This window comes from Molossus molossus, unplaced genomic scaffold, assembly GCF_014108415.1.
Source record: "Molossus molossus isolate mMolMol1 unplaced genomic scaffold, mMolMol1.p scaffold_m16_p_15, whole genome shotgun sequence".
Lineage (NCBI taxonomy): Eukaryota > Metazoa > Chordata > Mammalia > Chiroptera > Molossidae > Molossus > Molossus molossus.
Genome location: NW_023425350.1, coordinates 7178026 through 7250114, shown reverse-complemented (window position 1 = coordinate 7250114; position 72089 = coordinate 7178026). Strand labels below are relative to the sequence as shown.

At 45.0% G+C, this 72089-nt stretch overlaps 1 protein-coding gene across 2 annotated transcripts; it reads right to left on the bottom strand.

Moving 5' to 3' along the window:
- Positions 1-49500: 49500 nt before the first annotated feature.
- LRATD1 (LRAT domain containing 1) lies at positions 49501-54321 on the bottom strand. Of its 2 annotated transcripts, none has more exons than XM_036263559.1 (2): positions 54102-54321; positions 49501-53134 (listed from the first exon to the last, which is right to left on the bottom strand). In XM_036263559.1, the coding sequence occupies exon 2, from the start codon at positions 53097-53099 to the stop codon at positions 52221-52223; it is 879 nt and encodes a 292-aa protein (XP_036119452.1). In that variant the 5' UTR covers positions 53100-53134; positions 54102-54321; the 3' UTR covers positions 49501-52220. The 2 variants fall into 2 exon arrangements, with proteins under 2 accessions (XP_036119452.1, XP_036119454.1); XM_036263561.1 differs by lacking the exon at positions 54102-54321 and adding an exon at positions 54038-54089.
- Positions 54322-72089: the final 17768 nt, after the last annotated feature.

Below are 72089 nucleotides of genomic sequence, written 5' to 3'. Positions count from 1 at the left end.
TCTGTCTATTCTGTGGGAATGATGTCTCCTGACTCATAAAGGCAGAGGTTTACATGTATAACAGGAAAAGAAAGAAGATTGGAGCAAAGGTGTCTTCCAGGACAGCTCCCTGGATATTTTTCACATTACTTCAGAAGTGGCATCAGTTGTGGCTTCTCGCACCAGGTGTCCTGGGGGTGCATCTGTGCCCCATCCCTTCTATCTGGGTGACCCTGGCCAATCTCTTTAGCTTCTCTGTGTCTCAGATGCTCCAGAAAGTCGTTCTGAGGACTAAGTGAGCTAACATCTGTGAAGAATTGAGGATAATGTCTCGTACATAATAAGACACATTGAACACATGTCTCCTATTGATGTTCTTTTAGCTGTGCTTATTGGGCTGCGATTGGGTGTGATGGGCAAAGTAATGGCACCTTGAAGATATTTACATCCTGATCCCTAGACCCTGTGAATGTTCCCTCCCATAGACTTGGCAGCTGGGATTGGAAATGGGGAGGTTCTCCTAGATTATCTGGGTCGGCCCAATATAATCATCACGAAAGCGAAAGAGAGAGGTGGCAGTTCGGAGGAGGTGTGAGGAAGGAAGGGGAGGTCAGAGGGCTGACTTTGAAGATGGGAGAAAACACGGGCCAAGGAGAGCAGGCCTCCTGGGGACGCTGGACGGAGCCTGGACGCTGGACAGAGCCCGGACGCTGGACAGAGCCCGGACGCTGGACAGAGCCCGGACGCTGCTTCTCCTCCGGGCCCCCCAGAAGGGGCTGGCCTCCAGCACACAGACTCAGGAGACTGCGGACCTCGGAACGGTAGGATGATGATGGTCAAGTTGTCTTGTTGCAGCCACTAACTCCGCGGTAGTTTGTTCCAGAAGCTGCAGGAACTCATCCGTTGGGCTGTTCCCAATCACGTTCCTCAGAGCCTCCAACGCGAGAGCCAAGCCTCAGCCCACAGTTCAGTTTCCTCCCAGTGGGACTTCCGGGCCATGTTCCCGCGGTTCCCACACATGAGCTCTGTTCTCCAGCAACACAGTCATTGCCTTGTTCTAACTTGCTGCCTGTCCTACCATCTTTTTGGCACCAAAGATACATGTTGGTTTTGCCTGGGAAGTTCTGTTTCCTTCTCTTCCTGTGTGAAAATTATTTCCCCATCTTCAAGGTCAAGACCAAATGCCCCCACGGCCTTTCTAATCCCCGTTGGTCCTTCATCCTGTTGGCCCTTCATCCTGGCTCACAGATCTGTCCTCGGGACCTAGCACTGCGCAGATCAAGCTGACTGGTAGAATATATTCAAACAGCCAAAGCACGAGTTGATTCAAGACCTACCCTCTGCCACTGTCAGCCTGTGTAGACACAGGGGAACACATCGCTGACCTCAGGCTCCGTCCGGGGCATCCTCTGTTCTCAGAGACCAGGGGCTGAGTATGGGACTTTGAGCCTATGGCGTTAGGGGCCCCAGGCTTAGCCATGAGCTTGGCATCCTGGTCCCCATGACGACAGACAGGCCTTTGCTGGTTTCCTGCATCAGATTCACAAGCTGGTGGCCGGGCGGGGATCCACCTCGTTCTCCTCCCACTCACAGTCCCCTCCACTTACAAGCTCCACACTCTCACCCCCTTTCAAGGCCAGATTTAGTCACTGAAACATGGCAGCCCACCGTGATCAGACCTCTCCTTCCTTCCCGGCTGCTTTACCCTCCTGTCCAACCTCGCACCCTACGCACTAGGATCTCTCTGCGAGCTCTCTTCACTGGAAAAGAAACAAAACCATCGTGGTGTGTTTTTAACATGAGAATTCCTTCTTCATTCATATATATATATAGATATATATATATATATATAAATATATATATATTTCTTGGAACATTTTATTGTGAACACTTCTCCAATGTACAGCAAAGTTAAAAGAATTTTACAGTGAATATCCATATATGATCACTTAAATGCTACCATTAACATGTTGTTGTAAATGCGTGATTATATTTAAAAAACAAATAATCTTGACGAGTTTGTTATAGAATCTGAGGTGTGCATATAGATGGTTTCCTGGTTTTCTTTTTCATTGTGTGGGTTTTCTGTTTCTTTTTATGTCAAGACTACACTAAATTCAAGCCAGGACTGAGAACCGATGACCTAGGAATCAGTCTAGCTGTGATGTCAGTAGGTGTTTCAAAATAATCAATTCAACTCAGGGAGCAAAACAGAAACTGAAGAGAGAGGAAAAAATTCTCCCAAGCTTACACAACGACGTGAATGGATTCCTGACTTGGCCTTGGTTATTACCCAGCTTTTAGTATAAAAAAAAATGACTAACTCTTGTTTTGTTCACTTCTGTTTGATTTTACCAGCTCATTTCTAGGTGTAGCCAGGAAATGTCCAGCAGCACTAGACCCCAAATTCTAGGTCCTGACCTTGGAAATGATAAAGAAGTTCCATATTTTGAACAGAATCCGATTCCTGTTCAAAATGATAAACTATGTTAATTAAAAAAAAAAAAAGACCTTCAGAAAGTATATAGAAAATGCTTTCACGTTGCTGTCACAGGTAGGTGACCGGACAGTCTTGTGGACTGTTTCTAAGCGTGCCCATGGTGGGTGCAAGCCCGAGCACACACATGTTCTGATCAGTGCGACACGCCCATCACCTCTGTAGATGTGAACGCTACGCTTGTGAGGGGGTCACTCTTTGGGGGAAAAATTACCTATAGCAACACGCTCCAGAGGAGAGACTGCCTTAGCCCGCTGAGACCTGAGCGTCAATGGAGAGCCACCATGGATGTGGTCCTCCAAGTCATAACCCTCGGCAACTGTCTCCTCCCCATCTTTCTGGGAGTCCAAATGGATGGCAGAAAGGGAAATACACCTTTCAGATTATAAATTCTTTTTTAAAAAAAGTATGGATAATGACCTAAGATGGTGGAAAGTTATCAATTTATGAGACAATAGATGATTTCTAGTAACGTATCTTCAGAAAAGTGGTTAAATTGATGCTAATATAAGAAGTCCTATGTTCAGAATCCTCGCCTTTCTCAATGATTGATGCCTGTGGGAGTTTCGCAACCACGCAGATACCTACTCATAAATCACCCCCCTGTCGATCCAGTGGAAGTCATCATAAGGGTAAACAGAGATGACATAGGGGTTCAACTTAGGAAGTATTCACTGGACACCTGCCAGGAGCCTGGGACTTTTGGAAGTTTTGAAGAGACAGAGATGAATAAAACGTAGTGTCTGTTTTCAGGGAGTCCACGGTGCAAGCCCGGAGCTGCAAGTGTTTAAGAAACATTCACAGCCCTGGCCGGTTTGGCTCAGCGGTTGGAACATCGGCCTGCAGACCAGAGAGTCCTGGGTTCGGTTCCCACTAGGGGCACGTACCAAGAAAGAAGAAGAAATGTTTACAGAATGAACGAAGAAGATTTAATTGAGGAGCAAGACATGCAGACAGTTGTAAAGCTGTGTGAGGAGACCCCTGACTGAGGACACCAGAGAGCCAATGGAACCCCGAAGGCAGAGGAGCAGAGCTGGCGGGGGGGGGGCTGGGATGTGGACCCGGTCCACTGGGGAGACTGCACAGGAAGTTCGTCCTGAGTAATGTTGTCGCAGAAGAACACAGGTTTCTCTTACGGAAAAGGGGGAGGTGGAGCCCGGAAAACCTTGACCTTCACATATCATGGACCTCACTTAGCACTACCTGTGCTGCTTAGAAAGCTGGGCCTGCCCACTGCCCTCAGTGGGGCTGTTCTGCCCCATCGTGCTTCCAGGATGAACCCTCTGCCCCCTTCCTCTGGCCACAGGGAGCAGAAATGCGCCTGCTCGTCAGTGGGATCGGAAGGCCCGGATCTCATAAGCTGCCACTTCCTTGCACAGTTTCAATGTTGCCTTTTACCAATTTAGTTTTTACACTCCCTTTACTGGCTGAAGGGCATTGAGGTTTTGTTTGTTTGTTTGTTTTTGTTTTCCTTTCTTACTTCTGTACAGCCCAGCGTAAGGAATATACTTCTAGAAGTTTCTAGTCAGTTTTACATCATAAGAAACCTACTGGAGATACTGAAACTCGAGATATCACTTTCTCAAGAATCTCTCTTCAGTTTCTGCTCAAACTGGCAGTAAACAGACAAAGCAATAATGTAAGAGTAGTAATGATAATGGTAGTAATACTAAAGATCAAAGATGGCCCTGGCCAGTTTGGCTCAGCAGTTAGAGCATCGTCCTGCGGTCCAGAGAGACCCGGGTTCAGTTCCCGCTAAGGGCACGTACCTCGGTTGCAGTTTGTCCCCGGCCCTGGTTGGGTCATGCACGTGGCAGCCACTCGATGTGTCCCTTTCATGTCGATGTTCCTCTCTCTCTCTCTCTCTTTCTCTCTCTCCCTCCCACTCTATCTGAACAAAAAAAAGAAAAGAAAAAAGATGAAGTAGGAACTTTCTTGAAAAAAAAATTGTTTATTCTTAGTAAAAATCCTTTGGGCATCTTTCTTATCAAAACAAACTCAGAACTAAGCCAGTTTTATTTCCTTTGAAAATATTTCTAACCTTGGTGGTTGGGACTGTGGTGTCTGGATATTATTAATGGAGAATTTGGAACTGGAGTCCAAATCCCCAGGTGTCTAGTGGGTGATCAACCGACTGCGTCGATCGTAGTGAGAGTTCTTCTGGGCCACGTCTTTCCTGAAAGTGGATTCACCTTCAGTAGGTATCCTCACGTGGGCTTATCTCTTTTTCTTAATAGCTAACATTTCTTCCTGAAAGTGAAAGCCGATAGAAATATTTGTTCTTCTTGGTGTTCTCTTGAGGGTCTTATTTGGTTCCTGCCTTTTCGGAGTCTTCATTTATCAACACCTTCTGTCCCTCTTCGGTCTGGTCTGTCATCTCAAAAGACGAGATCCGAGCAAAGCTGAGCATGTTTACCTTTATTTTTCTAATGAAATGGAACTGCTACGTGCCAAAGTTCATTAAGTTATTTTAGTTCCTTTTCTAAACTGATGTGTTAGCTATTGTTCAGTGATTTTCTACATTTTAATCTCATAAAACTATTGTTCACAGTCATTAAGTGCTTTAAGTTGACTACCTAAGGCATGAACTTTCTTCATCTTCCAGACTTATTTATTTATTTTTTACTTTTATTTGGTTCCACCTACTGTTATTCTAGTTGGAGCCAGGAAATGTCCAGCAACATTAGACCCAAATTCCAGATCCTGATCTCACGCAGAATTTGGTTTAGAAATTTGTGTATGGGGGTGGGGGATGGGTGGAAAAGGTGAGAATCTAAGAAGTACCGCTTGGCAGTTACAAATAGCCATGGGATGTACAGCCCAGCGTAAGGAAGGTAGTCAGGAATATTTACCAACTATACAGTGTGCCAGGTGGGTCCTGGAAATACCCAGGGGACCACTCTGCAAAGTATGTGACTGTCTAACCACTACGCTGTACACCTGACACTAATACAAAATCACATGGAATGTAAACTGTAACTGAAAAACATTTTGTAAAATTTTGTTATGTAACTCGTTACAGGAAGAACTGGACAAATTCACATTTTGTATTTTGTTCATTATTCAGTATTTCACTTTTCATATTGTTTATTGCTGTAAGATTCCTAGATATTTTAGGCAAAAGACAAGGCACCTGGGACAGGTTGTGGAAAAGCATAATTCTTAGAACTGAGATGCAGAAGCTCCAAAAATCTGAAGAGCTCAGGGAAGTGAGTCCTTCTCCTGGGTGAACAGAAGTGAAGAGTTTTGTTTTTGTTTTTTTGTTTTTAATGTAAATGATTTTATCTTTTTAATGAGGAATTGAAATGTACAAGGCATGTTTTAAAATCTTACACTGCACAAGCTGAATGCTCTAGAATCTACTTCCGTGTTTGTCCTGTAAGTTCTGCGACTGGGCTTAACCCCTGATTCTGGAGCATCAACACTCGAAGGAAACTGCCTCTGGGCCAGACCAAGGGCTGGGGCGAGAAGAGGTGGGTGATGGAGAGGCAGCTGCTCAGCAGTCTGTTGGGGAGAGCCCTGTGCTTCCACAAGAAAGACTCTGCGTCTCCGTTTGGGATTTTCAGTTGGAATCTCTTCTTTCATTCGCAAATAGTTTTTCATTTGATGCTTGGGTTTCCTAAGTACTTTGACTGTTGAATTTCAAAGTCCCTACTGTTTCACAAGGGAAATATTAATTTGGACTGTTTTTCAGCTGGTTTCTTCAATTTTAGGGTCTTGTTCCTCTGGCTGAATTTTTCAAAATTGGGTTTGTGAGCGATGGGATGCTTGGGACAATGAGCAGAAGCAGTTCTGAATTTTGGTCTTCTTTTCGGGAGAAAACACCTTGATGTACTATAAATGGATCTAGGAAGCGGCCGCGGCATGGTTTAATTTTTCCCCTGTGCTGTTGTATTTGCCATAGACCTGAACTATAGGCTATGTTTCCTAAAGGTGGATTTAGTTCATCTTTCACTTAATTTGAAAACACAGTGTTAGAAATAACAAAGATATGAGATGAAACAATCTCATCTCTGCCAAAATAGGACTCTCCTCCGAGTATTAAATTATAATGTGTATCTCTGTGTTTCCTAGACTTAACTGTCTGATCTTCAGTCTTGGACATTTTTGATGAGTTAAGGAGAGCTATCTACCCTCTCTCTCTTGAAAAACTGACACTTGCATTCACACACACAATTGTCAGGGCTCCATGGGCCTTGTGGGCCCTATTCTGGATCAGTGGGAGTTTCTGTAGGTCACAAGCGAGGGGTGTCCCGCGTACTCTGATCCATCTCAGTGGTCATCCTGCCCACGCCCATTCTTTCTCCAGGGAGAAGGAGCCTAAGGCGGATTGTCTGTGTCTGCCCACCTTCTAGAATGCTCTTCCTTTTGGGTTGAAATGTACCTCTCTTCAGTTCTACCCAAAGTCCTTCTTTTGCTTCTTGTATTCCTACAGGAAAACTGATTTCTCTTCCCCACATGAGACAACAGAATTGAGAGTCAACCCTGGGTCTTGCTTTAACATTACTCTGCATTTGTCCAGTCCTCATTTTACCTGGTGTTCAACATTTCTCTCACCCCTCGCCACTGTGCCCGAGAAAGGATTTGCAAACCCCGGAGATGAGTTTGACTAATGGGTGGAGGCAGGTTATAGGGTTCATTGCTTTTAGGCAAAGAAAATGGTTAACAGAGGTCTTGAAATTTAAGGTAAATAGTGATCTGATTGTTACTGAACATGTGTCAAGTTTCCTCGCTAGGGAAGCTAATAAGAACGTGGGTTGGGCCCTGGCCAGTTTGGCTCAGCTGTTAGAGCGTTGGCCTGCGGACCAGAGAGACCCGGGTTCGGTTCCCGCTAAGGGCACGTACCTCGGTTGCAGTTTGTCCCCGGCCCTGGTTGGGTTGTGCGGGAGGCAGCCAATTGATGTGTCCCTTTCACGTGGATGTTTCTCTCTCTCTCTCTCATTCCCACTCTATTTGAACAAAAAATAAAAAAATCTTTGAGTGAGGATTAAAAAAAAATGTGGTGTCACCACTGTAATTTGTAAACTGGTATTTCTGGGGAAAAGAAGAAATTCTGACAGCAGACATGTTAGAGGTGAGGCGCCGGATGCACTACAAGGTACTTGCAAGGAGTCTCACAGGTGCACAGTGCTCCTTAAGTGGCGGGCCCGCTGGTCCGTTCGTCACAGACTGAGGAAGAGATCGTTGAAGGCCAGGAAGGGAGGAATTAGACAGCTAAGAAGGATGCGTTTTAAAACCAGAGCATGGCACAGGCTCAGACTGCAGCGCGTCTGTTTAGTCAGGGAGAGCAGATTGCTTCAGCTTTCACATCCTCAACTGCTACCTCAAGAAAGCAGCCTGGCCAGTGTGCTCAGTGGTTAGAGCATCAGCCTGTGGACCCAAGGGTAGCAGGTTCGATTCTGGTCAAGGGCACATGGGTTGCAGGTTCAATCCCCGATTCCTGGTCGGGTCGTTCAGGGGTGACCAGTCGACGTGTCTCTCTGACAAGGATGTTTCTCTATTTCTCTCTCCCTCCTTTTCTCCCTTCCACTCTCTTAAGAAAACATCAGCCCTGGCCAGTTTTGATCAATGGTTAGAGCATCAGCCTGCAGACCAAAGAGTCCCAAGTTCGATTCCAGCCACAGTCAAGTACCTCAGTTGCAGTTAGTCCCCGGCCCTGGTTGGGGTCATGCGGGTGGCAACCAGTTGATGTGTCTCTTTCACATCGATGTTTCTCTCTCTCTCCCTCTCCCTTCCTCCCACTCTGTCTGAAGATAAATGTAAAAATATCCTCAGGTGAAGATTAAAAAAAAAAAAATCAATGGAAAATTATCCTCAGGTGAGGATTAACAACAATAAAAGAATAACAAAACAAAAGGGGGGTAATAGTACACATTCCTAGAGAGGTAGGCATATGGTCTACAATAATGAATGGATGTTAATCACGTACAGTTACAGATATTTGGTGGGGGGCATAGAGGTTGTTGGTTACATTCTCTCCCGACTTTCCCCAATTTAAAGCATTGTCTTTTTCAAAGTACTATGTTCCTTTTCATTTGAACTATGCTTACTTCCTAGTTATTATTACCCACATTTTCTTATGGAGAATCTGAGCAGTAATGTGCCTACGATCATAAAACAAATATATAGTAAAAAGCCAATTTGATTCCACGTCCACGAGGTGAATAAATGTGATTTTTCCATACCACTAAGTTCAGAGCTTTTCTAAGAGGAGAGTAAAATTATAATGTCCCTAGAGGGAGCAAGTTAAAATCACATACAGAATGTCAAAGCTAAATCACCATGTGCAGAGTGGACAGATGGAACAGTTGAGAACTGGTCTGAAACTCCTGGGCTCATCAGTTCAACGAGACCCGCGAAGTCAGACTGACTCCCACTCCTGCCCTGGACGGACTGTACCTGGGAGCTGCTCCCCCTCTGCAAACAAGGAGAAAATCAGCCAGAGCGTCCGCAACAACTGCTTGAAGACATGGCACGGTGGGCTGTGCTAGACTTTGTGATCAGTGAGAGAAAGAAAACAAGTCAAGTTTTCCGCCTGGAGGCAGTTTCCAGATTGTAGCCGAACCAGGGCCCTGCGTTTCATTGAATCGCGAAGAAAGAGACGGAAAGTCTAGGCAGCTGGAATCTAGGAGGCCAAGTACCAGAAAGAATGGAGCTGAAAAGATATATAGAGACATCCTCTCAAATCTCTGCCTGAATATTGAAATATTCATGGATGGGCTAAAAATTCATGAGGCTGAACAATCCCCAGAGCTCACAGAGGGCTGGAAATAATTGGCATTCCCACTGGCTGAAGGGAAGAGACCTCCTGAGAACCTGCTGGCCAGGTGAGCGATGGAGTATGGGGGGCGAGGCTAGAAGTGGAGACCAGTTAGGCATCTAGGCGGGAGTCCAGGTGAGAGGTGACCGTGCCTAGACTAGGAGCACAGTGACGGACAGCTGTGGGGGAGCCAGGTGGTAGACTGGGCTGTGGACTAAAGGTGACGCCCGTGGATTTGTTGGTGGCTTAGATTGGACAGTGAGCGAAAGAAGAGTCTGGCTGAGCAGTGGGTGAAGGGAGACGCCCTTTATCTTCCCTGGGGAATATTGGGGGAGCAGCTGGTTTGGAGGGAAAATTGAATGATTCTGTTTTTTTTGGTAACAAAATGGTTTTAGGATGACAATTATATAAGTAAATGGAGAAGGCAGTCTTACATGTAAGTCTTGAGCGGAGAAGAAATCTGGTTAAAGGCACACAGTTGGGAGTTGCCAGCATAAGGAAGGTGGTTTTTAAAGCCAGGATTCCGGATGAGATCACCTAAGGAGCATGAGTCGATTCAAAGTGGAAGAGCGAGGTGGATGAGCCTGGAGCACCTCACCATTTAGAGAGTGTGATCATCAGGACGGTTCATCAGCGGTGGAGCCACCAGCTAGAAATAGACCAGGAGACATTTTGTCCAGAAAGTCAATGGAGAAATGTTGCCAAAGGAGGAAGGGATCAATTGTGTGGTCTGCTGCTAAGACTTCGTGTGAGATGAAGACTGAGAATTGACCCGAAGTTTAGCAATAAAGAGATATTGACAAAGCTGTCTCGGTGGAGTGATGGACGGGAAGCCTGCTAGGCATGACTGCAAGGGAGAATGCAGAAAAAACCCCGAAGACAGTTATGATAGACCATTGCTGCAGAGGGGAGCAGAGAGAGTAGGGGGGAGATGAATTAAATGTTTTTTTTTTGGTAGGAGATCTTGTAAGGTGCTTTATCTACATGAGGCTATGCCAACCATGATGGAAAAAATAAGACGATGTAGAAGAAAACTTGAGTTTTAGAAGTAACATCCTTGGGTTGATAGGGAGGATTGGGGTCAAAGGCCTAAAAGAAGAGTTGGCCCAAGGCAAGTGTCCAGAGGACATGATCACTCCCACAGGTGTGAAGGGCGTGCCCTTGACTATAGGTTGGGCTGAGAGTTCTGTGTCTGCCACTGTCGTGATGGTTCAGGTTGTTTATTTTTTATTTTTATTTATTTATTTATCCTTACCCGAGGACATTTTTTGCATTTATCTTTAGACAGAGTGGGAGGGAGAGAGGGGGGAAGAGAGAGAGAGAAACATCAATGTGAGAGAGACACATCGAGTGGCTGCTACCCATACGACTCCAACCAGGGCCGGGGACAAACTACAGCCAAGGTACGTGCCCTTAGCAGAGACCGAACTTGGGACTATCTGGTCTGCAGGCCGGCACTCTAACCGCTGAGCCAAACCTGCCAGGGCTATTTTTTATTTTTTATAAATCCTCACCCTAGGATGTTTTTTCATTTATCTTTACATGGGGGTGGGCGGGGAGAGAGAAACATCGATGTGAGAGGGACACATCGACTGGTTGGTTCCTGCATGACCCCAACCAAGACCAGCAGCAGAACTGCAATCAAGGTACGTGCTCTTGACTGGAATCGAACCCACAACTCTTTGGTCCACTGGCCAACGCTCTAACCGCTGAGCCAAACCGGCCAGAGCGTGGTTCAGATTGCCTAAAGCTGCCTTCTGTTCACATGGAGCGACACACACGCTGTACCATTGTTTGAATTCTGCAAAACCGTAGTAAGGTGCAGATATCAGGTAGGTTTATAGATTTGGTGGGACAGACTAGACCGACTCTTCTTGTGGCGGTTCTAGTGTGTTAGCGAAATAAGGAACAAATGCCAGCAACTAAAGGAAGGATGAATAAAGTGTTTTGAGGTTTAAGGAGGGGTGAGGTGTGAAATAGCTGCGTGGGAGAATAAGAGCACCGTGGGCATGTGCGTGCGTTTGGGGGCAGCACTGACGACCCCCCTGAAGTTTGTGGTCACCCATTTAAATAACGATTCGTCAGCATGAATGTGGATTGTTTTTTCCCCACCTGCCTGGTTCTGTTTAGCTGTTTGAATGTGAGTATAAAGCAGACTTGGCGCTGGGTGTAACCACGGCTGTCGTGTCTCCAGCTTAGAGAGAGGGGGACAGAGACCTGCGGGTTTCTGTAAGGGAACTAGAGTGACAGATCATAAGTCTAAACCAGAGGCGAGGACAGGCAGGCTCGAGGATAGAAAGAAACTAACAAGGCGGCAGGGTCAGTCGCTAGGGTCGTGGGACTTTCGGAGTCTGGCTACCAACAGAAGCAGTGGGTATGTGTGTGGGGAGAAGATATGAGAACAAAGCAGGGAATGTAAAGTGGAATTTCCGAAGTGTGTTATCAAACGCGACCAGGTCTAGGGGTGTAACAATGGCAGCGAGTGATAAATGAAGTAGAAGTGGAATTTTGGAGGCAAGAACGTGAGAAATCAGGCGTTGATTTGCTTACCCTAGGTTTTGAAATCGCCGTGAATGAGATGGGACTGGAGGAGAGAGCAGCCTGCAAGTCCTCCGCGGATAAAGGGAGTGAGGGGGAGTCCACGGGGACCTCACAGGGAAGTATGACAGGTGCGATAATTTCCATCAAAGGGGCTGAGAGGTTCTGAGCACAATGCAGGAACCCAATCAGAAAACGTTACTGGGGAGCCCGGGGAACACAGTCGTAGCTGCAAACCTGGAATCAGTAGCGTGTGCGAGAGAAACAGTGCCTGGAGCTAGTTGGGTCTGGGAGCCTGGAATTCCTCACCCACGTGTCCAGCGCACTGCCAAGTGTGCGCAAGAAAACTGGAGTCATGATAACCAGGTTCAACTTCCCCCTCTCAAGTCACCAGCCCTGGACCAGCTCCTTAGTAATCACTCTGACTACCCATCTGTGGCCTCCAAAATGGATGGGATTAAATAGAAAGGGTGTGGGAAGCTACCCTCCAAACTGTGCAACCCTTTCTAAGAGGGAGAGAGTCTTCAAAAGCTGACTTCTCCCCCTCCCTGCCTGTCAAGCACCGCTCTGGCCCCTCCTACCACTGAAATACACATTATGTGTGCATTTGATCATTTGTTCAAAATAATTTCTGGGCCTATTTTATGCTGAGTCTTGTGGAGATGAATGAAGTCCATGGCTTCCAAGCCCTCCCCGTTGAGGACACGGCTTTGCCAAGATTGTAACTCCTGATATGTGCACAGAGATTTATAAAGCATTTCACATTTGATACTTCATTTAATCTCTACAGCACAGCTTTGGAAAGAGACTTCAGGGTCTGACTTGCCCAAGATGGCAAGTGACACTCCAGGGTTCAGTCACCTGCCTGGACTTCCCAGCGACCGCCCTTCCCACCGCATTGTTTCTCCTGTGCATGTGATTGGCTTGCTGTCTACATTTCACAAAAATAGACATCTATCTGCCTATGGCCCGCCTCCTCCCTCCACTTCCTCACGGCGAAGGGCCATCGGTCCCAGAAACAAGCTCGGCCGATCTTTGGTGAGAAGTAGAAGAAAATAACGCTGCCCAGTCAGATGGATTTGGGGAGAGAAGGTGTGAAAAAATTCTGTGAACTGATCTGCAGATAACAATGATCACTCAGGATAACATACACACACACACGCACACGCACATGCACACACACACACACCAAACAACAACATGCTCCAGAGTCATGGCTTGATAGAATTCAGGACATGATTCAAATGATAGGCCTGTGACATAGGGCACTGTTCAAATATGTGCTGTGTTTCATTACAAAGGAGTTTTCTTTTCTTTTCTTTTTCACCCTCACTGGAGGATATGCTCATACTGATTTAAGAGACAGAGGAAGGGAAAGAAATATTGACCGGGTGCCCCCTACACACACCCCATCTGGGGATCAAACTTGCAACTTGGGTGTGTGCCCTGACCAGGAATGGAACCCACAACCCTTTGGTGCCCAGGGTGATGCCACCTGGCCAGAGTAGGGGTTATATTTTCTTTTGTAAATAACTTAAATACTTTTGATTCATTTCTAGGGCATGCTTCACCTCTGAGAGTCGGTGGCACGGATGTAGTTTTTTCCTCCCTTCATGACTAAGCACAGACCACACAGACATTGAGTCAGGACCCTGGAAAGCAGCTTTTGTCTTTTCTTCTTCTTTTTTCCTACATTTCCTCACTTGGGGGATAAATTAACCTTTCCTTCCCAATGCTGTGCTGCACACTGTTGATCTTGGCATTTTTGCGGAAAACCATGAGTCATTTTTCATTTACAGGGATTGTCAAAAGTGTCTGACTCACATTATAACAACAAATACGGAGAAATCCCCAAACTGAATAGGCTCAAAATGTTCAGATGTTCCACACAGACGGGGGGTGGGGAATCACTGTCTTTGAAGAAGCCAGTTGACTTTCCAGGTTGTTTCACGTTTAAAATTAGGAAGATAAGAGGAGTCTGCTAGTTGTGCAGCCAACTTCTCAAAAGCCATCTCCTGGTTATTGGACAATATTATTTGCAGGTGTAGCATTATTCTTCTACTGTTTCTGAAGTTTTTTAGATGTGTAATAGGCTATTAGTACAGTCTATTTTATTTTAATGGTTATTGTAAATTATTGTACTTCAAAAATAATTTTTTTTTTTTTTTTTTTAGAAAAGAACTTCATCTACCCAGTGTTATAATTGGGATGTTTTCATATGGGTAGAATAACATTGAAAAGTACAGACAATTTAGGAAAGCAGACAGAATAAACCTAGCGCAGGCTGTTAGGTGATTATGCTTCTCCTGGGAAAGTGTTATTTTGGGGCAGGGAGAAACTGAGTTTATAGATGGGGCTTTCCAGCTATAGAACACATCAATGTGAGCATCATAGGATAATTACTTAGAACAAATGGAAACAATTATGTACCACGTGACATATAAGCTCACACTGCTCTTTATCTGTGCAAAAATAGATAACCTAGGAAATGTGTTTTGCCAACTGAATATAGTTCTACATAGATCACAAAGAGAACTCCACTGATCAGAATTCAACAGGCCCAACAGAGGTTTCGCACCAAACAAGGAGAATGCGGTGACCAACTGTTAGTGTGTTTTAAATCCAACAGGCTCTGGTTGGGGCAGACTTACCTATGGGAAGTAACTGAATATAAAGTATAATTACATCATTACAGCAGGGTTATATGGCAGAAACCATGAGTTGCTTATTCACTTTCTATTGTTTCTTCTGTCTTAGCAACTAAAACGTCTCTCATTGGAGTCTAACCTCTTTAAAGTGTTCTGTAGAAGCCTCTCTCTTATGTTACCACTCACATAAAGAGTATGTTTCCTTAGCTACCAAACCCCCCCCCCCCCAAAATACAGTCGTTTTAGCCAGATATTATGATCTATAAGAGGACGTAGAGCCCTGGCCAGTTTGGCTCAGCGGTTGGAGCATCGGCCTGTGGTCCCTAGAGACCCGGGTTCATTCCCGCTAAGGGTGTGTACCTCGGTTGCAGTTTGTCCCCGGCCCTGATTGGTTGTGCAGGTGGCAACAACTCCATGTGTCCCTTTTACGTCGATGTTTCTCTCTCTCTCGCTCTCCTTCCCACTCTATCTGAACAGAAAGTAGAAAAATGTCCTCGGGTGAGGATAAAAAAAAAAAAAGAGGACATAGAGATCACACAACCTAATTTATTTTATTTTTCTCTTTTTATTGAATATATTGGGTGACATTGGTTAACAAAATTCTACATGTTTCAGGTGCATAATTCTACAGCATATAATCTGTTCAGAGTATTGTGTGTTCACCACCCCAAGACAAGTCTCTGTCCATCACCCTCTATCCATTTTAGAAGTTGAGAAACTGAGACCCATAAAAAAAAGGGGGGTGTTTCATTTCCTGGCTCTCTTTGTAGCTAGAGAAAGATGATGTTATGTACCTGGTGATGAGGGGATGAGGCTTCTGGCCCTGCCCTTTTTTTATTCTTCCTGCATGAAATCTAGATGTGATAGCTGGAGGCCCAGCAGCCACCTTCTCACCACGAAATCCTTGAGGATGGAAAGCCATGTGCCGAAGAGGGCAGCCTAGAACGACAGAAGGGTCCAGTGCTTCTGCAAATGTCGGGCAGCCTCGCCAGTCGTGGTCTGCCTCCGTCTCAACTTATTTTATAGATTTCCATCCTGTTTAATGTTTTAGAAGGCTTTCTTGTTAAATGCAGCTGAACCAATCTGAATGATGCATAACTATCCGTACAAAAAGTGAGAGGAAATATATATATTATTCAAATAAACTTGCTACCTACTCCCCAAATAAAAGATATGTAGGAGATCTCAAAATAACACTGTGCTCCACTTCTTAGAGGAAAAATAAAGAAAAAGTGATATTCTTTGAGCAAGACTATGGGAGCTCTCCGTGGTCCTGCTTTGGGAATTTGGGAAGTGGGAACCTCAAAGTAATAGTATTTATTTGGCATTTACTCTTTCAGTGTGTACTTTTTACTGGGAATGTCTTGGATGGAAGAGTAGTGGACATCGGAATGAGAGAGTGCATGTTCTCACCTAGCACCATCTTGAAAACCTGCCTGTAATTGTAGCCGCATTCCTGGGTACATGCACATCGTGTAGTAACAACATACAATGGATGATCTTGCAGAGCGAGAACTCTGATGTATAATCTTCATTTCAAAGAGAGGGAGAGTCCCAGAAACTTAAAGTGCAGGACTCCTGGTCATAATGGTACTAAGTGCAGACCTCGAGTTCAAACCCAGCGGTGACGCCTGGATCTGAGCACTCGTTACGGTGTGTCATTGAAAAACAAACCAACAAACCTCCCCTTATCCCATGAGCACTGTCGGCCCCACACTGCATCAGGTCCTTTACAATGATTTTTTCCCCAATCCTTAGAACAATGTTGTGGATAGTAAAACTGAGGCCCATAGCACTGAGAGATAAGTAATGTGATTAGAGCGGAATGGCCATTACGGGGGAGAGCTGGCGAGGGGAGCCCACAGGCTAGCTCCAAAGGGGTAATATTTCCACTGCAAAGCAAGGGTCCCCTCACAAGAACCTAGGCGACATGCTCCCCTTGAACGTTAGGGACTGGGGGGTGGGCATCGAGGCAGACCCCCAGGTGTGCTAACTGGCACGGCACTCGGGCCAGGGCAGGACACACCGCGCAGGCATCCAGCCCAGGGAGCACACTGGGGTCATCCGCGGTAGCTGGTAAAACTGTGCGGCAAACGTGGGAGTGATTCCAGTTGAGGAGATGGGAGGAAGGGCTTGGCTTCTCTGTGACCAAGGACACTGTGGAGGTGGCCTCCTGGGTTTGCAAATTCTAGAGAAGAGAGACCCTGGGGCCCAGAGGCAGCCTGCACTCCCTGGTGGCAGCAACCAGTTTTTAGAGAAAGGACCTTCTGGGAGCCTCTCTCCTGCTCTGTGGCGTATTTTCCAGGCTTCTGAAAGAGTTCAGACTGAACTTGAAAGCCTGCTTGAGCAATGGCAATGAACAGACACCCAGGGATAGATGAAATTCTGCCTTACGCCGCAGAAAACACGCAGCCTGGGTCAGGAGGCTCCGTCTGCTCCCCGTGTACCATCGGCTTCCACGACCTTAGACAACTCGTTCCTCCAGGTCTCAGTTTCGCTCTTTGTAAAACGACACATTCTTAGGTGGTGTGACCAGTTCCTCTTGGTTTTCTCAGGACTGTCACAGTTTTGAGACTGAATGTTCCATTTCCTGGGAGCCCCCTCTGTCCGGGGTGAACAGAATGTCTGGTGTCTCTAACATTGGGACTTGTGATAACCGTGCCCCTGTCCACTCCACACCCCAGACTAGGTGCTTCCCTCTGCAATTGAGTGTTCCATCTGTAAAATCATATAGTTGGATTCACTGGGGAACTGAGCTCTGGTCACTAAACATTCCAATTTCCAGCCATAACACTGAAATTCCCATGTCCTGAGCAAACTAGGCAGCTGGTCCCCCCGTGGGGAAGGCCCCTAGCAGCTCCGACCTCCTAGAGCTGTGTGCTATGGTGCTGCAACAGGCTGACCTAATCTAAGCTGCCTGGTTAACCCCCATCTCAAAACATTGTGAATAGGAGGGGCTGAGCTGGCTGGGTTTGAGGCTCCTGGTACAATCTTCAAAGGGTTGCCCTCCCAGGCAAATCCCTGCAGAAATATTTAATAAGACAGCAATCAAACCAATGCCCTGATTCCACACGTGAATTTGCACAGGAAATATGCTCATGTGGTTTTCTAATGTGGGGCTTTAAGCCAACTCAAAAGGAAGGAAATTAGAGTTGGACGATGGTGTGAGTTGAATTACTTCATTTATTCTGGGGAGTTAATTCTATGATCCTTAACCAAGTTGTGGCTGATGTTATGAAGAGAACAAGCACTAGAGCTTCCAAAATAGAGGTCAACGCAGGCCACCTGGCTTGGTTATGCTTAGAGTCCCTCGGGGTGAATTAAAACCAGCCTAGGATTTGGGGCAGAAAACCCCCACATGGCTCCACCATTACTGGGCCTGAGCCACTCCGTGGCTGCTTTTGAGTCTCAGTTCGAGGAGCCTCACTCTCCATCCACTCATAAAGCTGTGGTAGGTCGTGTTATTGTTCAAAACGTGCCCTGCCCCTCCCTGGGGTGCCTCCCTCTCCAAGGACAATCCTTGCATGAGAATTATCCTTCCACTCACAGACACCAGATTAGCTGTGTGATGTCCTCTGACCAACGGGACGTGAGCAGGAGCTTTGGGAGGTGGCGTGTGCTTTGCCATTATCTCTTTTCTTTCCAGGACATGCCTAGTGTATTCTTTTGCTGGGCTGCATTCATGACGTGCCATCAATGGCATGGCTTACACAGCAGAAATTCATTTGTCGCCCAGTTCTGGAGGCTGGAGCCCAAGGTTTCAGTAGGTTGGTTTCTTCTTAGATTGTGAAGGGGAATCTGTTCCATGACTCTCCTCTTGCCTTTGGCAGTTTTCTGCTCATCTCTGGCATTTCTTGGCTTGTAGAAGCATCACCCCAAATTCTACCTTCATCACATGGGTTCTCCCTGTGTGTGTGTCTATCCAAATTTCCCCCTTTATAAGAACACCAGTCATATTGGATTAGGACTCATCCTAATGACCTCATCTGAACTTGATCGGCTACAAAGACTACTTCCAAATAAGGTCACAGTCACAAGTATTGAGGGGTTAAGACTTTAACGTTTGGGGGGGGGGCATATTTCAATTCCTGACAGTCAGCAATGGCCCAGATGAGAGTTGCTCTGTTAGCTTGACTCCTGCAGTGAAAATATTGCAGAGCGCGGTCACTACCACGTACTGGATCTGTACGTGAGCAAGAGACAGGTCTTCGTGGTCACAAGCCACTCAGATTTAGGCATTATTTATTGCCCTAGCAAAACAGAAAACAACTTCATGGTTGTGTTCATCAAATTAACGAGGTACATGAAAGAGCTTTGAACCGTGTGTCTCCCTGCGTGAGACCGAGGGGTAGTGCTGGTAGTTTTCATAGTTCCCAGCGCACATCACAGTGAAATGTCACCTTGTGATGTTGAAATTGCTGTGATCCAACTGGATGAAAACACAAACTTCTGAGTCAGAAAGTCTTTCTGACCCTGGCTTCATCACTGCCTGGCTTTGAGCTGTTTCTTCTTGACTCTGGGGCTCAGTTTCACCCTGGGTAAGATGAGGGAGTTGTGTGCTTTTCATGGTTTCCGCGGTTGCTTCTAACTCTGACGCCGTGTGTTTGGCTCGCTCCCGCCACCGTTTTCTGGGTTAGACTCTCAGCTGCCAAGTGTGTGGTTTTTGGAGGCACGTTGCTTTTCTGAAGGGCAGCTGTGGCTGAAGAGCTAATGGATTTAATCAAAAAAGCAGAAGACTGCCTCATACAGATATGACTGTGTCAAAGCAGAGTTATTTCAGCAAGCTCCGCTCCAGGAAATGAATGGGACTGTCCGTCCGAGTCCGAGTGGTGTAGAACGCCTGCCCTGTGATGGGGTTTCTTTGAGGAGCGCTGGCTTCTGGGAGAAGTGGCCATGGGTGGTCTGCCTCAGAGAAAATGAGCAGCCTTGGAGTGCTCACCCCGCACAGGAGAAACGCCAACCAGCTTTATGACCTTGGGCAACGGGGTGTCTGGGAGCCACGGTTTGCTCATCTGAAAAGTGGGACGAAAAACAGATGCTCATGGAAGTCACAGAAACAGGTTAATGGAATGGTTTTAAGAAACTGACAGATTTTGCAAATGCTATTTTTAAAGGAGGGCGTGTAACATGAAGAGGAAGCTTTGGAGTAAGCTGTGGGTTCCATCCCACCTCTCCCAATTACCGTGGGCAAATTACTTAACCCCTCTGAGCTCATTTACTTGTCTGTAAAATAGAATATTATCCCTACCCAATGAGGCTGTTGGGAGGGTTCAATGAGATTCTATAAATTTCCTAACACATACATATAAAATGTGAGCAATTTTTGTTTTATTCACTTTGATAAACTTGGAAGTAATGTATACACATTAAAATTAGGAAGAGATTATTGACATCGTCTAGTTCATCATTTTGCAGAGGAGATAACCGGAGTACAAAGGGAAATCAAAAGTCTTGCCCAATGTCACATGTCTACTGAGTTACATAAGTGGGGCCCGAACCCACATTTCCTGACACCACCTTTGGTGTTCTTTCTACTTCACTATATTTCCAGGAAATAATTTCATTTTAAACATATAGGGTCAGAGGGAAAGCTTGCCCCTGGTGTGGGAATCCCTTGATCCCCTAGAAACTGTATGTGACTGAGCAGTAAATTCAGTGGCAGAGGGAACAGACTATGAATCATATTTTGGTTTTGCTCCAAACCACCTCCATCTTTATTGGTCAAATTTTACCTGAAATCAAGGTGATATTTTGGCCCCGACTCCTGTGTATGTTTCTCAGTAGGTACTAAAGCGCAGTTGGATTTTTCACTCATTTGGCCAACAAATATTTCACTGTCCACTGTCTCCCAAGCCTTGGGGATAGAGAAAAATTAAGACCTGATCCCTACCCTTGAGAAAGATCATTCGGATATAAGGTCATACAGGAGCATAGAAGCTACAGGAGCTTAGATAACAGGGTGCCCAGAGCAATCTGAACGCTGGGGGACGCCTCCTGGAGGAGGCTGTGCGGCCTGATTACTGAAGTAAAAGTAGGAAGTAATTATAGCAAAGCATGGGGATGGTCGGGGAAGAGAGAGCGCACACACGAAGGCGCAGTGTGAGAGCATCGGGACCCGGCAGAGACTGTGAGGATAGAATGTCCTCACTGGGTTCAAGGGTCCGTTTGCATGCTTGTTGTTTACACAAAAAGTGATGGCTTATTCTCTCCTCCTCCCCAGGCACCTCTCTGCAAACTTCCCCTTTGCTTCATCTCATTATACTTAATTCGATCACTTTACAGGGTGAATGAGGCAGCTTTTGGAAAGCATCTAAGGGTGGGGGCTGGTTGCCAGTGGAACCAACCAAGTGATTCGATGGTTGGAATGTTGATTCCTCCCTCTCCCCTCTGACCTCCAGGATGGGGAAAAGGGCTACAGGTGAGATCAATCACTATGGGCAGTGATTTAACCAATCATGCCTGTGTTAGGAACCCTCCACCAAAACCCAGAGGACAAGGTTCAGAGAGCTTCCAGGTTGGGAAACGTGTGAAGATTTGGGGAGAGTGACTCACCTAGAAAGGCCATGGAAGCTTTGTGCCCCTTCCTGTATACCTTGCTCCATGCATCTCTTCCATCTGGCTGTTTCTGAGTTACATCCTCCTACAAGTAACCAGTGCTCTTATCTGTGAGCCACCTAGTAAATGAATTGCATCCAAAGGGGGTCGTGGGAACCTCTGATGCATAGCCAGCCAGTCAAAAGTCCAGGTGACATTGGAACAATCAGTCTTTGGCTCATCAGTTGAAAACACAGGTTACCTAAGCTCGAGTCTGGAATCTGAATTGCGTGCATGGGTGTGGGAGTAGGAGAAGTCTTGAATACTGAGCCCTTAACCTGCGGAATCTGATTCTACCTTCTGGTAGATAGTGTCAGAATTGAGTTGAAGTCTTGGCTATCCTGCTGGTGTCTCAGAATTGTTTCTTCTGTGGGGAACATCCCTACCCATACTGGAATGGGGTCCAGGAACTCCATTCAATATTTTATCTGTTCCCTGACACTTCCTATTCCATCCACCAAATGATGCAAACACGTACATCCCAATGGTTTTGAAGTGGTTGTATAAAATAACAGATGAACATAAAGTTTGGATAACTCTGGAAACATATAGTTGTGAGAAGTAATCATTGTTCTTCTTATTAAAAATCGTTTGGAAAAATGTATTGGTATCTTTCCAAAGTTAGATGGTATTATTGTGTCATAATTTCCCGAATTCAGTTTGTTGATAACAGTCCACATTGCATAGCACTGGACTGGCAACACCCCTTTGTTTGCACCCATTAGAAAAATATGCCTGAAAATGACCCCAGACTTAAACAGGTCCACACATTTCATGTTTTCATGGAATAATTCCAATATGATTAAAATCGTCCCAAAGCAGAAAAGAACAAGAAATTGTCACAAATTCATTACACTAAAACCTGACAATGATAGTACAGTAAAGGGGACCAGGCTCTCACTGGTTATTCTGAAAATAGAAGGAGGGAAAACCTTTATAAAATTTCAAGAAATTGAAACCTAGAATTGTGTTTAAAGATTAGTACGCCATGACTTTAGGTTTTATTCTTAAAGCAAAAGGCTGTTATAAAATTAGTTGTATTATTTTAATATACATTATTGATGTATTAGATACGGAACAATTTAATCTTCTGAAAAAGTGCTGAGAAGTTATTTAATAAAATTTATCACCCACCCATTCCAGATTAATGAGATAAAGAAACACACACGCAACAATATGTACTGAACTGGGAATATAAAGGCACTTTCTAAGCATTGTTAAGAATATCTAAAACCAAGAACTAACTGAATACTAATAGTGAACCATTGCATGCATTTCTACTAAAATTAGAACAAATCAAGATTTTAAAAAGCCCATTATCACACCCTTTCAGAAAACTAGATAATTTAGTAATGTATGCAACAGACATAAACGTTTCAGGAATTAGAAAGGAAAAGTGAAATTATCTTTGGTAGAAGATGATGTGATTACTCATAGAGTCAACCAAAGAGAATTAATTATCTAGAATATACAAGAAAATCAGCAACCTGTTCAAATGAACACATGCATTTAGTAATGTGGCTGGATTTGAAATACACGATGAGCTGCTTAAGTTGAGATCAGGTATGAGTCGCTAGAAATCATAGGGGGGAAAATAAATTACAATGGAAAAAAAAATCATTGAGCCTCTAACATACCCAGGAATATCAAGAAATATGCAAGTGTACATGAGAAAACTAAAAATATATACAGCACGACAAAAAAAAAAAAAAAAAAAAGAGAGACAAAAATAAATAAAAAGGTATTTTATGCCCTCAATTGGGAAGATAAAGTTTTTAAATCAATTTTAGGTTTAATTATATTAGAATTTTAAAATTTCTATGAGTTATATTTAGAATTCAAAATGGTTCTGATCTGGAAGAGCAAGTAAAGAGCAAAGGAAATTTAGTTTGGAGGAAAACTTGACTACTTTTTTCTACCAGATGATAAAACATGTTTGAGAATGACAAATAATTGAAACAGCATGCTGTTATCGACTCGCTCAAACAAATGCCACAAACAAAGTGGGTAAATTGAAGAGTTTAAAAAAGTGGCTACTGACAAAGGTGTGGGCAGAGTTTACAGAAACTGAAAAGGGATCATGCAATACGCCCACCAGGGACAGTGAAGTGTCCTTAGCTCAGAAGCAGAAGGGAGAGAACAGTCACAAAACCAATAAGAAGAGGGCAGTGGGAAGAGAGACATCTAACAGGAGCTGAGTCCTTCAGCAGAGGGACAGGCTAACTCAAGGTCACGAGACCAGGAAGAAGCCAAGGCAACGTATACTTCAACCTAACTCTTTGCTCCTGTGTCTCCTGTGGTCTCTCCAAACCAGAAGCCAGAGTGCAAAGAAGCCTGTTGTTACAGTCCATAGAAGTCAATAGATAGGGGACAGGTCAGAGTGGGACATGGTGAATAGATCCAGAGAGAACATCTTGAATGGCAATTGAAAATACTGCCAAAATTGACAATAGACCAAAATAGACAGTCTGAAAATAGACTCATTTATTTAACAAATATTCATTGAGTATCTACTCAATGCATTAGTATAAGTCAGTAAGAAAAGCAAGATTTTTCAAAAAATGACACTAGAAAATTGAGTAGCACTTTGGAAAAATTAGATCAGTGACTGTGTAGAACTCTGCAAAAGCACTTATTCAACACCCTCTCTCACCTCTTTTTAGCTTGGTTTCTTGTACCATAGAGACTGGGGAGCCTAAAACCACAGGCTATATAACAGTAATTGACTTGTTGTTAATTTTAATAGAAAACTAAGAGTACAGATTCTGGAGCCAGAGTCTGGGTACAAATTCTAGCTCTGACATCCATTAGATGTTTGGTATTGGGCAATTACTTTCTGTGTGTCTCTTCATATGTAAAATGGGGATATGATAATACCTACCACAGAGGAGGTTGTAAAAATTAGTTAATATCTTAGAGCAATGCCTGGTGCACAATAGGCATTGCATAGTGTTAACTATTATTGGTCTACTTCTCAGACTCCCTTGCAGCTAGCATTTATAACATGTCATATAGGTGCTGTCCAAGGAGTTACAACCATTTCATTTTGAGGGCAAAAATGGGCACCATAAATTAGCAACATTGTCCCAAGGAGCTTGTTCTGGTGGCAGAAATATTGATTGTTCTGGAGCTCTTGTTGTGGTGTTTCTGCTCTCTAGTCCCCAGCATGCAACAGTAGTGAATTTTCCCTAGAAAACTCCCATAATGTAATTGAAATTTTTCTTTTTTTTGGCCTCTCTGTGTTGCTCTTGACTTCTTGGCACCCTGACCCTCCTGATAATTCAGTCAATTAGCTTAAACTCAGTAGATCCCTCTCTGTTGAAACCAGCTAAACTAGAGCCATTGTCCAGCCAGCACAGATCCTTGCCAAAATAAAACCCAGATAATTAAGTATTTAATTGTAAAAAGTAAAGCCATTTTAAAAACAATCATAAAATAGATGTGAGCTTGGCTTGAAAAACATAAATGACCTTAGCTTGACAAAACTTTGTAAATATAAGACACCAGAAGAATATCTTGAGAAATTTGACCACATAGTTTATATGTTGAAGATCATAACTAGAATTAAAATACATATAGGAGGCCAAGAAGATTTGGGCAAATATGAAAATGGTCATACCCTTAACATATTAGTGTTTATATAAAGTATTTATAAAATATTAAAGCAGCAATAAAATAAATCTAGAGATACCATCAAATACTTTATATCAGGATAAATACAATATATAAAACGTGTTTACTGGTAACTTAAAAATGTAAGTTAAAGCAAGGTATCATTTTTCTTCTTTGCCAAATTGGCAAGGAAGCATTTATCCTTATTCTGACAAAGCGGCACAGGAATTGCACTCATTCTCTGCTGGTGGGAATATAAATGGGTGACATTATTCTGGAGGACAATTTGGTAAAATTTACCGAGGCTTTCTGCATCCTACTCCTGACTGGAAAAGCAAGCCACTCAACTATGCGTCAAGCTGTGGCTGGTACATAGAAAACAGCTTAAAAACAAAATCTGTTTCAGGCAATTGCACACAGCCGCTCATGAACTATTCTGACTGTTTCTCTGCAAGTCTGCCTGGTCACTGAATCTCAGTTCCAAACACCAGCTTTGGATTTAAAAGCTTTCTGAAGCCTCAGTTACGCCAGACTGTTCAGCTGTCCCTGCTTTTCAGATGAGATTTGGTATCTTGCCCATCCCGAACGCTAGTGCTCTAGTTTCTCAGTGTCTTTCAGTCTCGAGATGAGATTCCTCAGTTTCTCCATCCACAACCACAACCTCCTCCTCATCCCTCTTCTTCAGATGGTGGCCCCACCCAGCAGGCTGACTTCTTCTCCATCCCTCTCCATCCTTCTTCTCATGTTAATCAAGGATATTCGAACAACCCTCACTCTAGATCCAAAGTTGATTAATTTTTGCCAAGCGCAAAAGTTAAAAGTTAATTTAAGCTTTGAGAATGAGCATAATTGGAAAGGTTTTTTTGGTTTTGTTTTTTATCCTCTCCCGAGGACATTTTTTTTATATTTTGTTCAGACAGAGTGGGAGGGAGAGAGAGGAAGAGAGAAACATCGATGTGAAAGGGACACACTGAGTGGCCGCCACCCGCACGATCAACCAGGGCCGGGGACAAACTGCAACCGAGGTACGCACCCTCAGCGGGAACCGAACCCGGGTCTCTCTGGACTGCAGGCTGACTCTCTAACCACTGAGTCAAACCTGCCAGGGCTGGAAAGGTTTTTTACTTTCTAAATACTGGTTTTTCTTCAGTCAATATTGTATGTTACTAAATCACTCATATATTGTCCCTTGTTGACCACTTTCAAAAACATAATTTCTTTATATTTTCTGTAGCTTCCCTCTAAGCTTTTTAGGTGATCACTATTCTCCTCAAATATTTTCGAATCCCTCCTGCTCAAAATTTCTCCCTTCTCATGGATGAATGAATGAATGGATTTTGTGAGTCAACACTTTAGCAATTTTGAAATGTCCCATCTTTCTTTTCTCCAAATTTTGAGCAAAATCTGAGCTACCTTTAAATGGAGAAAAAATGGCCAAAGCATGTTTTCTGTCTCTTCTTTATTCCTCAAACAGCTCCACTTAATACAGGTCATTTTGTAGTGATTAATTCTTTGCAGAAATCAAAGTGAATTTTGAAGAGATCGTGAATGGGTTAGATTAAATGACAAGTATAGCCAGTCAGACAGGGATCTTGACTTTCTCAATTCAGCTCCTTTAATAGCCTTTCTGAAGTACTGTATTGACTGTCCTGGGGGAGAGGCAGTAGTTGGATATTTATCTGAAGATTGCCCACTTTAGAAGTTCAAATAGAATAACAGTCCCTTAGAGGTGACTTACCTTACTTTCTTAAATGCTAAAAACATTTTTTTTAAACCTCTGCTTAAACTCAGCTATTTCTTACTTCAGTAAAGTTCTCATATACCACAATCATAATCGGTAGCCCAGATTTGTGTTCATGCAAGTTTCAACGGAGTAAACCTAAGTAGAAATCATTAGATAAGAAAACACCTTGATAAAAATGATTTGCAGCCAGCCAGGCTGCAGAGACAGGGTCTGTTCATTATTGCTAGAGGCGTATAAGTTCAGTCAATTAAAATTTGTCAAGTGTCTTCTATATGTCGCTCACTGTGGGCATTAAGGATCTTATGATTACTGACAACATATTGGGGGAGAAAGAGCAGGTGAAATTTACATGCAGTAACTACTATAGTTGAGATAGACATAGAGCATTATCAGAATGGAGTAGGTGGTGATCATTTCTGGGGATTCTGCAGGGTTTTATAGATGACATCTGAGTTTGGATGTAGAGTTGGAGTCCATGCAGAGAGTACCAAAGATGAAGTTTACTAATGAGGGGTGGGGATGCTAGAGAGCAGAAACACCCAGAGTGATGGCAGAAAGGCAAGGAAGAACAAGACTTCTAAAAACCCAGGATGTAAAAGCTACTGAGAACGGAGTCTATAGTATTAAAATATGAGAAATAATTTCAAAGTCCAACTATGAATCTAAATTACACTTTAGATTAAAACAAGTATTGTAAAATGAAAAGACTTTGCAGTTTTATTAGAAATAAGAGAAATTACCCCACCTGAGTAAAAAATAGTATGCCTGCTATGGGTATTGTTGTACAAAATGTCAAAGCAGGATTGAAACTAGAAAAGAGTAATGAATATTACCAAAGTAGGAAGTCAAAACGAGTCCCTTTACTGTCATCTATAAGGTTTTAGGACAGATTAATAGTAAAAAATTTTGAACAGTGGTTATAGTTGACAAGAAAAACAAACAAGAACAAAAGAAACTTCGGTCCAGTGAATTCTCAGTTTCTGGACTTGTACTTGTACCTTGAGTCTACATTTCCCATTTAAGATAATAGTCAACTCTAAACATTGTTTTGAAATGCACATGACACATTCCCCAAGATACACTATATTGGTCATAAATGAAGTCTCAATCCATTTCAGATAACTAAAATTATGCACAATATATTCTCTTTTCACACTGGAATTTAAACCATAAGATATCTCCAGAATATCTGGAAATCAAGAAACACAATTCCAAATAACCCTTAGGTCAAAGAAAAAGAATAATGAACCCAATAAATTTCTTATAAGATTCATTAAGGCAAAAAAGGACAGAAAAGACAAATTATTAAGAATGAAAGGGGATACATCACTACAGAGCCTACAGATATTTCAAGACAATAAGTATACATTAGAAAATATGTATGACAAAGAAGTTCACAACATACCACATATTCCTTGGAAATCTTCATAGGTGAATAAAATGCATAGCCAAGTTGATCATCTCTGATTCAAAGGATGCCATGTATTCATAACTGGTATCACACTATTTCTCTAATTCACTTACCAAACCTCCAATCTGCTCCTCTCTCTTCTTGACTTCAAATCTTTCAAAGCTCTAGTTTTCCAACAGAATAATGTCCTGGTTTCTTAATTAAAATGACAACATACGTCATGACCTGTTTCTTGCTCACTTATCCAGCCTCTTCCATTTTCAATCTCTCTTATATCTTCTGTTCCAGCTATACTCCCCCAAAATTTAAGTATCGCATTTTATTGACTCTAAAGTGTAAACATTTTTCATATTTGAACATCTCTGATTTTGGGACATGTTCTATGATAAAAAAAATCATACACTCATCTGCACATTGTTTCTGCCTTGTTGGTAACAACAATAATAATGTACTCCCCCCAGACAGCACGCTTTCTTCTATGCCTCTTTGATTAAGCCCACAAAATTCTGTCTTGCCTCTGTTTCTCTATTTTGCACAACTGATGACCTGAACTCACACCAGTTATCACAAATGTCATCTCCTATTTCAAATTTTCCTTAACACACAACTACTATTTATTGAGCGTCTACTATGTGCTAGGTTTAATGCTACATGCTTTACTTCTAGTATCTCCTTTATATTTTATGACTGCTGGATGAGCAGGTATTATCCAAGGTTCACAGAGGTTAATTAATTCCACAGAGGTCACATAGCCAGCTAGGGAAAAGGGCACAACTGGAATGGGTACAAGTTTCTTTGCTCCTAAAGCCTTTGCCCTTCCTCTGTCACCGGGATAGCTTTCCTGACAAAGCCCCATTACCTGCCCAAGTAGGTGTGCAATTCTCAGAGTCTTCACAGTATTTACTACACTGTGTTGTACTGATTTTTCTTTCATGTCTTTTTGACTTATGAGGTAATGAAATATTTTATTCCTGATCCTTACGATTTAGCAGAGTACCTGCTGTACAGCAATACCAAATCATAAAATTTTTAATAAGTGAATAAATGAGGAGTCCTTGACAACGAGATCTTCCTGGTCCTCATGCTTCTTCTAAACACACAGAGTAGAGAGAGTGTCAGTGACCCTAGGAAAACAAACGATCTGAAGACAGGATTGTGGGCCAACATGGAACAGCCTAAACTCCCAGGCAGTGATACCAAGTGGCTTTCATTCCTGTTGTCACCCTTACCTCTGGCTAGTTTACCGGGCTCAGGACTCTGAGGCTGCCTTAGCTCAGTGAGGAGCCTAGGGATGGATACCTGTGTTCTGTGTTCCCTGGACCAAGTCGGGGAGAGGCGCAGTGTTCTCATGATGTGTGCTATTTGTACGTTTAAAACTCTGGTTCTTTTCATCCTCAGGGCCTTGGCAGTGGCTGCTCCCTCAATTTGGAAAGGTCTTCCTCTAGATCTGGCTTTCTGCCTCTACCTGACTTTGTTTAAAACTCTGTTTAAATATCAACTCATGAGAGAAACAGCATTCTCAAATAGCACATTTCCCACCCCATCACTCACTGTAACTTTTTCATACTTTGTTATTCTTGTTTCTTGTACTTGTGGTCATTTTGTATTATGTTCTATATGTATGTTTATTCATTTACTGTTTGTGTCCCGAGCTCTCCAAAGGCAGAGACTTAGTTCTGCTCACCCAGGCTCCTGAAGAGTGGCCAGCACATGGTTCATGTGGAGTCAATGGCAAATTCATGAGTACAGCATCCTCTGTCCTCTTCTCTCATGGCAATAACAGCAGACGGTAGGGAGGCAAAAGATCCCTATGTTGTTATAGAATGTATTATGCTTAAGTTAAGATCAGTCTTATAAATTCCATAGCCTTGATGCCTAATATATTCTGCATCTCAAACCCTTTAGAACTCTTGGTTTTTTATAATTCTTAGAATTCTCCTCTACCTCTCTCTCTCTCGTTTTTCCCTTCTCTGGTCTTTACCATTAAAGACATTTGCTGTTTCTCCAACATAAGGCAATTTCAAAACATTTAACTATCCAGTCCAAAGAACCATCCTCACTATTTCCTTGATGGATGGTTCTAATGATTTCAGATTATTAACCTTTACATTTTCCATCATTCTCTTTCCCAAGCATTTCCTATGGCTTCCATGGAAATAGTCTACCAACCCACCCAAACTATGGCAAATTGGCTGACTGGCCAGTATCTCCAGATCAGTCTGAGTGGCAGCCCCCTTGTTGAACTTCCTCTTTCAGTACTGAGCCTCCTACAAGAGGCCAGCTTAGGAAGAGCAGGCAGTCTTTTCTTGAATGTTGACATTTAAAACCTCAGGGAAGAGAACAGGACAGTGATGCTGCCCAATCCCCACGTTCCAGATACTCTCTAGTCATGGTACCCTGTTCTAAAAACACATTTAAGGAGTAACTAGTTAGGATATTAGGATATAGTCTCTGTAAACCAACATAGTAGTGGTTTAGACAAAATAGAAGTTACTTTGCTTTTTCCTAAAGGTCAAGCATCTCTGGCAGCTGTGTGCCCTGTGTCTCGCAGGAGCCCAGACTCTTTTAATCTACTTTCCCTAACATTCCCAGGGGCTTATCGTTGTCAACAAGGCCAAGTTGTTCATGATTTCATCTGCATTCCAGCCAGCTGGAAAGGAAAAGGAGAGATAGAAAGACATATCCTGCCCCTTTAAGAGCACAGGCAGGACATTGAGGACATTGTGTGGGTTCACATCTCATTTGCCCAAAGTGAGTCACATGTACACACCGAGGTGCAAGGAAGGCTTTGACCCATGGTGTTTATTCTTGGAAGCCATGCAGGCAGCTAAATAGGAGAGTTGCTCCCACTGTAGAAAGGGAGAAGGACTTTTGGCACACCACTAACAGTTTTTATCACAGGACAAGAGGGGAGATTGTTTTTTCTGGAGTTTACAGTGACATCCCTGAGCTAAGAACCATTAGTGGAATGTTTGAAATGCTTCTCAGGGATTTCCCTTATGGTTCAGTGTGTGACGTAGCGGTGGTTTCTAAGACAGCTAGCGGGACCTTTAGATGGAGTCACTAAAAGCCATTCCTCAGATACAAAAATACATGGGCATGGATTTATGCCAAGCAGACTCTCCAAAATGTGATATATAAACCAAATGCAGAACATATTTTCAAATGAGAACAATGACTACTGATTGGTACAGGCAATTCGTGTTCGGATCACATGAGAAGCTACTAGGAAAACCCAAGGATAATTGGGAAGTTGCTGGTTGAGTATAAAGATCTGGAAATAGCCCAAATGTCCATCAGTAGATTAATGGATAAAAAAGCTGTGGTACATATACACAATGGAGTACTATGCAGCTGTAATAAAGAAAGATCTCTCATCCTTTGAGACGACATGGAGGGACCTGAAAACAAGCCAAACAGAGAATACAAGTATCATATGATCTCACTAACCTGTGGAATATAATGACAGTCTGAGGAATGGGGTAGTCCCAGAGACGTGGAAGTGAGGTACAGACTGACAATCCCCAGAAGAGGGGGTGGGGGAGAGATAAACCACAGAACTTATATGCATGTATGCATGAACAGTGGACATGGACAACAAAGCTGGGGACAGGGTGGGGAGAGGGGGATCAGTGGGGGAAAAAGGAGAAACATCTGTAACAAAAATAAATTAATTTAAAAAAAAGAAAAGGAATTATTTTTAATATTCAATGAAAGTTTATCAAAACTAAGAAATTGAAGTACTTCCTGAAAGTTCTTACAGTACAGTCATCGTCTTAGAACTGGGAGCGGATTTAAATGTTGTTTACTTCAGTGTCCCACTTTTAGAAATCCAAAACGGAAGTTCAAAGTGGGGGAACGACTTGCTGAGAAGGTCGCATAGCTCATTAGAGACAGAACAAGGGCAACAGCCAAACCAGCCAAAATAAAGCATCTCCTCCTTTGCAGCATAAGGAAGTGTCCTTCAGTGTAACTTGCACTGGATTTTGTTTATTCAGTCGTTCAATCAGCTGACACATTGAAAGGACAACACAGCTTAATTCTTTAAACAGAGAAAAACACAGCCCTGTACTTAGCACCCACGTGAAGAACTAGAATGTCATCAGCACCTGGACAGTCTTCCTAATGCCCGCCCCCCCCCCTCCACTCCCCACCCATAGGGAACTGCTAACCTTATATAGGACACCACAGATAGTTTTTCCTGTTTTTATACTCCATGTAAATATGTACTTTTGCTTAGTATTCATTAGTGAGATTTATCTATATTATTGCATGTAAGTGTAACCCATTTATATTTATTGCTATTGAGTATTTCATTGTATGAACCCAGCATAAATTACTTATCCACTCCACTGTTGATGGAGATTTGAGTTCTCAGGTTTTTTTTTTTTTTTTATCCTCACCCGAGGACATTTTTTTCCATTTTTTGTTCAGATAAAGTGGGACGGAAAGAGAAGAAGAGAGAGAGAGAAACATCGACGTGAAAGGGACACATCGAGTGGTTGCCACCTGCACGACCAACCAGGGCCAGGGACAAACCGCAACAGAGGTACATGCCCTTAGCGGGAACCGAACCAGGGTCTCTCTGGACTGCAGGTTGACGCTCTAACCACTGTGCCACCGGCCAGGGACTTAACTTGAAACTTTACAAGCTCTTCTTTTTTTTTTTTTTATCCTCACCCGAGGACATTTTTTCCCATTTTTTGTTCAGGTAGAGTGGGAGGGAGAGCGAGGAAGAGAGAGAGAGAAACATCGATGTGAAAGGGACACATCGAGTGGCCGCCACCCACACAACCGACCAGGGCCGGGGACAAACTGCAACCGAGGTACGCGCCCTTAGCGGGAACTGAACCCGGGTCTCTCGGGACCACAGGCCGATGCTCTAACCGCTGAGCCAAACCGGCCAGGGCACAAGCTCTTCTTTTTAAATCAAGAATGATATGTGAGTACTTGTTAATATATTGTTTCCATTTAACCTTAAACTGGGTGCTTTAGCTGCATATGGAAACAAAGAAAATAAAATAGTAAATAAGAAAAAATATTTGGGAAAACTCTGACCAGGCAGTAATGAGGGAGGATCAGTGCTACTGGATATAAACATCACAATATAAGGCTATAATAATTTATAGAGTATAGACCCAAAGCATTAAAATACACAAACCAATGGAAAATAATAGAAAAATCAAGGAATTGATGCCCTGGCTGGTTTGGCTGCGCAGGTAGAGTGTCAGCCAGTGAACCGAAGGGTCACTGGTTAGTTTCCTGGTCAGAAGCATGTACCTGGGCTGCAGATTTGATCCCTCCCTGGCCCTGGTTGGGGTCATGCAGGAGGCAACCAATCGATGTGTCTCTCTCACATCGATGTTTCTCTCTCTTTCTCCCTCCATTCCTCCCACTATATCTAAAAAAAAAAAAAAAAAAAAAGAAAGAAAGAAAGAAATGGACTCACATACATATGCAAAATTGTAGCATTTTGTAGAAGGAGCATTTCCACTCAAAGGAAAAATTCCTTGCTTATTCAGCTGCATAGCCATTATGATAATAAACTTGAATTCACACTTTACAACTTACATCAGAATAAATTACAAATAAATAAAATATTTAAATATACAATAATAAAAACATAAACCTCCTAGAAAAAAGCAGAAAAGAATTCCTTGTAAAAGGAGGACTTTCCTAAGAACAACAAAGATCGATACACTCTATTTCATAATAGTATGACAACATCTTCACAATGTAGGCAAGAATATTTATAATTCCTTCAAAGACAAAGGGTTAATTAGTCCTTTGTTCCCAGGCAAAGGGCTAATTTTCCCAATGTATAAAGACCGTCTATAAATTTCTAGGTAGCTCAGTGGGTTAGTGTCACCCTGGTTCATCAAGGTTTTGAGTTTGATCTCAGGTCAGGGCACATACAGGAAGCAACCAGTGGATGCATCAATGGGTAGAGCAATAAATCAATGTTTGTTTGTTTTTTTCTCTTTGTCTCCCCTTTTCTCTCTCTAGCTAAAAATCAATGAATAAATAAAAGAAAATGTCCAATATTGGTGGATATAATATCAATGCATAAAAATGAATAGCATTTATTTTTAAAAAGGATTTATCACCAATTTGAAATAGTTACATTCCCACTAAACTAAATGAACTAAAAGATCTATGAGTCAGTCTTACAAACAAAACTACAAGATTTTCAGAGCAAAAAATCTAAAACTCTATTGAAACATGACCTTATTAATATTTATAGTATATAGATTAATGAGAAAAAAAGACCTAGCATCCTTATCAGGCAAATGGGCAGAGATATAAACAGGTATCTCAGATCAGAGAAACACAGATGACTAATGAGCATATGAAGAGATGCTCACATACTCCTTGGTGTTTAGGAAAAAAGAAATAAATACAACTGTGAGGTATCACTTTGCTACTGTCAGTAGGAAGTTCATAAAGTTGATGATGCCAGGTGTGGGTGGAAGCCGTGGACTCAGGGACTGAGGTGCTCTGCAGCAGCACCTCATGGACTGGAGCCAGGGCTCTGAAGAGTGACCAGGCGGTACTTAGTCCAGTTAGACATATGTCTGCCCTGGGACCTGGCATTCTCTCTTCTGGGTGTACACCTTACACAGATCCATGAGGGCCATGACCACGGCAGTGCAGAGCTGGAGGAAGTCGAGGGGCACCCACTACTTAGAGCATGGAGAAGTAGAACATGGCGGGTGCATAGGATGTAATACCCTGCGGCACTCCGAAGTCGTAGACTGGACCACACGGAACGATACGCAAAATCGCAAAGCCTTAGTGCTGGGTGTAAAAGGTGAAGAACAACATGAAGTTTGTAGCTTATCTGCATTTAACATATGTGTACACAAAATAAAAATGCATGCTTACATGACCACATACAAATAAAGAAGTTTTTATCAATCATATTAGACTGGTCTCCTCTGGTGAGGGAAGTGGTGAAGGAATAAAGACTGGAAACAAAAGGAAATCGATCAATAAAGAATGGGAGGTTACATGGGTCAATCATGATGATGTACCATGAACACAGGCATATGATAAACTCACCCTCCACAGCCAAGCATCCTTAGTTATTAGTTATTCTGCCTACACCTACATCTTCTCCTATGCCTATGCTGATGCCTATCCCTAGGCCTACACCTACGCTTATGCCTACACCTACACCTATACCTATGTCTATACCTACACCTACTCCTATACTACACTTCTATACCTATACCTCTATCCCTATTCCTAGTTCTATTCCTGTCTATATCTGTAACTGTAGTTATAGTTATATCATATCTGTATCCCGAAATCTTTTATATCCATTTACCCAGCATCTCCATACCCAGAAATATATTCTAAGAAAATAATAAAGTATAGAAAAAAATGTCTCCCCAAAGATATTTATTGCAGCATAGTTTTCAATACTAAACAAAAACAAAAATACTAGGCAAAAATGAAACAATAAAGATGATTAAGTAAACCATGGCATAGTCATTTAACATAATACTTTGCAACCATTAAATTGATGTTCACATGGAGTTTGTATTGACATTGGTGATGCTTATAGCATACTAATAAGTAAAATGTAGGATACATATATATGCGGCTGAAGAGGAGAGACATGCCCTGAAATATCACTGGAGAAGTAGAAGCATACATGAAGAATGGTTTTATATGGGTGGGAGGACGAGACAATTTTTATCTTTCTTCCTGCATTTTACAAATGTAACTTAATGCATAGTTACTACTTAAAAAAAAAAAAAAAAAGACAAATTAGAACAAGAAAAGCAAGCATGGCTCCCAGTTTAAATGCAAATCTCCAAAGAACTATGACCAATTATGAGCTGTGAGTACTTTTCCTGAGCACAAGGAGGAAAAACAAATTGTGAGGCCACCTGAGCTCCGGGCTGGGGAGCAGCTCCTGGGTGCTGGTTTCTTTAAACTTAACAGGATGTTAAACTGGATGCTTTGGTTACGTTACCAGGATGGTGAGAACTAGAAAAAGCCACTGGAGACGGGAGAGGGCTAGTTTAGACTACTCTCAATCCCACACCGAGGAAACACCAGGGAGAGGGTTCTGGGGGGGATGCTGGTGCACTGTAAGGCCCCGCCCCAAAGAGGTGGGTGGAGCCTACCCGGCTTACCTGAGGCCTAGAAAAGGCTTCAAGGGACCACTGGGGAGCTTCCTGTACCTGGCGATTAGGTCCCCTCCCAGGACATCTGGAAGACAAGAGACTGGCCCACTCTCAGCGTTTATCTGGAAGAAAGACTTGGCAACTTTGACTGAAGCTGGAAATTGGTTCTTTCCTGTATCTGAGTTTTCCAAGTACCGACTGAGACGTTGGTAGCTTAGAGCAACAGCAGGACTTGCTTTTACCTAAGAGAGAAAAGTCCAGGGACCTGCTGACTTCATCCAGTGACAGGGGAGAAACTACCCTGCATGAGCACACATAGGATTAAGAAAAGAGAGGTGCTGCCTGGCTAGTGTGGCTCAGTGGTTGAGCACTGACCCAGGCACCAAGGGGTCGCCGGTTCAATTCCCGGTCAGGGCACATGCCCAGGTTGTGGGCCCGATCCCCAGTGGTGGGCATCCAATCGATGTTCTCTCTCATCAATGTTTTTTTCTCTCTCTCTCCCCTCCTTTCTCTCTAAAATCAATAAAGAAAAGAAAAAGAGATGCTTTTGATTTTATTACTTATGCCAGGTACATGTGTATTTCCCAGACAACTTGGCGGTTTGGCAGGTGGCATTCCTGGATGTGAACTGGACGCCGCTAGATGGGACGCATTCAAGGTCTGCGTGCAGGGTTCTCCAAGTGGGCTCCCAGAGTTCCTGGGGTCACTGAGCTGTTTCAGGGGGTGTGCAAAGTCAAAGCTCTGTCCATTAGGCTAAGATTGCGTGTTTTATACTCCAGTTCTTTCTTGAATGCTTTGCAGGGTTTACATGATGTTCGATAGGGAGAGCGAGTGCAAAGCAGACACGAGGACCCAGGTGTCTGCCGTTTAGCCAGACGTGAAAGGAATTCGCGAAAATGTAAAACAGTACCACTCTGCTCTCTTTCTCTTTTGGAAAACGTGATCATTTATGTAGCATGTAATGGGTTTATTGCTGGTAGTTTAAATCGGTGATATTTGAAAAGTCAGGGCTCGCCTCGTTCCTTCGCGGCAAACGTTGACAGACATAACTTACTCAACGCAGGTGCTTTGGGCTCCCTCACACTCGCAGGACCCCGAGAAGGTCGAGAACCACTGCTGAGGTGGGCGGGCCGCCCCCAGAGGGGTCATCAGGGGAACAGCCTGAGGGATGCAACATGTGTACAAGTTCACTCTCACTTTAAAAGTCTGAGTAAACACACGTAGGAGCACCCAGTGATCATTTGGGTCAGGGCTCCCTCCATCATGCACCGGAGGTGAACCCTGAAACTGTTCAGTTCAAAGGGCAAAGACATTGGCTGCAAGCACAGGGCGCCTCAGAAGCAGGGAATCCAGACAAGAAGGAAATGGTTCTCAGGGAAGGGGGGGGGATAGTCGAGGGGTTCTCTGAGCTCACCAACACCCCCACAGGGAGTCTTCATAGAGTCCATTTGGCTTAGATGCAGTCCTTGAATAGAGCATTAGGGGGATGTATGTGTCCTTCCTTTACTAGAGTAGTTCCTATTTTCATTTAAAAACCGCCGCTTTTGTCATCTTTAAAGGACCTCCATTTGGGTGACATTCCAGTCATCCTTTGATCTCGATCAAAAGAGTTTTTGAGCAACTACTTTATACTTGAAATTCTGTGAGGGAAGATAAAAAACCGGGTAAGATAAGATCCATCCACTCCAAAGATTTACCATGTAAGCGGAGACAAGGTAGAACTTTTAAGAATTAGGAAATCTGTAATGTTGATGGTAAAAGAAAATTCCCTTCGTCCTTAAGTTAGAGTCATCTGATTGGATGATTGCCTTTTATGTACAACACGCGGAGGGCAGAGAGTCTTACAGACATTTTAAAATGTAACTCCATCCTCACCCCGTGAGTTAGAGTTCGCCATCTCCTTTTCAGAGGGGAAGCGACAAGGGCGAGGACAGTCATTTGTCCAAGCTCACGCAGCCAGAAAGCGAGGAGTCGGCTTTGCTGCCATGTGGATTTCAAAATCCAATGTCCTTTTCATTACACCATTCTTCTGCTAGACGGCTTACTTATTGAATTTTGTTTCTTTGGGTCTATTTCAATCTCTCGTGAGTTCATGGTTCATGAGGAATAACTAATCTCATTCAGAAAGAGCAATGCCATTGGTTGAGTCGTAAGATGTTTTTTCATGAGACTGGCCCTGGTAAACATCGATGCCCTGCAGCATCTCCTGGCAGCGCCCTGTAGCCAAGGTGGACAGGGCTCTGTGTGCAATGGGTCCTGCAGCCGGATCTGCACGTCTCTGCCACATGGCCTTACCCTGCTCTCAGGACTGCCCGGCCACCAAACAGGCATTATTTTCTCAATCACTGCAGGCTGTTGCTAGAAAAAAAAATTAATTGAAATCATGTACACATTTTTCATCCAGAATTTCAGGCTTTTTATAAGTGATTAGAAGCAAATAGTATATATTGATTTATTTCTGTTCTGCTTGCATTTAAAAGACATCGTCCCCTGCACTCTAAGCAGCACACTATGTCCTTCCTTCAAGAGAGTAGTTCCTGTTTTCATTAAAAAAACCCACAAAAACAGCCATTTTCGTTTTCCTTAGAGCACCTCCATTTGGATGAACTTTCAGTAGTTCTGAAATGTTTGATTTTTATAAAAACTTTTTTTCTTTTTTTTTTAGAAAGTGAGGAAGGGAGAGGGAGAGAGAAATAAAAACATCAATGAGAGAGAGAAGCATTAACATCCATTGGCTGCCTCCTGCACACCATCTACTGGGGATTGAGCCCACAATCCAGGCATGTGGCCAGACCAGGCATCAACCAGTGACCTCTTGGTGCACAGGTCAATGCTCAATCACCGAGCCACACCAGCTGGGCTGATTTTTTTTTTTTTTTTTAATATCTTCACCCGAGGACATTTTTCCATTTTTTTTTTTGTTCAGTTAGAGTGGGAGGGAGAGAGAGAAAGAGAGAGAGAGGGAAACATCGATGTGAAAGGGACACATCGAGTGGCTGCCACCCGCACGACCAACCAGGGCCGGGGACAAACTGCAACCGAGGTACATGCCCTTAGTGGGAACCGAACCCGGGTGTCTCTGGACTGCAGGCCAATGCTCTAACCGCTGAGCCAAACCAGCCAGGGCTGGGCTGATTTTTATAAAAACAACGGCACGCTTGAAATTCTGCAGGAAAAGATAAGAAATGAGTAAGACAAGATTCATTCTCTCCAAAGACTTATTATCTAGGTGGAGACAAAGCAAAACCTTTCAAGAATTAGGAAATCTGTAACCTTGATGGTAAGCCAAAATTCCCTTAATACTTTAACTTAGATTCATCTGATTCAACTGAATCAGTGAGTGAAAAATCTTGTGAAGACTGCCTTGAACCCCTGGTGACAGACACAGACTTCTTGAATATCATCCAACTAGTGCATCTGTTTCTAAAATTCAGGGTGAAAAACAAAAGAATCTCAACATTGAAACGGGATTCCATTTTGACTTGTAGACATGCTATTGCGACTCATTCCAGGAGACAGAATATCAAATCCAAGTTAGAGCATGGGGTATACCATGGGTCCAGAATTTGAATGAGTTTATGTTTGTTTTTGTTTGTTTGTTTTCTTTTAATTGATTTTTAGAAGAGAGGGAGGGAGAGAGAGATGTGAGAGAGAAACATTGATCTGTTGCCCCCAACACTTGCCCCAACCAGGGACCAAACTCCAAATCTGCAACCTAGGTATGTGCTCTGACCGGGAGTCCAAACTGTACCCTTTTGTTGTACCGGAGGACGCCCCACCAATTGAACCACCTGGCTAGAATGAATGGGTTTTGGAAGGTCCTAATATTTACTTCTCTTAGGCACATTTTTTGGAAAACCTAAAAGTTCATCTTTGTTCATCAATGGCTACCAGAGGTTGGATAGAAATGCTCCCACATGTTGGTTGGAAGCATTAAGTGGATTTTTCATGTGAACATACAGGGTGGAAGGAGACATTTGATTATCCTAGGAAAATCTTCTGAGAGACAGACAAATATAATGGCTTAGGATCAGAACACCTGAATTACAGGTCAGTTTTACCAAATGCAAGACATGTTCTGTCAGGCTGGGTGTTCACCCTTGCTGATCCTCTGTGTCCCCCTTTGTACGCGGGGCAGTAAGACCCGGCTGTCAGGGTGAATGTGAGGAATGACAATGACTGCATAAGCTACACATGTCTGAGCAGATGTCAACAGTTATTCCTCAGCTCACGCGGACTTCTTTGCCCCTTAGATTATTTCATTATTACAGACAAATCTAATATTCAAGACACTATTGAAGGTAATAAAAGAGTTTGCCAAGGAGACAAATTCACCCTGGCTGTGTAAGGTTGGAGACTTGGGATATTATTAGTATTTGTTACTTAAAATTACTCTGGTGGATAGAGTCTCGCTCTAAGCAGCCCATATTAAATTCCAAATATAATTTTATCGGAAGAATAGAACTACAACATCAGCAATACTCCTTGAGGGTTCTTGTCAATATGACAGATCTGACAGGCAGACAAATTACATTTATTAAAGTATTCTATCTGGCATTTTTAAAAGACAAGGGGTTTTTATACTGGAAATGGGCTGTTTTCACTGGCTTATTAAAGTAAATGCATAAAGTCAGTTGTTTTTCTTTGGAATTCATTAACATGAGATTCAACACTTAAGAATTACAATCCAGTCACTGACATCTACATACCTGGATAGTTAAGCTAGTTCCCAATCTTTGCATGTAATCTGGGGTTTCTCCTTTTTACAGCAAATGAGAATTCCACACAAAAAGAGAAAATTTGCTGGCATTGTATGCTAAATTTCATGGAAGCATTTAATAAAATTATTAGCAGCCCTCAGAAAGCTGATGCATTGTGCCAGAGGCCGTTATAAACATCTGAGCAAATTCAGGGTTTCCTTAGACGAGAGGCTTAGATTTGTTTTTCTTCAAAGAAATTCTAGTATTTGTGTTGAAGGAATGTAGTCAAAGTTAATAAATTTCCTATTTTTTTCAAAGGCCATTTGAAATTAAACACAATATGCTTTAAAATTGAAGTAATTATATGGACTGTGAGCCAATATCATATTAGAGTTGTCAATTTCCTCTCGGTAGTATTTCCGCGTCAAGTACTAATTCTTTTTTTTTAATCCTCACACTAGGACATTTTTCCTTTTTTGTTCAGGTAGAGTGGGAGGGAGAGACAGGAACAGAGAGAGAGAGAGAGAAACATCGATGTGAAAGGGACACATCGAGTAGCTGCCACCCTCACAACCAACCAGGGCCTTGGACAAACTGCAACCGAGGTACGTGCCCTTAGCGGGAACCGAACCCGGGCCTCTTGGGACCGCAGGCCAACGCTCTAACCGCTGAGCCAAACTGGCCAGGGCTCAAGTACTAATTCTTAATCTGGAAACATTCTGCACACTGCCTCTGCCCATGGTTCTCATGGATTCTGGCCTTTGAGTGTCTTTGTAGCTCACCTTGCCCCTGAGAAATGACCTGTGGCTCTGGTGGTTGGTCTGTGGCCAGAGCCTCTTTTCTTGAGTGGGAGCACCTTCTCTCTGATGATCTAAGACCATCAGAGCTTCGGGCCCAGCCCCGCTCCAAGAAGCTCCTAATCTGCACAGCTTCCTACGGGAGAACTGATTCCAGCCCTGTGAACGGAATCGTAGGCAATCAGTTCACCTGTCAATCAAAGAGCTTGCCTACACTAGGAGGTGAATTAATTAGTAAATTAAATGCTAATAGCCTGCCAATCTCAATAGTTCCATAGCACACATTTAAATATATTTAAATATTGCTTCTATAGAATTTGTAGAACAAAACTCACTCTAAAAATTTTTGCATATATATGACAGGAGATAATCTATTACATTTAAATAGCAAAAAATGGTGTATTTTTGCAACAAAATTATGTGTTTGTCTTAAAAACATCATTCAGCTCTTCTATGGCCGTAAACGACTTTCATTGCTCGAACCTTATGTCATTTCCAAATGCTACTTCCTTTGATCTTTACAGTATTTTAAAAAGTATACCTTGGTAATGACCTGTGTTTCAGGCTATAGTGAATTATGGCTAATAGCGTACCTGTCTTCTTTACCAGATTGGGTTCTTAGACTCTAGAGCAACTTTGTATCTACACAATCTAAAACAAAGGCTTGCCTTTAATGCGGTCCCAAAAAAATGTGTAAGGAGTTGATCTGCTATTGGAACATTAATTTAAAAATAGCACTTACTGTTCTTGTGGAAGGATGATTGTTGTGGCGTTAAATGAATTGAATTAAGTCCCCATTAGCTGAGCATCTAATATGACCAGATCCTAGCTACCATGGTACCAGAGTTCAAAATGCCAAGACTCCTGCCTCAAGATGACAACTTATTTCAGAAGGCAACCTGATTCCCATTAACTCTGTGTTTGCATAGTTTAGGACTGAACACTGAAGTATTAAATTCATAGAGTGAATGGTACGTGTTTGCACAAAGACCTACGGAAGCTCGGTAGAGAAAGGGCCAGGTTGGCTTGCTGATGTCGTTGAAGTAGAAGGTTTGGTGGGAGAGGGAGAAGCGTCACAGAACAGCTGGTAAATTAACTGGGTCCTAAAGGATGAGGGGGTTTCGACATGAGGTCAAGGAAGGGTGAAGGATGTTCCACACACATGAGACAGCGTGAGCAAAGCATGCAATGGCATGGCTTTTGGAGAGGGGCTTGTGGTTTGGTACAGATGACCTAGTAAGAATGTACTGCAGTGAGTTGAGGGTGAAGCTTCAGAGGTTGGGGCAGAAGGGGCGGGAGGTGGATGATGCCATGTGGTCTGGATTGTGTCTGACACCTTATGGAAAGCCGTCAGAGCTCTAAGGAAGGAACATGGGCAAACAGATCTGAGCTACGAGCAACTTACTTTGTTGGTCGGTCGAGGAGAGAGGAACTACCCCTCTTCCGTCTCCTTGTGTACACGCCGTCTCTTAAAATGTGCCCAGGAAGGCAGGTGCACCCGAGGGGCACCGTTTTCTGAAATCAGGTTGGTGAGGTGGCATAATAAAGACTCTGGTCTGGTGTCTCCTCTAGAAATTGCTCTCTGGGTAAAAGCAATATTTTACCCTAATCCACATTTACCTGCATTACAAATCCCAAATGAGTAATAATATTATAATATTTCATTCCAAACATGTACTCCATTCTTGAGTTTTGACACATTATTTTTCTTCGCAGAATATTATAGTTTATTTTATTTTTTAAAAATATGTTTGTAGCCTGCCTTGTGTGGCTCAGTAGTTGAGCATTGACCCATGCACCAAGAGGTCGCTGGTTCGATTCCCCGTCAGGGCACATGCCCAGGTTGTGGGCCAAATCCCTAGTGCGGGTCAAGCAGAGGCAGCCAATCGATGTTCTCTCTCTAAAATTAATAAAGAAAAAAATTTTTAAAAATAAAAGTAGCATTAAAAAATATGTTTGTATTTATTTAGTTTATTTGTTAGAGAGAGAGGAAGAGAGCGAGAGATAGGAACATCGATGTGAGAGAGAAACATTGATTGGCTGCCTCCTGCATGCCTTCTACTGGGGATGGAGCCCACAACCTGGGCATGTGCCCTGACGGGGAATTGAACAGGGACCTCTCAGTCCATGGGACAACGCTCAATCCACTGAACCACACTGGCTGGACCAGAATATTATAGTTTAAAATCCAAAATTTAACTGACTTTTCTTAAGTCCAGACAACCACAACCATGACCAAAACCAGATTAAACTATGTTCAATGGCCAGAGGTACTAGAGGATCATAATATCCTGGAAATGCATGGGGCGCTCCTCCTAGAAGTTCTGGGGAAAATATTAAATATTTACTGTTTAACCTAATTACATTTTTAATGCTCAATTGCATTTCAAATTCTTCTCACTGTTCCACCAGCCGGAGGCCCAAACATCCATCCTCTGCCAAAGGAGGCTGGTTCTCTTCTGCTCCCCCTGCTGGCTGGAATGTCAGGTGCCGGTTCGTTCCTTCCTCCCACAGGCCGCGGGAGTATTTGCTCAGCACTACAACGGAGAGGCTTGACTCCAAAGGCGGGCAAGACTTGGGTGTTCAGTAGACTCTTTCTGCACTGACCGAACACCTCTGGCTCTCAAAGACCCATTTGCTCATATGGGAAATATCTGTTTTTTTCAATCCTCGCCCAAGGACTTTTTTTTTTTTTTTTAATTTATCTTCAGATAGAGCGAGAGGGAGAAAGGGAAGGAGAGAGAGAGAGAAACATTGATGTGAGAGAGACATATCAACTGGCTGCTACCAGCATGACCCAACCAGGGCTGGGGACAAACTGCAACCGAGGTACATGCCCTTAGGGGGAATCAAACCCAGAACTCTCTGGTCCGTGGGCCAATGCTCTAACCACTGAGCAAAACTGGCCAGGGCTAAAAATATCTTGTTTCATCTTTTCTTCTAGCAAGTCAATCCTCAGCTGCCTTCTAAATTCACAACTCTCAAAGCTATCTCACCTAGGTAGGAATTAAGTTACCAAGAGGAGAGAAATCTGTATTTCCATCGCAACGAAACTCATCAAGTTCATGCATGAAGAAATGTTTCTACAGGAATAACCAGGACAGAGGAATCTTTAATACTACATATAGCTAATCTTCCATCATATTTAATGTAACACAATGCAATACAGAGTCCTCATAATTCCAGCTTATGTTCTAAATATAAACTAATTTTCTACTCTATGTGTCTTAGGGAGAATCACGGGTACACTGATAGACACTTGCAGCCCGTTCCTACTGTCGTTTGGGAGAGAGAGGTCGTGGCAGCATGCCTATACCTATAGAGGAGTCAACTCTTCTCTTTCTCCATGTCTTCTTCCCTTCATTCGATAGACTCTAATTCAGCACCTATTGTGAGTGCTAGACTTCGCAGCCGCAAACATGAGCAACAGAACTCAGTCCAGGGAGAGACAGATGCAACTACTATTTCTAGTATCGAAGAGAGAGTCTGGAGATGGAGTCAACACATACGATGGGAGTACTCAGAAGAGAACTATTAAAACCGTGCTGGGGTATCATGGAGCAAGGATACGAAGGATGGCTAGAGAAGGGTTTTCCACCCAGGAATCAAGAATGACATTCGAATAAAGGAGACAGAGAGTCACGGAAGCATGAATGGAAACTGCACGTTCTACGGAATGCTCTGTGTGGTCTGAGTACCAGCTGAGAGAATGCCATTGGTCATAAGCAGGGGTCAGGCCATGAGCACAGGAAAGCCCTTATGAGGAGCTTGGCCTTTATCTTGTGAGTGATAGTCTGTTCCAGCAAGGTCATTATGGCTGCACCTGTCTGGACGGAGCATCCAGCGGGACAGAGGAAGCTGTGGAATAGGCAGGTGTGACGTGAGGACCCGGAGAGGGAGAAGTAACAGGAGCGATTAAAAACAGTGGCATAGAGTATTCTGATTGTACCTAGGAAAGTATTCATCATACCCTCGGATAAAGGATGGCATGTCCTATAAAATATAATCAAGGGAGCATAAGAATAGACCCACACATACACACAACTCACTCTCTCAGTGACCAGGGAGCCTGTGAGGTCTTCTGAGACTTCTTCTGGACCATATGCTCATCCTTGAGTCTGACTCTGGCTTTAACCCTGGAGGACACATGAGCGATCTGATAAGACCTCCATGCTGTGGCTAGGAGGGGTGTCCTTAATTTGTCAGCTCAACAAAATCAGAGGTCTCTGGCCTCAGAGAGAGAGTAAGGTCCTCCCTGAGTACCTGAGTAGGGTCGCAGGCAATCTCCTGGGCATGTAGTTTCATTTGAGTTTCAGAGAAACCGATTATTTTTAGTATAAGTACGCTTCAAGTACTGCATGGGATATATTTGTATGGAAATGATTATTCCCTGTTTATCTGCAATTCAAGCGTAATTGAGTGCCCTGTGCTTTCATTTGCTAAATCGGGCAACCCTGCCCTTGGGTCTTGCCTCTCTCTGGCTCAGACCCCCAGCAAACACTGGCCCCGAGGAGCAGAAGGCAGGACCAGGAGGAACAGGAGCTCATGCTAGTGGGAGCTGGGAGATGTTTTACAAAATCATTGTTGGTCTAATTTCCCCCTGATCTGCTCATTCCTCGGGAGAACGTGAAATCGGAAAACAATGCACTTGGCAGGGAACGAAGTGCTGGCATGTTGTAGGACTGCTGGAGGGAAAACAATTGAATTTAGAATAATAACTTATCTGTTCAAGCAAATACCAGTATCCTTAAAATAAAGAAGCCCTTGCGTTTCCCGGCATGAGTAGGGCATTAAAGTCTATGTCGCAGATTGACGGCAAGGACGTCCTTAGGGTATATAAGCTTTGACCTTTTTCTGTTTTTTTTTTTGGACATTGGCTGTAGCTCACGTTAGCTTGTGAAACATTTATTTTGTGCTTAAAATTTAGGATGTTGCTCCTATTCACACCTAATTTTTTACAAACCTCTCCTTATCGGACCAAATTAAGTTCAGGGTTCGTGTTCACATCAAAAAATAATTGGATTATAACAGCCAATGGGCCTAATAGCAATTATTGGGATATTTTAATGTATAAATGAATGGATTTTATTTAGAAATACATCCATGACCAGACTCCATCAAATATCATTTTCCCGGAGAGTTAAGCTCATATTCCAGTAGGTTTTCCCTGACATAACCGAAGAAAACGTTCCACAGGAGGTTCACTAAGCTTCTTTCTGAAGGAATACTTCTGTGGTTTCGCGCAAGGAAAAGCTCTCCTCGAGGTGAACGAGAGAGGGAGCCTTGAGAACTTATACTCAGAATTGCTAGTTTTCTTTACCCTTCCCAACCAAATGACAGAGAGTGTTTTTCGCTCTGGGTTCTTTGATGGTATTTTTTTCCCTAGAAGCAAGCAGAATATTCACAATACACTTTAACTGAAATTAGTCTTCAGCCTCGTAAAGTCTGTGTCCGTGAGCCATCAGCGGGGGGGTGGGGGGGTGGGGGGGTGGGGGGGTGGGGGAACCCTGGGGGGGTGGGGGAACCCTAGCTATTTCAGTTAGAGAAATTTAGCTTCCTCTTTACAGACAAGCCAAGCTGTGGGAATTTTTGTTTTTTCTGGTGATCAGGTATCACTGATAACCACTTGTGTTAGAGAGATTCCACAGCATGGTATTTATTGAGCACCTACTATGTCCCAGCGATGGATTAAAGCCCACATTGTGGGGAATCCTTCACCTGGGGGCTGCCAGAGAATGAACCATCCCCAAAGCCACCTTCGGCGATGAGGGCAGGCAGGCTATTTTTCCTTTCCTCCAACACTTTCAAGTGCTCGGATGTTTTATATTGCAAGCTCCCCTGAGGTGGCATACGGCATAGTTGTACGAGATCAGGGCGATGCTCTACATTACTAAGTGGTGGGGAAATAAGAGCTTTGCTGGCTTCAGGTAGAGCGGAAAACGAGTATCCCTGTTGGAAGGAGCTTATTAGCTCATTCTGTCATCTCCTAACCTCCACCCTGCATCTTGCCTCTTATTTCCCAATTACTTCCTGATCTTTTTCTTTTCTCTTTGAATCTGGAGGCTTTTTGCTTAGAGAAACAAGGGGCGGATTTGTTTAAATGTGAGACTAAAACTCTCTGCAAGACCCACATTTTCTGCTTTTGGTTCTGCGAGGTCTCAGCAGAGATGCCTTGCGGCCCCAGTAACTCTGTAGCTCTTTTGATTCCTGAAACCATTCCCTCCTGTTTTTGGACATCTCAAGGCGTTCTCTATTTTGTTTTAAAATAGTCTATACATATGCACATACATATCTATATCTCTCTCTAGATATATCTGAATAAAATCAAAATTATGAGCTATCGGTAGAAATTATGTATACATACACATGTACACATATATACATATGTAAATTATATATATGTGTGTGTATATACATATATAGATATTGGCAGTATGTATGAGTATGTATATATATATCTCTCTCTATATATCTATATATATACTGCTGGTAGTTAATAATTGTCAACAAAACTTGAGCTGGGTTTTAGCCATTTACTAAACACAGTTCTGAATGTTTCAAGAGACCAGAAGGCCTGTCTTGTCACCTGCAGTCCCTTCCTGCATGGGGCAAATCATTTATGAAAGGCAAAGCCAACCAGATTTTCTGCATTTGTGTAAAGATGAGAAAGCAGCACGCTTTGAAGGTATCCCTGTGGATAAAAGGAAGTTCTGTTGCTGTTATGTTAGTGCAGTTCGTATCAGTTGCAGTGAAATTCGAACCCTCCACTTTCATATGACCGGGACACTGAAGTCTTAGGGAACATTGAGAACACACGAAAAACACAGTCGATAAGGTCATGTTTGAAGACTATGAGGATACACTGACGATTCAGGTAATTCATTATTTTGTAAATACCAATAGCCTGCTTTTCTGGGGGAAAAAAATCATTATGCAAACAAAAGTGTTCATTTTGGAAGCATGACACAAAGGATGATAAACATCAAAATTTTAAAAGTCCGGTAAAATCACCCAGCCGGTGTGGCTCAGTGGATTGAGCATCATCCCACAGACTGAGAGGTCCCAGTTCAATTCCCCATCAGGGCACCTGCCTGGGTTTTGGGCTAGATCCCCAGTAGGGGGCGTGCAGGAGGCAGCTGATCAATGTTTCTCACATAGATGTTTTTCTCTCCCTTTCTCAAAAAATCAATAAAAACTTTATTTAAAAAAGGCAGTTCCATTTAAAAAATAAATAAAATAGATAAATATAAATAAAAAATAAAACTCTGGTAAAATCAGCCGCCATCACTGAGCGCAGGATGGCTCCTAGGTTTGACACTGATCCTGCAGGGTTTTCTAGCCATGAGCGACCATATATCACTCTTCCTGTTAATAAAACAGTCATGACAGCTATTTAAAATTTTAAATATAGAGGAACTTTATATATATTTGGATCATTGCTATACTTTGAAGTGTTCTGAGAAATAAATGCAACTTCTACAGGACTTTTTTGTTTGTTTGTTGTAAGTGAAAGGCACACTCGGGAAGACAGCACTCCAGGGCTGGTTTATTTAAAGTAAGCCGCCGCCCTCCTTCCCACCCCCAGCATTTTGTTAAATAACAAAATGTGTAGCCAAGCACTCCTTAGAGAAAAATACTCCTTTTTAAAGTTTTTAATAGGTTGCTTCTCAGAGTCACGCTCTGAGAGCTGAAAGGGTGGAGTTACAAGGACAGTTTCAGCTCTACTGGGGAGGGGCAGCGCCCACTTCCAGCTCAGCCACACTCCCAGCAGAGTTACTGGGAAGACCCGTTCTCTTGAGAATCACTAAAACCAAAACTGAGTATCTGACTTCTAATCAATATTAGGATGCTTTAGGCTTAATTTCTGTAACCCTGATAAAATCTATTCTCTCATAGTAAAAATCAAGTGTGACCATCCCACCCTCAAAGGGAATGTCTACAAAATTCAAGTGTGCCCATACCACCCTCAAAAGCAATGTCTACCTTCTTGGTTTCACTCACATCATGAGCCACACCCTAAACATTTACATGTTTTTCAGGATAGAGTTACTAGATGATATTTTGGTAATATCTTCTCCACAGTGCACTGTGATTAGAATTATTCTGCCACTGGCTATTATTAGCATGGGCCAACAGCTAAGCAAGGATTCTTTCCACAGGGATCTAAGAAACCCTACAAACCTTTCAAATTCCCTTTGCAACAATGTTTTACTGTTGTGAATTTACAGGAGTATCTTCATCAACCCAATTCTTAACAGACCAACATAGTAAGGAATGCTATTTTGGCTGCCAAAACCATTTTTATTGCCAGTCTGGTTTTGGACAGTATAAAGCTGATACGCCATCCCTCTGCTATAGTGACCCTCTTTGTAAGAAACATATCAGATTATGTGTCAGCAGAGGAAGTAAATCTTAGTGCTAGGTGTGACAGAGGCAGATTCATTGCTTTTGCTGAAGTCCCATCCTCTCAATGACAGGTGGAGGACAAAATGTCAAGGAGTCCTGTTGGAGCAATTGCTTAGGATGGTGTTTAATACAGTAGAGAACCAAGATACAGTAGGAGGACACAGTCAAGAATGTGGAGTTTGCAGATACAATCGAGGATCGCAGCTGGTGATCTGCCATCTGTTATTTGAAAGAGGAATAAGTTAGGGGAATCTATGACTTTCAGTGCTCCATACATGCAAAGGTGAGTTCGCCATTACAAAAGTTTTGCCATTGTATGTGCCGAAAGAAAAGCATATGCATTTAAACATTTTTTTAAAAAATAAATCACTCAATAGGCTTAAGAAAAATACTCTAGTTCATATTCCATTGGCCTGACCTTTTGATTCAAGATCAGGGAACGAACCCAGGATGAAAACTGAAACACAAAACAGAAATGAACAACTGACCATGAAAAAGGCATTTTCAGTCTCAGCTCACCTCGACTAGTTTTTATTGCATTACTTGTGAAATGCCAAGGAACTGGCTTTGGCCACAATATCTGCTGTCCAACTAAATCACAGCTGTCAATAGGCAATTGCTTGCAATGATTAGCTAACACCATTATTTGACAAGTTCCCTGGAAAAGGATGTGGACGCTGTGGGTGTCTGACACACACGGAATGAAGTCACAGTCCATCGGGCTGGGCTGCAGCACAGGGAGAGAAGTTGGTAAATCTTTGCCCAAGGGAGGGGGTTCCAAACAGCCTTAATTTTTGGAAAAACACTCGTTTGTCCTGATCCTACAGCTCCTTTCTGGTATTCAGGAACAAATTGTGGGACTGGCCACAGAGAAGGATGGGAAAGCCAACAACTCTAGACTGATTGATTCTTTTTAAGGAGATCAGGGAGAGAGGAAGCAAAATAGAAATGGAAATGTGGAATGGTAATGGTTTGAAAGAAATACCATGGAACCTGCTAGCAACTTCCACCAAAGCAGTAAACCCCTCCACTGAGAGATTCAACACGACAGGCACATGAATGAACAACTCCACCATGGCTAGGGCTGCCGCTTAAAGCCGGAAGAAAAAGAAAGAACCACCATATTCAAAACCAGAATTCTCAAAGGATTTGAGAAAAAGAGAGTGAAAAGGCAATGCTAGCTAAGCTCGTAGCTAAGTCCACTCTCCACGGCCCCCAGTATTTAAACTATCATGGATTAAAGCCATGAAAATAAAAATTTCAATTTGAAATTTTATTAGCATGTTGCTAAAATGGTCAATAAAACATCAACAGGATAAGCGTTGTTGACATAGTTGGAGAACTGCCCCCTCACTTTTCAAACTTTATTCCCATTTCCCCACCTTCTAAGATTTCTATGTTAGGAAAAGCCAAACGAAATATACTGGCTAGGGTGTTGCAATAGTGCTGGTTTCTGGAATGTTGCCATGTCTTCTCCCTCCCTCTCCTCCAACCCCTTTCAAAATAGGATTCTTTTTGAAATGCAGCCCAAGGAGGGAGCAATCTAGGGTTAAGAACAAGTGCCCTTCTGCACAAATTCAAGTTCCCAAACACCAGGACCACCTTCTCCTTGCCTGGGGCAGGGCGTGCTCCTCACCAAATTAGCTGCTGCGCCATATCCTCCCGGACAGCTCCGGGACAGGAAGGCGGCCCTTCTGCCTGGGAGGGAGCCTGTCGGGCAAGTGCGGGAAGGTGGTGCCTAAGCTTCCCGCAGTGGAAGGAGCAGGGAGCAAACACTAGCTTAGCCGGAGCCTGGGATACAATGTCAGACCTGGGGCTGGAGGGCTGGGTCATCCCCGGGCAGCCTCGGAGAACGCGAAGTCCCGAGGTGCTCTCTCGTGGAATGATTCGCAAGTGCATAGGGGACAGGCTCGATTTCTTGGAAATCCTGCAGTGTGGGGACACATCCAGACAGGAGCTGAACTGCGCCCTGAAAAGATCACTCCTCACTCCCGATCGGTCTTTGTGTGCGTGTTTGGGGTGGTGATGGTGCCTTCCTAGTAGGTGGGGTGATCGTCTGTGAGCAGTAACTCGCGGGAGCCGAGCCTCCGCTCCCCTCAGACCATTCTCCTTTGGCCCCTTCTAACCCAAGGGGAAAGCGCACGCTGGGGTTCCCAACACGATTGCAGCCACTGGGGGGTCTCAGCCAGCGTCACACAGCGGCCCTTTCGGTCCCAGTCCCGAAGCCAGTTCCTGAGAGTCCTGCCACTTGCTGGAGGGGTGCCGGGTGCAGCTTGGGCACGCCCCCCGGTGGGGGCGGGTGCGCAGGGGACCGGGGCGGTGAATCCTTGGCCGGGGAGCCCTGGTGCTAGGAAGGAAGTGGGGCGCGGGAGACGGGAGGCAGGCGTGCCCCCAGGTCACTCCTTGTCATGCACCAGGTCTGCCAGCTCCTGGAGCACCCTCAGGCGACCACTGGCGTCGATGCGGCGCTTCTCACGGATGAGGTCTTCCAGGCTGTGAAACCTGGCCGTGTGAACCTTATTGTCACCCAGGTGCACCTTGAGATAGTACTGCTGCTGCGGGGGCTGCGTCCCGGCCGGCACCTCCCCTCCCGCCTTGAACTCCCGCTTGCCGAAGCGGCACCAGGCGGCGAAGCTCTCCGAGTCCGTCCAGCAGATCTCCTCGCGCTTGAGGCCCAGGTGGCCGCAGGCGTTCTGCACCACCAGCTCCGCCACCAGCGGGCGGTAGCGGTACCAGCTATTCACCACCCGGCCCACGTTGGCCGCGCCCGCCTCGTACAGGCTGTCCTGGCGGATCTCGCCTTGGTGCAGGTGGATGATCTGCCCGCCGCCCACGTAGACGGCCCAGTGAGGGGCGGGCGCCGGGGGCTCGGGCGCCGGCTGCAGCCACAGCAGCTCCAGCAGGTCTCCGGGCTCGCACAGCGCCGGCAGCGCGGTGACCGCATAGACGCTCAGGTCGGCGCCCTGGGGGCCTCCGCTCACTTTGGAAAAGATGCATTCCTGGCCCCGAAAGGCTGAGAACTGAGTTTCGTTAAGGACCAGCTGGTGCAGCAGGTGGTGGTGGTGGCGGCTGGGGCTCTCTGGGCAGGGGGTGCAGCCTGGGGAGGCCTTCACTCCAAACTTGTCCGGCTGGCCACGTTCGTCCAGGTCCTCCTCCTCATCCGAGAAGAAGTAGGCGACTCCGACCCGTAGCTCGTCCTTCTCAATCCCAGACGGGTCCCCTGTGGGCAACTCGCTGTAGTTGAGGTGGGTGATGCGGTCCAGTTGGTTGCCCATCAATGACGCGCGAGAAAGGGGCCAGGAGCAGGGATCTGCGGAATGAGGAGAGGCAGAGACAGGATGAGAGTCGGGCTGCTCCTCTCCAGGACTCCTGCCCCTGGGACGCGCCTGCCCACTCCAGAGACCTTCCTGGAGTCTCCCAGCCAGCGAGTCTCCCGTGCCTCCCCGGGGGCAGGACGGGCGCGGAAGCCACCAGTCCGAGGAGCCAGAGCGGACGCCACCACAGAGCCTTGGACCCCTTCCGGGAACCCGGTCCAACTCCCACAAGAGAAATGGCAGACGGGCTGGAGGGGTGAGGGGTTCGAGTGGGATTGACAGCCCGGGTTGTGACAAGGTGGGAGACTGACCCCCGGAAAAGGGCAGAGGGGTCTGTTGGGAAGGAGAAAGGGTGCCTAAGGCCCTAGAGCCCCAGCAAGCTTCCCTCACATTTCTGTCCCCACCCTCTCCAGCCCACCTCTGTTTTGCACGAGGTCGCACTCCTCCCCTGACAGCACTTCGCACAATGACAATGGGACACATTCCCAGCCACTCACTTGACACCAGCGAAATTTTGCACACTTGGAGTCTAGACACAGGCTGGTACATCAGTGTGATAATGTCACATATGCACACAATGGCAAACCTTCGCGAGGGCACACTCAGATCCCCACATTCGTACACAGCTCCAGCCCACACTGCACGCAAGCACGCCTATGCACCTACACCCATGGCCCTGGGCACACCTGGCCACACAGGCAGGTGCACTCTGCCCCTTCCTTCTCTGCCTTCTCCCGGCAGTCAGTAGGCAGTGCCGGGGCGAGGCTGCTCTGTCTAAAATAACCTAACAAAGAGGCAAGGGAAGGAAGGGAGCCAGTGTGTATGCGTGCGGGTGCGGGCGTGCGTGTGGATTGTGTGGGAAGCTCCACTTTCAACCCCCAAATCCCTCTCCCTCCTACCGGGCAGAGTCCAGACAATGGAAGAATAAACGTCTCCACGGCAAAGCCAGCCGCCTTTCCGTACCCGTGATTTCCCTGCTCCAGAAACCCCAAACTCCTTTAAAGTCTTCTGGTCCCCATGGGTCCTGCGGAGGCAGTGGTGGAAGTGAGTCCCTGGCGGCGAGGGGGCTGCGGTCTGCTCTGCCCCGCGCGGAACGGTGAGGTGCAGCGGCCGGCGTGGCGCCTGCGGTCCGCGCTGGCTGGGGCGCCAGGTCCACCTGCTAGGTCCCGACTGGATCTGGTTTCCCACCGCGGACGCAAAGACTTAAGTAGCTGGAGCTGCTGGTTCCAGGGTCCGCCCTGGGACGCGCTCATTGGTTGGGGCCGGTGCCCAAGCTCCATCAATCTCCGCCGGAGGGGGAGGGGAGTAGGGGCGGGTCTCCAGCGTGCGTTCCGCCCCTGCCTGGCCGTCCCTGTGCACTGGAAGCTGGCAGTTCTGGGAGCAGAGGTGTGGGTGCTGTGGGGAGCTCGCGAGGGGTGCCGCACTTCTGATTGTGCCGCTGCACAAAGACACCCGCGGCCCCCGGCTCCAACAAGCCGATTGTAACTGTGTTCAGGGAGTAGGGACTCCAGCCATGAAGCTGAGTCTGGGAATGGGGAAGAACCCCAGTGCACACCAGGCACTGAGGGCGGCCAGTGGCAGGGAGGGACATGGTCAGAGGCGGGCACCTGGGGCCCTGCTGTGCTGTGGCACCGGAGCCTGGGTCCCGAAGGCCCCTGGGCTGGTCCTCCTTCCCCAGACCTTTTGCTACCAGGCACATTCGCCTTTGAAATTGCACCTATGACATTAGGCTCATCTCTGTCCAGCCTTTGGAGCTGGGAGCTCCGTGTGTCAATCGCGACTGAAAAGTCTGAGCCTTGGCCAGCCCTTTTCCTGACTGGGCCTAGGATTTTAGCTTCCAAATGTCTGTCTATGAGAGGGGTGCATCACAAAAACATCATCGTGTTTTTCAAGTCCCAGCACTATCTTTGCTGGAGGAGTTTTGCTTGCTTCTGTGGGAGAACTGTGTCCAGCAGTAATTAATGATTGCTCTTCTGGATGGAACGTTCATGAATGAATGTGCTCTGGATACCAGATGCTGAAAGGTAACTTTCATACATGTGAAATTGATAGTTTAAAATTGATCGTTGAGCCTTAAAGCGTTCTTAGCCATCTGTTTGCCTTGTCAAGATGGCTCCAGCAACTCTGCTGTGAGTGCCCCTCTCTTCCCCGGAGGGAACTGGGGGCTTCCTCTGTGTGTCCTTTGGCAGCTGGTACACATTGTAGATCTCTTATTCTGTTTTGTTACAAACCTGTGTTGACTCTCTCTCTTTACCAAGTGAGCTCCTTGTGGATGGGTTTGTGCTCTACACAACTTTGCTCCCTGGGCCTCTTGCACTGCCCGGGACCACGGACTCCTCCAGCAAAAATAAAAACGAAAACAGCGTGGATCACCACGAACACGTGGCCAGGCTATGCTCAGAGGGTTAGTAGGTGATTGAGTCTTCACGCCTCTGGAAGGGGTTCACTTTGGAGAATATAAGTTGCCATCTTTGGAACTGACCATAGGTTGTGATGATCTGTTTTAAAATATATACTCTCTATAAATAATGAACACCTTCTTTTGGCCCTGAAGTCATGAGAATTGAACAAATGGTTTCAATGATCAGGAGGTGAATCGCTGATCTGCTTATGGCCTGGACATCAGGGATCTCGGGAGGGAGGGTCTGAAGAGTCCATTGCTGGTGTCTGGGAAGAACTCTGTGAAAGCGGCTCAGGATACGACTGTCGAAGAGCCTTTAAAAAACACTCCTCTGTCCATCTCAAGATCAAATCTGGTGCACAGACGTTTGCAAGGTATTTGCTGGGAAAGCTGTGTTCTGTTCTACCTGCCCCATCCCATCCTGCTCCAGGGGACAGAGTCAACAGGTTCCTCACCATTCCACAGGATCCTAGCGAAATATTTCCAGGGCTTCAAAACACAACCCCCCACATTGAAAATATCAACACGCAGTGGTTTTTGAATCTCCCTCCCCTCCCCTCCCCTCCCCTCCCTCCCTGCCAGGACAGAACACTAACCGCCGGAGCAAGCCCAAGGAGAATGAATACCCTGAGACCCCTCGCCCCTTCTGAAGAACAAGGCAGAGAACACCTTGACCCCGAGGCACTGGAAAGCTGAGCGAAAAGTAAATAAGAGAAAATGCATCTACTCTTTGTACCCTTTTGGCAGTTACCAAGATAATGAAGTAAGAAGTAGGCCAATCAACTCGAAGGGTGGAGATATGGGAAAAACCTCACTTTTATTTTCATCACAAAATATTGTTCGCTCATTGTTTTAGTTGTCTGTTATTTCTCACCCCATCCTGCCTGCTTTTGGAGTCTCTCCAAAAGCAGAATATATTCATCAAAAGCAAACTCTGGAAGCCAAGTCGTTTGAATTCTCTTTCAACATTTTTGATTCAGGTGAGCAACAGGTGACTGAGTCTGTCCAATGGAATATGGGTGGACATTTGATAAGCCGCTGCCAGAGTGGGCCCCTGAAACCATTGACATGATGGTTAGTGGACACTCCGCGTGACAATTGTCATGTACTCTCTTTTCCTATCTGGCCATATGCAGGGGGTCCATGGTGGAACTCCAAGACTTGAAAAGATGAGGAGACAGGTTTCTGAATGACTGTAGAGCAGTTTCCCCCTCTCAAGCCATCTGCAGTAGACTGATGTGAGGACGGAATCAATCCAACTGGGTTAAGCCACTAAAAGAGGTTGTAGCTACTTTGTATAGCAGTTAGCCTCTCCTTTAGTTTAGAATGAAGTCAGAATCCACAACATCCTCTCTTCCTGCCTTTCTCTCTCAGTGTCTTCTCACTGTTAAGGTTGGCTTTCCATTGATGGAATTCCTGCAGAATATTTACATCACCCAGAACTTAAAGACACAACCATGGATGCATCTGTCCCCTTAGGAACTGCGTCATATCTCCTACCTATTTTTCCTCTAATTTTCCATGAGCTTCCATGTGACTCCTTTACCCCAGTCTTTAAATATCTGAACTGCCTTCTACATTTGGCATGGATGACTCCTTGCAGCTAAGATCAAAGAGTCCTGCCGCCCTGCCTCCCTGTAACCTCTCTGCATGCCCTGAACTTTCCACATTTTCTGAGTTCCTCCCTGTAACTGGATGTTCTCAATGAAATATCTTTAGTGTCTTCTTATCGTCTGGCCATTAAAGACTCAAATATTCTGGGTAAAACCTTCATCTCTTGTCACTTTAATATTTTCCTGGATGTGGACTATACAAAGATGTCCCAGCCCAGTATTCATTGTTCCCCTGTGTTCTCTTCAAATTTTAGGAGAGTGCATGCCTTTTGCTTGGGTCCACTTCTACATGACAATGATGGCAGAGCTTGGGTTGTCCTGGGGGTCACGATCACGCATGCTGCTGGCTCTTCCTTCCGTCCGAATGTTTTTCCCTGCCTTTCTCATCAACTTCTACTCAAAATGTGTAACCGCTTCCATATGTCTGTCCTCTCTCACCCATTCTAATTGTGACTGCCCTTTATGGTCCCATAATACCATACACATGCACACACACACACACACACACACACACACACACACACGTCATGAGATATGTTGGATGTGTTCCTTATCAAACTGAACAGGCATCATTGGTTGATTCCACTCCTTCTTTCTTAATGGATAAAGAACTGTTTAGAAAAGCCCTCAGCCTGGTTCCAATCTGTTTGCCCCTTGTGGAGAACGGGGTTTGTGTGCAGTGGGTACTGTAGTCGGACTCAGTGCATGCATGAGCACTGGACACTCTTATTTACTGAGCCCCCAGTGCTTGTTTTCATTTCGACCTTCACCAGTTTGGTGTCCCAGCACCTGGCACGTGTACTAAGTCAGGTGATATGTGAGAGGTTTGCTATGTGAGACAGTGTTGGGTTTCCAAATGGCCCTCTGGCATCACCAGGGACCCTGACGGAAATGCAGATCCCAGGCTCAATCCCAGATTCAGTGACAAGTTCATCTCGGGATGGGTTCTAGGACCCTGTATGCTGAACAGTCTCCCCAAGCATTCTAGATACAGTGTAGCAGCCGCTGGTCAAGCACTACTCAAGCGCGAGGAATTATTCTTATTCCCTTGGGTACAACGAGAGCCCACGAAGAGGAGACAGGCTCTTAATCAATACCGGGAATTATGTTCTGAAGACACTGTGTGGTCCATCTCGAATGAGCCTCACTTTAGATTTGCTCCTACAAGCTGGGGAATGTATCTATGTGCATTCGAAGGTGTGTGCAGTCAAGGGGTTTTTAAAAGTCACACAATAGCTGTGAGACAGAGCCGAGGATTTTCCTCCTCTTTCTCTTATTTAAACTCCTGAGCCCCAGTCACCTGTGCTAATAGAGCGAAAACCCGAGTGAATGGGGAGATCTCTGCTTCCAGATGGTGAATTCCTCATTTGCCTATTGATTGATTGACAATGAAAACCCTGGGCTTGGCTCTCAGCATTGCTTCTGAATTCCATCCTATGCCGGTCTTTCTCTAACCTCCTCTCAGTCACAGACCAGTCCATCCCCCTGTGCTCTGAATGCCACTTTCTCGTGTCTTCCCGAGGACCTCCCACGATCGATGACCTCCTCTCTTCACCTTAATTTATACTCCTTCCCATTCTGCTAGCTCCTTTCTAGTTGCATGTGAACACCTTTAAGTTCCTCATATCTTAAAAACATCCCCTGACTACACGTCTCTGCCAAACACGCCCACCCAGAAGGAACTGTCATCAGCAGCGTACCTTGGAGACAGCGTTCAGTCCCAGCCACCTCAACCAGGTGAGTCGCACGCTGTTTGGTTTTCCAGTGATACAAAGTTTTATTTACACTCTGCTAGAGTAGCAATAGCATTATGTCCAAAGAAACAAGATACATACCTGAATTAAAAATACTTTATTGCTAATAAATGCCAACCATCCGCTGAGCCTACTGGGCAACGGCGCCAATAGATTTGCTTGACGAAGGGCTGCCGTGAACCTTCAGCGTGTACAAGATGCAATGTCTGAGAAGCACAGTACGCTGAACGCCCTGGGGCGGGCACGCCTGTACACGCTGCGTCCCACCTCTGGCCCCCATCCCCCCTCTGAGCAGCTTTGCAGAGGGACGAGCCAGGGGCTGCAAGCTGTAGCCTGTTCTTTCCGATTATATTGGCACTGCCAAGGTCTTTGTCCACATCTGCTACGAAACCGCAAGCTCTAGAAGGGACAGTGATGGTCCCACCGTCATCCCCACCACGAGCTCTTCAGCCAGACTGCAAGGCGGGACTTCTAGCAGACGGGCCTGGAAGACCGTTGAATTGACAGCAATAGTTGTTGGGAATCAGAGGCGTTCCCTCTCTTTCTCTCTTTCTTTGCTCTATTATTCTTCACCCTCCCCTTAAAGTCCCCGCAGCCTATACCACAGGGCAGGGCATCCTGGTAGAATTGCAATAATAACTGATAGGGATACTTTAGAATTTAGTAAAAAAAAAAAAAGAAAGAAATGCCTGTTTGAAAACAGTAAAGCATAAAGCGGTCGCCTTGAATCACATTTCACTTGCTCTTCAAGGCGTTTCCTTCTGCTGTCGTGGTGTATTTTTTTAAACTACTGAGGCTGATTTATTTTGTTTTCCTTGCCCAATCGTTGTGTTTATCATAATGAGGTATTTATTTACTTTCCAGTTGTTAGCTGTTTAGATCTAACTACAGACATAGCACATAGTTAATGAAGTATGGTTTCTATTTAAAAACATGTACTTAACATACCACCCCCACTGACACATGCTCGGCCTACTTCTCAGCTCTCCAGGGCAGGGCAGGGGCGTAAGGTAGGCACGCCCCCGTCTTATCGTCCCTCCCGCTTGAGCGCTGTCCTGATTGCTGGCTGAGTCCCGGCCTTTGATCCCAATCCCGAGCTCGCCCCCTGATCACACAGCAGCTTTCTGGTTCCAGTTCTGTTTCAGAGTCCTGGATTCAGATCCTGCTTCTGCAGTTGCCCAGCTATGCGGCCTGGGGCAACATATTTGATTCATTCATCTTTAAAATGTGAATACTAATCCAAAAACTTCCAGGGTTTTTGGTATTAAGTGAGATAACCTATTAACAGCATCTGGCCCATAATAAGGTCTCCATAGCTATCAGGTAGGGTTAAAGATTTCTGTACCACTGGGTCCATAGCATTTTCCTTAGCCACATTCCTCCTTTATAATATTCTGTATTATTTTCTCCTTCTTCTCCTTCTCCTTCTTCATTTTCCTCCTCCTCCTCTTCTTCTTCCTCTTCCTCTTCTTTTCCTCCCCTCCCCCTCCTCCTATGCCCTCCTCTCATTCCCCTCCCCCATCCCCCTCCCTCCATCTCTTTCTCCCCCTCCCCTCTCCCTCCTCCTTCCTTACACTGGAACACATAGTGTTAGTCTTGGATATTAGACCCAGAATATACCTTAGCTAATGCCCATTATATTAACTTCACATAAGCTCACAGTTTATGGAACTTATACTCTGAACCAGGCCCAGGCCTGGGGAGTTGAAGGTGAAGAAGACACATTCTCTATTCTCAGTGGAGCTCACGTTGTATGTGGAGAGTTGACCAGGATGTAATCTAATGCAAACACCCAGAAGCAATAAACATGTGAAAGTCAGCACAGAGGAGGGAATCATTAACTACGGTCGGCATCAGGAGGCTGGCTTACAGAGAGGCTTTGCAGGGTGATTAGAATTTCCTGAGCAGGGAACAGCAGAGGCCTTCCCGTCAAAGGGTCAGCATATATAAAATGCTCGAGAGTCATGAACAATCTGATATTTTCAGGAAACCGCAAAGTGCTTTGGTATTGGTAGAACGTAACATAGACATACACGGCCAGGTCACAGAGGCCCTTATGTTATACCATTTTAGCACTTATTTCAGGAAGGTCGTGCACCCCATGGTGTCAGTTTTATATGGAAGGGAACGGAGGCCAGAGATGGAGATGTTGACAAGGATGTGGCCAGAGAGCAGGTACCTTGGTCAGCTTGGACAGCTATCACAGCCACCGTGGGCTGGGACTTCAGGAGCAGACATTGTATCTCACAGTTCCGGGGAGGGGGAGGGAGAGTCGGGGAGAGAGAGCAAGATAAAGAAGGAGGAAGAGGGGGAGGAGGAGGAAAGGGAGGCTAGAACAGGGAGCTTCCCTGTCTGTCCTTATGAAGGGCATTAATCCTATCACGAGGGCTCCACCTCCCCAAGGCTCCATCTCCAAATACTGCCACCCTGGGGATGAGGGTTACAGCAGATGGATTTTAGGGGGACACAAACATTCATTTCCTGGTACCAGGTAAGTGATCCTAAGGGCCTGGGACAAGACAGAGGTAGTAGTGGGGACATAGAGGCTTTGCGATATCCACAAAGAAGTAGAATCAGTAGGAATTCGTGACCATTGGGATAATGGGGATGATGAGATGAGTTGAGTGACTTCCAGCATTCAGATTGGACGTCTGGGTCACACCTGGGATTACCTAGACAACCTGGCTTCACAGACCACAGTGCTGCTCTATGAAAAATTATTTCTACTCGTTTTCCTGCAGTTTGTTACTCTCTAAAATATGATCCCCCCAGCTGCTTCCGAATCCCTGTCTTCCATTGTTCACCGAATCCCTGTCTTCCATTGTTCACCGTTGGTGGTTCAGCAGGGGTTGTTTTCTTCTTCCTCCAAACCCACGCTACTTTCTGCCTTGCAGTTTTGATCACCGTGTTTGTTCCACATGGCATGTGCCCTATATTCTCTACCTAGTCTCTCCTGGAAGGTGACTCTGATTTTGCCTGCCTTAGAAGTCTTTCTCAGCCGCTCAGAATGACACCTGCTCCCTCTGATCTTCCAACACATTTCGTTGGTTTTCTGTGCTCTCATCACCATCCCTCTTCCTGGCCACATAGGAGATTACTTATCTCCAGCCTCCTTGTAGCTAGAGTTTTCACCCCAGGTGGCCAAGTCCTCCCCAATGAGAACGTGAGCAGAGGCAGCTAAGTGTGCTGGGAGCTCCAGGGTTTGTGTCTTCTGCCTGAGCTTTTCCATGAAGAATTCTAAAATGGTGGAGAAGGGATACATTGACTTTCATCTACCAGAGAGAGCTAACTGACCTTACATTAGCTGTGTGTGAGGGACCAAAAGCAAAAACAAAAACTTCCTTTCTACTGAGATTTGGGCATTCATTTGTTAACACCGCAAAGCGTGGTCTATCCTGACTAACACGGCCACTAACATTCGGTGTCCTCTTGTGGTGTAGGAACAAATCAGGGGTCCCTTTGTCATTTCATGCTGTGCTTTTCTTCATTCTTAATAAATACCTTTTAAATGAAATTGAAGCTTTGTCTGATGACTTAATGAAAAAAAGTTTCTCAGATAGGAAAGAGAGTAATAATCCATTCTTTCTGGCCCCATTCCGCTCTTGTTTACCCCACTTTAAAAAAATACTTACCTCCCTTTACTTAATGCCTCGTGTACCTGAATCTTTTCCCTCTGATTAGAACATGAACAATCTCAAGTGGTCAGAATTTGAGACTCTCTCTTTGTTCTATTCCACTGAACTATCCTTTGCATTTATGAGTAGAAGAGAGAGAAAGAAAATTAATCTTGTTTCCTTCTGATTACTAAAGTCCTTTGGTAGAAGAAGTTAATACGTACTTGTATTATTAATTTTTTTTTTTTTGAGCGACATAGGAATGCTGACGTCAGCAGAGGTGTGGTTGGGTATTGCTATTCTACCGTTGAGACCGGGCCCCCTTTTCTCCCTTGTGTATAACACAATCTTATATTGCATTTCCCCTTAATATCTCTCTTTCGAAGTAACGCCACCGATTTGAAATGTGTATATGTATCGCTTCCTGCCCTCGAGGACCTTCATCAAAATGAGATATTTTAACTAAAATGAGACACTAACAATTTCCTCCTGCCCTGTATTTATTTTGTCATAAAAACCCCGTGCATCTCCGAGACTCTGGTTTTTCAAGTTTATTATCTCAAAAAGTGATTTTAGAAATATTACAAATAATAACACATGATTGAAAAGCAAAGGAGAAATTCCATCTGGATGGCGGTAGCTATTTATAAAACCTTCAAGCTATCTCCTCCCAGGCTGAAGTACCAGCGGAACCTCTCAGATAATTCACAGGGCTGGTTTCAGCAGAACATTTGAACCGCAGCACTTTCTGTGTTGTTTTGGTTTTCTTGTGTTTGTTGAATGCAAGGTGCATGTTGAAAACAGATCATCTCTTCTGATTTTGGAAAGTGTATGCTTATAAGGTTTTAAAATATTCTCTCTCTCTCTCTTTTTTTTTTTTTTTTTTCCTGCTGAGGGCTAACAAGGATGCCTAACAAGAAGAGTTCATTTCCTTCCCTTTGTCGATGTTATACTAACGAGGGCCCCCAGACCTGTAGTGGGCATCAAGAGACTCTGGGTGGCTTTGAATTAGCAGGTGCCTTCTTACGGGACCTCTGTTTATCATGGAAATTGGGGAGGATCTGAGGCTCCATATGGGAATCAAGCAGAGAACATCCTTGAATCCCACATTCCTGGGCTCCATTCCAAATCTATTGAATCAGAGTATTTAGGAGGGCCCCAAGATATCAGGTTTTTTTGTTTTGTTTTTATCCTCACACGAGGACATTTTTGCATTTCTCTTCAGATACAGCAGGAGGGAGAGAGGGAGAAAGAGAAAGACAAACATGGATGTGAGAGAGACACATCGAGTGGCTGCCACCCACACGACCCCAACCAGGGCATGGACAAACCGCAACTGAGGTACGTGCCCTTAGTGGGAACCGGACCAGGGCTCTCTGGTCCATGGGCCGATGCTAGAGCTGCTGAGCCAAACTGGCCAGGGCAATAACAGTTGTTTGAAGGAGATTTTTAGGAGACCAGGTTGGCATGAATCCATAAATCAGCATCCTGTGGATGCAGGCATCCCATAAAGTCTCGGTGGTGAGGGAGAGGGAGGGAGGAGCCTGGGGCCCGAATACAGAGTCTTCCGTGCGACTTAGAGATAGTGCCGAGTGGCGGATGGCTGGAGAAACGGGTGACCCCAGGGCAGGGGTGCACTGAAGCTAAGGCCACACCTACACCATCTTCGTGACCAGGCTCTCAGTGTGTGTGTTTAGAGTGTGCATGTGCGTGTCTGTTTAGAGTGAGGATAATTGTTTCTAAAATACAGTTCTTGACCGGGCCAGTTTGGCTCAGGGGTTAGAGCGTCGGCCTGCGGACACGAGAGACCCGGGTTCAGTTCCTGCCAAGGGCACGTATCTCAGTTGCAGTTGGTCCCTGGCCCTGGTTGGTCGTGCGGGAGGCAGCCACTCGTTGTGTCCCTTTCATGTCGATGTTTCTCTCTCCCTCTCTCTCCCTCCCACTCTATCTGAATAACAAAATTTAAAAAAAAAATGGAAAAATGTCCTCAGGTGAGGATAAAAAATAAAATAAATAAAATAAAATAAAATAAAATAAAATAAAATAAAATAAAATAAAATAAAATACAGTTCTTTGCCCAGCCGGTGTGGCTCAGTGGTTGACCATCCACCCATGTACCAAGAGGTCACTGGTTCGATTCCCGGTCAGGGCACATGCCCAGGTTGTGGGCTCGATCCCCAGTGGGAGGCGGCCAATTGATGTTCTCTGTCATCAATGTTTCCATCTCTCTCTCCCTCTCCCTTCCTCTCTCTCTAAAATCAATAAGGAAAAAATATGTTAAAAAAAAAGTTCTTTTGTCCTCTGCAGTTTCCCAGTAGCACTCGAGGTGGAGTAAAACCTGTCTTGCCTTCGTCCAGTTAGTTGGCCTGTCTTAGGAGGACCCCTAGCAGAGGACTTCGAGCGGCACGGTGAGGGTGGAACCAGACTGTGAAAACTGGTGAGCCCCCCTTTGCCACGAGGCAGCTCCATTCAGTCCCGCCACATCAGTAACTATTTCTGAGTGCCAAGCTACACGATGGCTTTTAAAGTGGACGGAATGGAAAGGAGGGAGGGAGACACAGTACGGCAGGCTAATGTCTTTGTGGACTGGAGGGGAGCGAAGATGGATTTACAGACGCGGATCAGACAGCGACAAGCAGAGGAAGGACCAAAGCCACTATGGACAGAGCATAGATTCAGAGAAGGGGCCATTAACTGTGGCCGGCAAACCAGGGGTGGCATTCTCGAACAGAAACTGTCTGCTGGACCAGAATTCTCTCGTGCTGATTCTGGGAGCGTCATGGAGGAAGAATCTAATGCTAATTAGTATTATCTCTTTTATTTTGTGTTGCCCCAAAGCAGTGGAAATAATCCTTCTTCCTGATAGACTCGTCTAAAAAGACGACGGTACTTTGTTGTCCTTCTTGAAATGCTCTTGTGCACCTTTTAGAATCGTTCTGTCTCTGTGTCTGTGTTGTTTGGTCTTGGACCTGTCTGCTTCTTGCCAGGAGCGACTGAATTTGCTGCCACTTCTATGCTCTTCCCGTCCTCAGGGCGTTGGGTACACAGTAAGTGCAAAATGAATGCTAGTAGAATAAATAAGACAATTCATGAAGATCCATGCAACAGTAATGATTAATTGCTGAGGACATTGACAACGGTAGTGCATTTACTTGGAAGAGACCAGGATAAGCTCATATCTGCAGCATGTCTTTCTGGCATCAGTCTGGGCTAGATCCTAGACAGTGATATCTCCCCTTTACAGATAGAACAACTGAGGCACAGACAAATCTTGCTCAGGTTGCGTGGCATGCAAATCCAAGACTCAATATTGATAATCACTGCTCCCATTTGCGTATCAGTGGGTCGTTCCCAACACTGTGAGGGGGAGGTCCATGGCTTATTTGCCTTTTACAGGTGAGGACCTTCGGCTCATAGAGAGGAGGTGTCCGATGGAGGGTCACGGATGAAGATGGTGGCTCAGAGATAGTGCTACAATAAATGAGACCCATTCATAACTACTGATGAGTCCTGACAAAATACTCGCTATGAATTGCTTAAGAACACATACAGTCGGGGAGGGGGGTGGTTTCAGTGGACAACAGGGATGTTGGCACAGGTTGCCAGGGTGGAAGGAATACGGGCCTGGAGCTCTGGAGATTTGGGTGTTTGTCCTCTACTCCCAGAGACTCATGCCAACCGGGGAAGGTGTCTGGTCCTCTGTCTGCGCCTCTGTTTCTTTACCCACAAAAGGAGAAATGGGCCAGTTTATTTGTAGTTACTTGTAGCTCGAACTTGCTAACTCAAATATATGCAGAAACCACATTAGAAAACAAGGACGGGCTGAATTATTTTAGAAAAATGCCATCCTTGACTGATTTTTATTATTCAACACATTGTTTATAGGTACAACTGTGTTTAAATCAAATGATCCCCCAAGACCCTTGCATGCTGGGGGCATATGGAGATGGTTGAGAGGTGACTGAGAGGCAGAGGCAGTCACTGGGGTTGCTGTAGCCTTTGTCAAGGTCACATAATCACGAAGTAAAGGATGAAGCCCGTGTTGCTGACTCCCAGGCTCTTACCCGTCCCCAAGGGTGGTGATGGAACAGGAGTCGGTCACTTCGGCTCCACTAGTTGGTGATCTCAGATAAATGCTCAGTTTCTTCCTTTAAAATCAAGATTAGCCCTGCAAGTATGGCTCAGTGGTTGAGTGTTGACCCATACACCAAGAGGTCGCTGGTTCGATTCCCGGTCAGGGCACATGCCCAGGTTGTGGGCCTGATCCCCAGTGGGGGCATGCAGGAGGCGGCCAATCGATGTTCTCTCTCATCCATATTCTATATTTCTCTCCCTCTCCCTTCCTCTCTCTCTAAAATCAATAAAGAAAATAATTATTTAAAATCAGGATTAAATTAGTAGATGAGTGGATAAAAAAGCTGTGGTACATTTACACATTGGAGTACTGTGCAGCTGTAAGAAAGGAAAGTCTCTCACCCTTTGAGACCACATGGAGGTCCCTGGAGCATATTATGCTGAGTGAAATAAGCCAGTCAGAGACAGGCAAGAATCACATGACCTCACTTATTTGTGGAACATAATGAACAAAATAAGCTGATGAACAAAACAGATCCAGAGACATGGAAGCAGGGGAACAGACTGACCAACCTCAGAGGGAAGGGCTTGGGAGGCAGGAAGAGATAAACCAAAGAACTTATCTGCATATATGCACAACCAATGGACACAGACAACAGTAAGGTGAAGGCGGGGGTGGGGGGAAGAACAGGGAGGAGGGTGTCAGAGGGGAAAAAGGAGGGACATCGATAATAAAAAAAAAATTAATAAATTAAGTATCAGAAAAAATAAAATCAGGATTAAAACAAACGCCCGGCCTCGCCTCTTCCCAGGGAAGTCTTATGAGGATCACGGGAGAGCATTTGCCAACTGTGGAGCTCTGTACAGAGTCAGTTATCATGGCCTCTGGTCATCCATGTAGCTTTGGGGACAGTGACCCACCACCCTTGACTGGATCACTTGACTCTGGCCTCAAAGTTGGGCTTAGGGGAAAAAAGTGAAACTCTTTTCTATTGGCTTTACCTAAATCCCTGGAGTTAGCTGGCTGGCTTCCCAGAACCTCATCAAAACAGAGAGTGAAGCCACTGGGTCGGCCAGCGGAACCGGAGTGGAAGCATCAGGGCCTGGCTCTGCCGGGCGCAGACCAGGGTTCGAGGAGCTTCGCATCTGCCCGCATTACCGCCCGGGCCTCACCACTGCAGGTGCCCGTGGACAAGCCACCCCTCTGAGCTGGCTTTTCTTGCTCTTTCCAATTTTAGGGGTTTGACAGGACGATTTCTGGGTTCTGTCTGTCTGCGTGATTCAACAAGGTTTTCAAAGGAGGGGTTAGTTCACGTATAAATCCGCGCCAGGGACCCGCCGTAACTGTGCTGGAAGCCAGCCTTCCCTGTGCTGCAGGGGAGAGAGCACGTGGACTGGCCTGGCACTGACTGCTGTTCTGCCCCCAGCGGAGCCGAATGGCCTTGACGGGAACACAGGCCTGTCGCCGATGTAAGCGTGAGTCCCGCTGTGCCCTCTTAGGGGTGGCGGGGCTCGGAAGCCTCGAACACGAGCTCTTTAGCAGCTGCGAATCACAGAGCTGTGGGCAGAGATCCGAGTCGGGTCCAGAGGAGCTGCAAAGCCCCTGGCCCCCGCCTGCCTCCAGGAAGGTGGCTCTGCCTCTTGTCCCCCTGTGGGCACCCAGGCCACTGAGCTCTCAACTGCAGGCACCTTGTCCCTAAGACAGGGATGGCCAGTGCCTGCCTACCAGTTAGGGAGCGTGAGTAAGGAGGCGAGATAACGCAGGGGTACAGGAGATAAAATGGAAAGAAAGGCAAGAATGTTATTCTTGTAATAACAGCACAATGATTTCTGCTGGGTTACAGGGAGGGAAGGAACCCCTCCTTCTGGTTCTGGTTTGGAAAATATTCTTTCTATTTTATATACATATGTGTGTGTGCATATATATATATTATCCAGATCCCATCTTCCAGCTGCTGAACCCCATCTATGCATTTTCTCTGGCAAGACCCCTGCTCCAACCCAACTGCTTTCCCCGAGTTCCTTCCTAAATAATCCACATGGATCTCTGATTTGCAGTCGGTGGTTCTGAGCTGTAGGTTTTGCCTTGTACATACCTCTGATTCTTCTCTATGTAGAGCAGAATACAAATGTCAACCACATCTGTATGTCACAATAAAAATGGCCACATTTTGACCTCTCTTGTCTGACATGGTGGCAACTCCAATGTTAAAGGAGTAATTGCTTACAAAGGGCCTCCCAGCCATTGCTGGACACAGGTGATCTCGTTGGTTCTCTCCCCAGGAAATTGCCCAAGTGGAATGTGGGAGAGAAAAGGGTCAACACCTGACCGCTAATGTGATTAATTAAAGGGCTTAGAGTAAATGACTGGTGGTATTTAGTGGGACTTTGTGTGTGTATATGTGTGGGGGGATTAACACTGGTTAAACACATGGGTGGAGGGTGCAGATTGATGAATGATTCATCGGCGGTGGAAGGGGTTGGGGCACTTTTCAGAGGAGCAATTAATAAACATCTCTTCCACCGCATTACATGTGAGGGAACTCACTTTAATCCTTTAAATGCTTTCACCCTCTGTAATTAGGTAATTAGTTTAGGAAGCAATGTAACAAATGCACAAGGAGAAAGAAAAACAACAAAGCAGATGCATACATAAGAGGCTTTTACTTGGTATCAACTCAGGACTTTCTTATTTTCTTTTTGAATTAAATGTATTGGGGTGACGTTGGTTAATAAGATCACATAGGCTTCAAGGTACATTTCTAGGTACCTGTATATTGCACTGTATAGGTTAGCAAAGGGTAAAGGGGACCAAATACATGGTGGTGGAAGATGGTTTAAATCAGGGGTACTTCCTATTTCTTCTCTTGTTGAGGTGCCATAATTTTCCCGAGTCTCGTTGCCTTTGCCCAAGGATGGAGGCTGGTTTTGTCACCCTAACCAAAGCACTGCAGAGAGTACAGAGCTGGGGACCTCCTGGCACTCCGTTAAGTGCCTTTTAGTTAATTTCTAAGCAGGCCATCAAAGGCTGGGCCCTGAAAGGCCTTCTACAATGTGGACACGCCAGATCTTACATGGACCTTGCGTGGCCCATTCTCCTTGATGAAAGAATGCCTCGATACACATTTGGTAGCACGCTGCTTCTGATTCTTGGCCTTTCTCTTCCTCCCTTCAAGAAGTCCCTTCTTGATTCCATTTTCTTTCTGTAAACTCTCTTGCCTTCCCAGCAGGGCTAAGTGATATGGGATATTTAAGACCTTGCCTTTGAGGAGTTCACAAGTCATTTGGAGTTTGAGAAAGAAGACATAGACCTATGAAAAATTAACTAATTATGAGATGATATAACATTTGCATCAAATAAGTAGGGCATGTAATGAGTTCTATATGGCCCTTCAGATCATCTTTTCTCCTTCTGTTTCTTCCCATCTCCACCCAATACACACCTTGGATTTCTTCTCCATCCATGGCCTCTGCCTGCCACAGTGTAGCTTTGGTCTTTGGTGATAATGGTGCTGCAGATCATTTAAAAAGTCTGTGACGTTGTCTGTGGAATGTGTAACACAAACACAGCAGTCATTAAGCTGGAGAGGTGGGTCCAAGCGGGTCCAGGATGATGAGAAAATGAGCGATGGTTCTTTGGTTCTTTGTAGTTGCCAGAGACAAGCATCTCCTTTGGAAGAGTGACCAGAAAGGTTAAGAGAACCTCAAAACTACAGAGATCAGTGGGAGACTTGGAAAAGCAAGGCCATGGATGTCTAACTCAGCAACTCCTACCCTACATGGGCAGAAGCTACTCAGTTGTTTGTTAGATAAATGGATGGGTAGTGAGTGAGTGGAGTAGAGGGAAGAGACAAAGAACCCACAACGGCAGGTGTCAGGGAGGATTTTTGAGGTGGAGAATGGAGGGAGTTTTAAAAACAAATTGCCGTTGTTGTGGTGGATCTTAAGAAGGGTGTCAATGGTGAAGGAGAAAGTGTAAGATATACTTTGCATAACGTGTTTTCTCAAGAGGTTGTGGAGATCTTAGAGACTGTAGTTGATAATATTTATTTGTTTCTGGTGGGAAATTGTTTTTGTTTTAGTGTGATTAGGCCATACATGGTTCTGGGATGGTAGCATAAACCAAATAAACTGTGAAGCCTCCTCTGACCTTCTCCAGGCAGATCCTAAATGTTTCATGACTCTTCCTCCATGGAATCTCCATAACAACCCTTTCCGGTAGATACTACCAGGTAGATACCATTATACCCATTCTATCAATATAGTAACTGAGGCCCGGGAAACTACCATTGCCTAGGATAAAGTCCCCATTAACAGCGTACCTGAGATGGAACCCCATACTCAAGAGACTGTTATCTTAGTCCAGCTTTGTGATCCCATGGTCAGTTTCATACGTGCCGCAGGGTGTTCTGGAAGTTAAAAAATGAGTGGCTGGACCTGGTGAACAGGAGTCCTCGCCAATGCAGAACTAAGAGTTTGGAAGAGCTCTGGAAAGGGTCTCTCCTGCTAGGAGAGCCCCTCTATTAGCAGGGTTGGGTATTCCTCCGTGCTCCTCCCATGGCTGGGCAGTGTTGCGTCATGGACAGTTGACATGTAGCTTCGTATGTAGAGCTGCACACGGATGCTGAGCAGATCCCGGAGGGGACCATTGTGTGTGTGTCGGGGGGCAGATCGGAGACCCTGGCTTTGTGAGACAAGGGTATGAGGGGGAGAGAAAGAGGGTTCATCCAGAGTGGCCCTGAAAAGGTGGGAGAGAAGAACAGAATAATAAGGAAACGAATCCTAGTGGGGCCCTAGCCACAGTTCTGAGAAATGTTAGCCCTCCTTTGCAATGTTAGTCATGGTTGCTTCGTTCTGATTAAAGAAGAGCCGTCCGACCCGGCTGGAAGGAGCGCGCCTCGGGAGCTGAGCTCAGGAATGCTGCCCCTTCTTCTAATCTGAGGACAAGGGGACTGCCCCACAGCACGGAGAGATTGACAGCCTGATTATCAGGACGCGCAGCTGGATGGCGACTCACTGGCCACCAGCCTCTGCAGCCCCGCCCGCTTCCTCCCCTTTGCCCGACACCTTTCACAGTCCCCTCCGGCCCACATGGCTCCCCACTCGCCTGCGATCATTTTGTCCACTGTTTTCCCTTTTACCCAACTGCCTTTTCTCAGCAGTCATTGTGTCTCTACCCTTGAAAGCACTTTTATTTTATTTTAATTTTTTTCTTTATTGATTTTAGAGAGAGAGGAAGGGAGAGGGAGAGAGAGATAGAAACATCGATGAGAGAGAACATCGATGGACTGCCTCCTGCACGCCCCCCACTGGGGATTTGGCGCACAACCGGGGCATGTGCCCTGACTGGGAATGGAACCGGCGACCTCTTGGTGCAGGGTCGATGCCCAACCACTGAGCCACACCCGCTGGGCTGTTTCTCTGCCCTTGTAAAGCAGCTGGCAAGTGAGAGAGGGCGGAGCAGACCTTTACGGGGTGACCCACGGCTGTCCATT

What these genes read in the sequence shown, in the direction of transcription:
- LRATD1 (XM_036263559.1), bottom strand. Translation starts at nt 53,099, where the DNA reads ATGGGCAACCAACTGGACCGCATCACCCACCTCAACTACAGCGAGTTG.